Here is a 72,089-nt window from a genome sequence, read left to right on the forward strand (position 1 = left end):
CGTCATCCAACTCAAGACCGGTCATCAGAAATTGTACCTAGGATCCGCTTATGTGGAACCTAACGACGATACATCGTCCACGCTAGCAGCCATCGACTACTTTCTCAAAGCTACATCGCGCTACAAGTGCATACTTGGAGGTGACTTCAACGGCTGGCACCCAGCATGGGGAAGCACTAGATCAAATCCGAGAGGCAACGACTTAATGGAATTAGCACACACTAATGACATGTTCATCTGCAACACTGGCGACACTCCGACATTCGAGACGGTGACGCACGGGCGCGATCGATCGTCTATCATAGACGTGACATTAGCGTCCGGCCAAGCCTTCGATATGGTCGGAGAGTGGAGGGTCAACCTTGAATGCTGCACCACGTCACAGCATAATGCCATAGAGTTTCACATAAACACAGAGAAACCAACATCATCTGGTACAGGCAACGTCTCAACTTTCATGTTTAACACCGAAAAAGCGGACTGGGCAGCATTCAGGGATGCCGTGCTGCAAGAGGTGGCACTTTCCGACATACTCGATAGCGACGTCAGCACTCTAGACAAGGAACAACTCGAGGCTCTCATCAGTCGTATAACATCGTTGATACGAGATTGCTGCAAGGAAACGATGCCCATCAGAAGTGGAAAAGCCAAGCAGAAGCCTCCATGGTGGAGCGATACGCTACAGCGGCTCAAGGGGGAAGTCATAAGCCTTCACCGGCAAATTCACTCGGCAAAACTATCTGGCCAGCCCCTTGATGCCCTGCTTGAGGAACAGGTCATCAAAAAGAAGCAGTATAGTGATGAAATGAAAAGCGCATCCACCGAAAGCTTCCGTAAGTTCTGCGAGCTACAAACCAGAGAGAACGTCTGGTCCCTCACCAATCGCCTCCTTAAGGAAACGGCACCGAGAAGACCTCCCACCACACTAAAAATAGGAGATAGGTATACGGCTGATGCAGAAGAGACTGCAAACGCCTTGCTCAAGCACTTCTACCCCGATGATTCACTGGACCAAACTCCAGAGCAAAGACAGCTGCGCACACACTTCAACAACTATTCCATGAACACCCCGGATGATCTCCCCTTCACGGAGGAAGAGGTGCTTGAGCAACTAAACTCCATAAACCCGAGAAAAGCTCCCGGATTGGACAACCTAACATCTGACATTTGCTTACACTTCACAAAAATATACCCCCGTCTCATGACGGATATTCTTAATAGGTGTCTTTCTCTCCGGTACTTTCCCGGAGCGTGGAAGGAGGCCTATGTAAAAATCATTCCCAAACCGGGCAAAGACGACCATACAGACCTCAAATCTTTTCGACCCATAGGCCTGCTGCCAGTCTTCGGGAAGCTACTGGAGAAATTATTCATCAAAAGAGTTATCCATAAAGCGGAGTCGGAGAACAAATTAAATAACAACCAGTTTGGTTTTCGGCAACAGAAGAACACGACTTTAGCCGTTCACACCGCGTTGAATTTCATCCGTCACGCAAAAGAACAGAAAAAACTGGTTATCGCGGTCTCTTTAGACATCAGGGCGGCGTTTGACAACGCTTGGTGGCCTGCACTCTTCCAACGTCTGGCCAACCTTGATGTGCCCAACAACATCTACGGGCTCATCAAGGACTACGTCAGGGACCGAGTTGTCACGTTAGATCACGCCGGAGTGCGGGTATGCAAGAAACTCACTAAGGGGTGCATACAGGGGTCTGCGTGTGGCCCTGTTTTGTGGAACATGATCTTGGATGACCTCCTAGACATGCAGCTGCCAGCGGGATGCCACATGCAGGCCTTTGCGGATGATGTCCTCCTCATAGTCACCGCGGACAATAATGAAGAACTGCAGACCATGTCAAATACCGTCCTGTCCGAAATCAGTAACTGGGGTACTAAAGTTAAACTCAATTTTGGCCCAGCGAAGACACAAGTCATTGCTTTCACGCCGAAGGCCAAGTCCGTGCAGCTCCACATGGACGGCACGGACTTGGCATTCGTGCCTGAAATTAAATTGCTGGGCATCATCATTGATGAAAAGCTCTTATTCAAAAGACACCTAAAATACGTGCTAGGTAAGGCCTCGCGCATTTACAACAAACTGTGTATCTACGCGAGGCCAACCTGGGGCACACACCCCGAAAACACACGCACCATATACCTGCATGTCATCGAGCCGATCATCACCTACGCTGCGGGAATATGGGGTCAAGTGGCAAGGCAGAAGAGCGCACGCAAGGATCTGGCCAGCCTGCAACGAGGCTTCGCGCTAAAGGCCATCCGCGCCTTCAGGACAGTGTCCACTAACGCTGCACTGGCGCTGGCGCAGCTCATTCCACTTGACCTCAGAGTCCTCGAGGTACATCAAATCGAGCAAACTCGCCTTACCAATACCACTCCCTTTCTACCAGAAGATATTCTGCTGGAGCGTCCCACACCTGTACGCGAACTACTGCACCCAGCTTTGAGAATCACTAAATCCCATGTAGACCACCAAGAAACGGACGAAACGCACCAAATATATACCGACGGCAGCAAGCTGGACAGTGGTGCTGTGGGAGCTGCTTTTGTGTGCTTTGACCCAGGTGGCTCAGAACAACCGACCATAACTAAAAAACTTAAACTACACGACTCTTGCACGGTCTTCCAGGCTGAGCTTTTCGCCATCTTGGAGGCCTGCAAATGGGCGACTCGCAAATATCAAAGGACCGTCATCTACACAGACTCCCAATCTTCACTACTAGCAATAGCAGACAGAAGCAACACACATCCACTCGTCACACAGATACACAAAATTATACACACGCATCGCGAAACAAAACAGATCACATTAAAATGGGTCAAGGCACACAGGGGCAATGTCGGCAATGAGGCTGCCGACGCCGCGGCAAAACTGGCGACTCAGCTTCACAAAACCCCAGACTACAGCTCTTTCCCAATTTCATATGTAAAACATAAACTCCGCATGCAAAGCCTGGACCTTTGGCAGGCACGCTATTCATCCAGCGAACAAGGACAGCACACCAAAAATATTTTCCCAAATCTTACCGACATCAAACAATTCCGAAAACATACAGACATTCACTTCCATACAACACAAATACTCACCAACCACGGCTTCCATAAAACGTACCTACGTCGATTCCACATCACTCCGGATGACTGCTGTCCCTGTAACACCAGTACACCCCAGACAGTGACGCATCTGCTGACAGATTGTCCGAGGTTCGCTGCGGGGCGAATGCGCCATGAGTCGCTGTGCGCGTACTATGACATTGACCCGTATAGCTTGCCAGAACTACTTAAGAAAGAGGAAGCGCTGGCAAGTTATACGGAGCTCGTGCGACACATATATTCTAATCTTAAAGCCTACAATGGTACTTAAAGTTATTATCTCTCATTATTTGTATATTTATCTATTCTATCTATAAAAATACTATAAATACCGAATATATATTACTCTTCTCCCATAAAAGAATACAAAACAACTTGCGACATCTTGGGTTACGGCAGCAAACGTATCAAATCGCGGGAGCTGCCGTCGCCAATAACATTGTAAAACAACATCTTCACAAAAATGAAAACAAAGTTCAATAAAAAAAAAAAAAAAAAAAAAAAAACCTAACCTAACCCTGAGCTAACCTAACCTAACCTAACCCTGAGCTAACCTAACCTAACCTAACCCTGAGCTAACCTAACCTAACCTAACCCTGAGCTAACCTAACCTAACCCTGAGCTAACCTAACCTAACCCTGAGCTAACCTAACCTAACCCTGAGCTAACCTAACCTAACCCTGAGCTCTTCTTGGAGAACGGCGCAGGGGTGTCACGGACTCTTACCGGCTAATGCCGACACCACGCGCGCCATCACCTCGGGTCCATTGACTAGGGGAGGGAACTTCCCCAATTCCCTTCGTAATAATTCAGATTTGGTAATTTTTCAGATTTGTCAATTTTGAGTTTTGGTAATTTATCAGTTGCACATAGTCCGATGATGATGATGATGGTGGTGATCACTACGATGACGATGACGATGATGCTGATGATGACAGTGTTGAAGATGATAGTGATGATAATGACGATGATGATGGTGATGATGATGATAAATAACGATGATGTTATCTGCATTATTTATCCTTCCTGCATCATACAACGAAAAGTCACACCCGATAGCTCTGAAATTTGTAATCTCTTCGGTGCTTACTTCGCTTCCGATTAAGTCAATGGCTTTCAATCCTCAAACTACAGTATACTGTCAGACGCTCCCCAGGGATCGTCTGATAACAGTGAAGGTTTGGAGCTGACTTGACGATGGAGACGAGAGAAGGTTGAGGGAACCCGACAACTGAGTATGTAAACTTCCTCGTGTTTGGGCTTATATTATTTGTATTGACGAGACCTTTGCAACTGTGAAGGTTTGGAGCTGACCTGATGATGGAGACCGGAGAAGGTCGAGGGAACTCGACAACTGAATATGTAAAATACTGAATATGTATTAACTCGACAACTGAATATGTAAATTATGATTGTACGGTCACAGTGTGGTTTTATAGTCTTTGGTCACAGTCGTCATAGTAGGCACGGCGGCAACGCGAAACCGGGGGCCCGATTCTCCTAAGTTAATAATGTAAAAATCGAATAGAAATCGAATCGCAATATGATCGCAATAGCAGTTTTACCCATATCGGGCATTCTGCTACTAATATAAGACCAATCGTATTCCAACGACATTCGATTGGTTTGCGATTGGTCTGCTATTTTGGTAATTTTGGTCTATACGGTAGTTTGCTCTACAATCATATTGCAATAGTTAATCATTTGCAGCCAAAATTATTAATTATTGAATGACAGAAAAGGATAAAAAACGTTTATTTCAAAGAAAAAATAGCGAAATGCCACATACGTTTCAATCGTAATCGAGTCGGGATTGGATCGCAGTCGAACGTAAATCGTATGTTGCTTAAGTAAAATTAGGAGAATCGGGCCCCGGTTTACTGACTGGTCGAGGTGGCCTAGTGGGTAAAGAACCAACCTCTCAAGATTCCGGGTCAGGCAAATACCAACAATGCAACTTTATAAGCTTGTCTAAGTAGGTATCCTTGATACCAATGACTGTGTTTCGGATGGCACTTTAAACTGTAGGTCCCGGCTGTCATTGAACATCCTTGGCAGTCGTTACGGGTTGTCAGAAGCCAGAAAGTCTGACACCAGTCTTTAACCAAGGAGTATTGGGTTGCCCGGGTAACTGGGTTGACGAGTTCAGATAGGCAGTCGCTCCTTGTAGAACACTGGTACTCAGCTGCATCCGGTCAGACTGGAAGCCGACCCCAACGTAGTTGGGAAAAAGTTTCGGAGGATGATGATGGACAGTTACCGTAGTGGTAACTTTATTATAAATAATAGCTGTTCCCCGCGGTTTCACCCACATCCCGAGTGATTTTTTTTATTAAATATAAAGTATCCTAGGGTCATTCTTGTACCACCAAGAATATATGTACAAGGTTTCATGATGATCTGTAGAGTAGCTCTTGCGTAAAAGCGTAGCAGAACAAACGGACTTTATAATATTATTTCGCATTTATAATATTAAGTAGGATTTTCAATATCTATTTAATTACATAAATACTGATCGGTAATTAAACCTCGAGCCACGTTTCATACGGGACCAATCTTAAATTGCCATTCCCATTCTGCGTGGCAATGCAGCCAGCCTTTTGGGCACTATCCCCGCTGACAGTGATGCAGATGAATTTTTGGATGCATAGTTTTTTAATTATTCCTTCCGAAATTTTGCATACGCGAGTTCTGATGACAATATATGACTAGCTCAGAAACGTCATTAAAAATCCAATATGGCGGCTTCTCCAATATGGCGGGTTGGCTGTTTGAAATCCACCACCATGATATGGATGGGTATCAAATAAAAGGGTTTGCTGTCAGAAATACAAAAAAATTAATGCAATATTGCGGGCGTCGAAGATGGCGTACCTACAGGCTATTTGAAATGCACTCCCATGATATAAATAAAAAGAAATGGGTATAAAATGAAAGGATTTGCTCAATGGGAAACGCTAGAAATAATCACGTGACCTAAATCCGACACGGCGCCCGTCCCAAGGTGGTGGATTGTCTATTTGAAATGCTGCCCTATGATTTAGGTATAAAATAAAAATAATAGTTTAAAAAACTAAAATACACGCTTTTAGCACGCACTAAAACTTACAAAATAATTTGGATATTTAGTTTGATGAAAGAAAGCGTGGTAAAAAGTGTAAAGATTATACAAACGGGTACCCGACTAGTTGCAGTTCAAAACTAGCGGTTATGCCTCCGACATGAAGCCAGTGAAGCCACCATGTCCCGAGTAGTTAGTCTGACATGCTTTAGTTGGTACTTACGTAGTGTTAAACATTTTTTTTTTGCTTTTTATAGGGTTTAGCATTTTTAACCTTTTGTTATATTAATTGCGTAATTCTTTTGGGCTGGCAGTTTATTATTATTTGTATTGTATTGTAGCCCGCTTTGTCGTTTTTAGTATGTACCTTATTAGTATATCTTTACTTCAATCGATCTCTTTACTGTTACTCCAAAAACGTACTTCTTTGATAATCTTACGAAATAGCGGAGGAAATCACCGAGGGCTGTCACAAAAATATAACTCACGAAGACATTTAATGACATTTTATTATTAGAGCTTAATGCAATGAGTGGCACCGGCGCAGCGGCGCATACGATACGTCCTGGACATACCACCGCATCTTATTGTAACTACTTTATTTACAAACACTTCAATTTTTTTACATTACGAGGTATAATTCGTAGCCGTCATCCTAAGACAAGTCTAAATTTTATATTTACACAAATGTACATGAGATGGTCCAAGTAGTCATATTCCGTCATCACCAGTTTGTCTTAACTCACATCACAGAAAATGTGCAGAGGCGGGTCGCTGGTGTCAGGCGGCGCGGGAGGGGATGTGCGCGGCGGCGGGCGGCGCCAGCGAGCGCTGTTAGAAGTGCGCGCGCGCGCCGCCGCCCCAGCGCGAGTCCGACGCGCTCGACAGCTCCGTGGCCGGCGCGGGGTAGTACACCGTGGGCGCGGGCGAGGCAGCGCGCCGCGCGCGGCCCCCTCCCACGCCGCCCGCACCCCCCGCGCCGCCCCGCGAGCCGCGCGCCTCCGAGCGCCGCAGCGTGCCGTTGCGCACGAGGCGCAGCGACACGCGCTCGCCGCACGACGCGAACGAGTCGTCGCGCGTGTGCTCCGGGGAGTCCCGCGTGCCGCCGCGCGGCCTCATTGCTCCGCCACAGAACATTTTCAAGAACACTCGCTTAAACTTTTCACCAAATATAACGTAAATAACAAAATTGACGCTGCTGTTGATAGTCACCAGCAGGTTGCTCGTCTTGACGAGTGGGTCCAATTTGTCGAATTGGTCGCCGAGGAACACCTCGAAGGAGTTGGTGACGAGCGGCAGCAGGTTGCACAGGAAGAAGACGAGCACGACCACCAGCAGCATGGTGGCCAGCCCCAGCTCCCGGCGCTGCACCCGCGACAGCCGCGCGCGCTCGGCCTGCGCGCGCCGCACCTGCCGCACGATGCACGCGTTCAGCGCGGCCAGCGCGGAGAACGGCACGATGTACATGACGATCATGTACATGGAGTGGATGTACACCACGATGTAGGAGTCGGTGCGGAAGCTCAGGTCAGCGGTGACGCAGTACACCGGCTCGCCGTCCACGTAGCGCTGCACCACCTCCGCCTCGAAGAACTTGGGCGCGTTATAGGCGAGCGCGAAGGCGGCCGTGCCCAGCACGTACCAGCGCGCGCGCGACGACGTGCACAGCGCCTTGGCGCGGAAGGGGTGGCACACCGCCACCCAGCGCTCCACCGTCACGATGAGCGTCAGGTACACCGACATGGTCTGCGCCGCGTTGGCGATGGGGTAGGCGTAGGGCGTGATGTGCGGGCACACGTGGTAGTAGTAGTAGCGCAGCCGGCCCGTGTACGGGAACACGGCGGTCAGGCCGAACAGCAGCACAGAGGTGAGGATGAGCACGGTGTCGCAGGCCGCCAGCCCCACCAGCAGGCAGTTGATGGAGGAGCGCATCTGCGGGCGCGACAGCACCAGCACGGCCAGCGCGTTGCCCAGCAGGCCGGCCGCGCCGATGGCGTTCAGCAGCACGCCGTGCACCACGAAGCGGAACAGCTGGTCGGCCGGCGCCACGCCCGCGTCCGAGTCGCAGCCCGCGTCCGGCGCATCCGCCTCCGACGCGTTGCTCATGGCCCGCGCGCGCCGCGCCCGCCGCGCCCCGCGCGCCGCCCGCGCTCTCCGCGCCCTCGAGCCTGCAACAACATGCTATAGTAAGCCTGACGTTCTGCTGTGTTTTATTGCGAATTTTTTTATTATTATATACCTCTCATATAACCTTATCCCGACAAGAACGATAACAATTAAAAAAAAAAAACCTATTTTGTTATATACCAAACTCTAGAGGTAAACCTACGTATACTATACTCTATTCACCGAGCCGTGGGCCAAAATGTAAACAAAGAATTACACTTTTTCAAGATGGCAGGTATAACCCGACCGATGACGAAACGTCACATTTTTATGTAAAATGTTCGCAATATCAATGGTCTACAATTTAGTTGGTTTCTATGTTTGACAGTCAAGTCTTCTAGGTTCTTTTACATGTAAACGATTAAATACATATTTCATTAAAATTAAGAAAATATTTTACGTATTACTTCCGTAGTTATTTTTATAAAATATAGCCGTTTTCACCCGCGTCCCGTGGGAGCTACTCCCCGCACCGGGATAAAATATAGCCTATGTTACTCGCAGATAATATAGCTTTCTAGTGGTGAAAGAATATTTAAAATCGGTCCAGTAGTTTTTGAGTTCATCCATTAGAACCAAACAAACAAACAAAGCTTTCCTCTTTATAATGTTAGTATAGATGGTCATTACTTCAATCGTGACTTATAAAGAACCCTTTTTATGGTTTGTTTACCATTTGGCTCATGGCGCCGTGAATACGGTATAGTTCTATCTGTATTCGTGTAGTATTATTGAAGGATCGGCCTTTAATTTTTATTTAAAGCACTCCTAAAAGCAACACACAAACATTATCTTCCACCCGCAGGTTGACCGCGTCCCCCGGTAACCGGAGTGGCTCCCCGAGCTCCCGTCACACATTAAGTAGCCTATATTCGTCTCCTGGGCACCACCTGTCTGCTGTCTTTAATACATGAATTCAGACATTCGTATTTATATATCCGAATTTACACTTCATTTATATCATTAAGGTGTTCAGGTGCTCTCCTGTTTCATTCCATAAAGAATATTTCCATGTGCTGGCCGATCTCATTTGTCGGCTGTGGCATAAATAATTTGAAGCGAGTGACAAACGTCAGCGGGTGACAAGCAGTGCTCGCTAGCATTTGCTGAAGAGGATGCGTGGGGCAGCAAGTGCGAGGCGCTAAGCGATGCTAGCGGTGCTGGTGTTGGCGTGGCTGGCGGGCGCGGGCGCGGCCCGGAACGGCAGTCGCTATGCGTTCTACCGCAGCATGGAGCGGGGCGGGCGCGGCGCGGGCGAGACGCGGCGCGTGTTCGGCGGCGCGGCCACCACGCTGGGCGCCTACCCCGCGGCCTGCGTGCTGCTGGACCGCTACTGGACGGCGCGCTGCTCCGCGGCCGTGGTGGCGCCGCGCTGGGCGCTCACGGCGGCGCACTGCGTCTCGCCGCACATCGCCTACGTCAAGTACAACGCGCGCCGCCCCTCCTCTCCAGAGGGCGACGTCTCCGCCGTGCACTACCTCTACCGGCACCCGGGGTACGTGCCCCTCCCCGCCGGCACTGAGGCCGCCCCCGGCCCGCCAGCACACTGAGCGCGCTCGTCTGTCCGCAGGTACCAGGTGGTGCAGGAGGACGAGGGCCGCGGCGTGGACGTGACGCTGCTGCACCACGACGTGGGGCTGGTGCGCACGCGCAGCGACATGAGCCTCGCCTCCGCGCCCAAGCTCGACCCTATGGCCGCCATGCGCCTCTATAACCCCGTCGACTTGAAGAACGAGGAAGTACAGGTGACGACAAATAATTTAATCTACTGATAATGACAAGATATACCCCTAGACAAGAAGTCATTGTCTTGTGTATTGCTAACATTGTAAGTTTTCTTTTGTAAGTAATTACTGCAAAATAGAGAAATCAACACAGATGTGTAAGCTATCAGCGGCAGCTCAGTAACATTATAGCTGTAGGTAAACTGCGCGTGCCTTACTCGCATACGCTACAATTACAATATGAGCTGACAGCACCAGGCGTGGAGGTCTAGTGGGTACAGTTTGTTCAGGCAAGATATACTAAGTATATCTTGGTCACAAATGACCGTGTTTCGGAGGGCACATTAAACAGTAAGTCCCGTCAGTCATAGAACATCTTTGGCAGCCATCATTGGTATTCACAAGCCAGTAAGTGTGACAACCAGTCTTACCAAGGGATATCGGATTGCCCGGGTAACTGGGCTGAGAAGCTTCTTGTAAAACACTGGTACTCGGCTGAATCCGGTAAGACTGGAAGCCGACCCCAACGTAGTTGGGAAAAGGCTAGGCACATGATAAGCTGACAGCGAGAAAGTAAATAATAGCGAGGGAAATACCCGCGCACATGAATATAACAGACCATATTAGTCTGTGGTTTTTTCTTATAGAAGCTAAGTAGTAACTAACAGACTATGAACATATGTATGTATGTGCATAGAATTATGTATATTTTGATGTATTTCCTGTCGTAATGTAATTGGGAGCAGTGGTGCAGCAGCGAGCGTGTGCGCAGGTGCTGGGCTACGGGCGCACGGAGAAGTCGTCGCTGGGTGAGGAGCTGTTCGAGGTGCGGCTGCGGCTGGTGTGGTGCGAGCGCGGCGCGTGGTTCCACTGCGTGTGCGGCGTGGGCGGCGCGCGGGCGGGCAGCAGCGCGCGCGGCGTGTGCTCGGGCGACTCGGGCGGGCCCGTGCTGTACCGCGGCGCGCAGGTGGCCGTCACCTCCATGGGCCCGCTCGAGTGCGCCGGCGCGCGCCTCGACCCCGCCGACGGCGCCACCAGCGTCTTCACGGCGCTCTACAACTACGCGGACCTCATCAACGCCACCATCTACGACACGGAGGCGGCGCTGCGCATGCGCAAGATAGGCGAGAGCGCCGCCACCTCGCCACGACTCGCCGCGCTCGCGCTCGCCGCGCCGCTGCTCGCCTGGCCCGCTCGGTAGGCCGACTCTACGAGTCTGCTCAAACAATAAAAACCCTAAATAGTTTCGCTGTTTTATTGCACGACCAGCGAAACGGATCACTTGGAAAATCCTCTGATAATTAATTAGATAAAGGGGCCGGAGGAAGGAATGACCGCCAGCCTCGTGTCTCCCGCGCTGTGTACGCAGGCGCGTGCCGCTCTCCTGAACTAGTACAGCTGCTTCGAGTGTCCGAGAAGTCTGAGCGGTCGTCGTCACAGTGGTCAGTCCGCGGGCGGAGCGCTGCCGCGCTGTAATGCGTTTGGAGGGCGTTCTTATCATCTCATCTGCCTTGCCTTTTTCCAACTATGTTGGGGTCAGCTTCCAGTCTCACAGGATGCAGCTGAGCGATTGCCTGTCTAACCTCCTCAACCATACATACTTAAAAAAGTTGCATTGGTACTTGCCTGACCTGGAATGGAACCCACGCACTCATACTTGAGAGGCTGTTTCTTTACCCACCAGGGCACCAGGACGGCTATTCATCTATCTATACTAATATTATAAAGAGGAAAACTTTGTTTGTTTGGTTGTAATGGATAAACTCAAAAACTACTGGACCGATTTTAAATATTCTTTCACCACTAGAAAGCTATATTATCTGCGAGTAACATAGGCTATATTTTATCCCGGTGCGGGCAGTAGCACCCACGGGACGCGGGTGAAACCGCGGGAAAACGGCTAGTTGGCTATGTTGGCATTTCAGAAATAAGAGTTAAGTGATATACAACATGTAACGTAATTAACGCACACCCTCAAACACCCTAATTAGAATATTATGTTATAATCATAATACATACACTGAATGTTTAATTTAACATGTATATGCATTGTTATTTACTAAATTAGTTATACCAATTCTAGGAGAACTTTTTGGTCATACTACTACGCACGCAAATATCGCGCCGTGCGCCGCTCGACTCGACACAACATAACGAAACTACGGAAAAAGACACGAAGTCTTATTACTTTGAGTTACGGTCTATTTGAATTTGTTTTGACTGTACAGGGTTAATAATGACAATAATTTCCGTAATTTTAATTATTTTTGGGATAATAAAAAATTACCCATATTAAAAATGACATAAATCGATTCAGTAAACGATTCTGAACAAACTAATTTCAGGATGTGCGTTAATTGAGTTACATTTTGTATATGTATAATAATAAGAATAGTCCGGGGTATGACACACATGTGACAGCAGTGTGAGTGCTCACCTTAGGGACTGCGCATAGACCGCGGCGCGGCGCGGGGGTGCGGGGCGGCCGGCCCGCTCGCGCCCACATCTGTAACAACACATTTTACTGTTTCAAACTACTTTATATTGTCCTATAATGCATAAACATAACATTTCTTTGAGAAATGCTACATCATATCATATCCATATAAACAATTCAACTTGGCGACGTGTATCTTAATGTCACCAACAGGAGCTGTAGTAATTTATGCTGCAACAGGCACAGTCACCATATATTACGTCGGTCGGCCGGACTGGCTGCACTACGAACATTGCTACGAACAGGGCTACGAGCTACGAAGCGCGTAGCTCGTAGCTCGGACGCACATTGCGTGTGTGTGTGTGTTCTTGTGGCACAATATTGGTGGAATCCCGCCATAAGAACAATGGCGAACTCCCAAACTATTGTAATGTATGCTTCTATGGAGGAATTTTTTTATACGTCTACCTACTTACAAGAGAGTCAAGCGAACTCATTGTTATTTCGGTCTGCCTGAGTGCAACGATAATGTTGCCAGGGCGGCGGCCGGCCTGCACCGACGTGTGCGCGTGGTGTGGCGCGGCGCGGGCCACTCGTGGAGCACGTTTCTTTGGATGCTGACTCATAATTTCCTGTCCGAATACGCCTCCACTAGTATAGCGGGAGGCGCCCTCCCCTCCCTATTATTGTCCCCTCCCTAGTATTAGTATTGTTATGGACGCTATATTGCAGGGCTCCGTGGCCTACAAGTTATCCCTGTATGTTATTTGGAAATTGCTAATACGGTGTTTGTTCTTCTGTTACTCGGCTGAAAAGCAAATAGCTTCTCGTGATAAAATATAGTAAAGTATTGAAGGACAATACTAAAAATATAGGATTTCAAGGTTTTTGATAACAACTTTTAACATGAATATTATGTAAGGATAATCGCAATACGAAAAAAACCCAAACACAAGAAGAGCTAGAGAATGTGTGCTAACAATAAACAGGAGATAGTGACAGTCGCGCAGTACACCTCGCGTCATGCAAGCGCGGCACTAGCAGCGCCGGCCGACCTGCCCCCGCCGCCAGCCCACCACTGCTGGGGAACATCGTGTCCACACGCGGGACGCGGCTCGCGGGCACAGCGTCACAGCTGAGAGTGACGAGGACACGCGCCATTAGCAGCGCCGGCCGACCTGCCCCCGCCGCCAGCCCACCACTGCTGGGGAACATCGTGTCCACACGCGGGACGCGGCTCGCGGGCACAGCGTCACAGCTGAGAGTGACGAGGACACGCGCCACTAGCAGCGCCGGCCGACCTACCCCCGCCGCCAGCCCACCACTGCTGGGGAACATCGTGTCCACACGCGGGACGCGGCTCGCGAGCACAGCGTCACAGCTGAGAGTGACGAGGACACGCGCCATTAGCAGCGCCGGCCGACCTGCCCCCGCCGCCAGCCCACCACTGCTGGGGAACATCGTGTCCACACGCGGGACGCGGCTCGCGGGCACAGCGTCACAGCTGAGAGTGACGAGGACACGCGCCACTAGCAGCGCCGGCCGACCTGCCCCCGCCGCCAGCCCACCACTGCTGGGGAACATCGTGTCCACACGCGGGACGCGGCTCGCGGGCACAGCGTCACAGCTGAGAGTGACGAGGACACGCGCCACTCTGACATGTGAGCGGCAACACACACATGATTATGTCGAGAATTTTTCCCAAATAGCGCGTATCCCAGTGCGGTCGCTGGTTAATTAATTATCCTCAATGAATATTAAAAGGGGAAAGTGGGGATTCAGCTCTTAAATCATGAAATGGGAACATGTGAGCGACACACACGTGGGTCGGGTGACGTCCCCGGCAGCTCGCGCCGCGCGCTCTGCGCTTGCAACGATGCGCTCCCTGTGCCAGCGACGCTTATCTTCACTCAACTGACTACCGAAATAGGTACCCCAGTTTAAATAGTTTGTTTTATTGATATATCTTTATAATATAATAAATCATAACCCTGGTCCCTGCTTAGCAGTCGGGTAAAAGTACAATTAAATTGTAGTAGTACGTACGTAGTAGGGTACGACTTGCAAATGTTGCACCTTACAGTTAAACTGGCTGCACGACATATTGATGCAACAATCAACTGCAGAGAAACATCTCGGTAGGACATCTGCTTAGCCATTTTAGTCGGTTTCAGTCTAACCAGACGCATCTGAGTAGGTACCAGTGTTTAACAAGGAGCGAGTGCCTATCTGACCTCCTCCACCCAGTAACACAGTGTCAAAGTCAAAGTATTTATTATTTGCAAAACATAGGTAAATATAAAACTAAAATAGTGCGCTATGATCTGTCTATGGTGACACATACAAATATGGTTTGGACTACAATAATAAGTATTAAAAACTAGCTTTTGCCCGCGGCTTCGCTCCCGTCAACTGACTTCTCTACTTTACCCTATTTTTTTTTTCATAAGAACCTTCTCCTAATAATGACAAACACAACAAAAAAAGAATTAGCCAAATTGGTCCAGGCGTTGTTGAGTTATGCCCTTACCAACACATTTTGCGATTCATTTTTATATTATAGATTCGCTTAAAAAGATACTAGAATTAAAATAAGAAATTATTACAATTTTAAACTAGAATTAAACATCTAAATTAGTAATTTTAGAACTCATCAACCGTGTAGCAACATTTCTCAATTAGATTTTTTTTGTACATTTCTTAAACTTATGGAGAGGTCATAATCTCATCGGGAATATGATTGTAGACGCTCGCGGCGACGCCGAACAAACTTGTCTGCATGAGAGATGTTTTACTTATCGTGTCACACAGCTGTGAGCTGATTTATATATTGAGCTCGCGTAGGTGTTTTTCTAACATCCGACAGTTTAGTAAACAAGGCTAGTTAGTTTTAACAAACAATGCAGTTTCGGGAATATGCAGTGATGGAGACGTGAGAATTTTAAGAGTCACAACTGTGACAACTATCGTTTAGTTTACTTTTGGTTTACACAATGACCTAAAGATCTTTTTTCATCCTAAAGATAAGTTCTATCCCTGGACTGCCCCCAAAAAACAAGCCTATATCGTAGAACTGATCTAACTAGTCCGTGATACGCTGTTAGTAGCGTTCAATATTAACTACCTTTGACAACTGAAAGAGTGCATATGCAGCTTGGCTCAGTCGCTTGCATAATTGTTCAGTGTGAGGCTTCCAGGTTAGCTTATTGTCTATTGTAATACCTAAGAATTTTACACAATTGGCTTCTTACATTTAGTTGTCTTGATAAGAAACATTTATCAAAAAGTCGTGGTGGCCTAGTGGGTAAAGGACCAACCTCTCAAGTATGAGGGCGAGGGTTCGATCCCAGGTCAGGCAAGTACCAATGCAACTTTTCTAAGTTTGTATGTACTTTCTAAGTATACATATCTTAGACACCATTGACTGTGTTTCGGATGGCACGTTAAACTGTAGGTCCCGGTTGTCATTGAACATCCTTGGCAGTCGTTACGGGTAGTCAGAAGCCAGTAAGTCTGACACCAGTCTAACTAAGGGGTATCGGGTTGCCCGGGTAACTGGGTTGAGGAGGTCAGATAGGCAGTCGCTTCTTGTAAAGCACTGGTACTCAGCTGAATCCGGTTAGACTGGAAGCCGACCCCAACATGATTGGGAAATGGCTCGGAGGATTCGATAAGAAACATTTATCAAGGCAACACAATACTCAATACTTGCGCTGCTTAACCTCATGATCGCCCGATCCGCGTGGCTTTGCCATAGCCAAGAGGTATTATACACTTTTATCTGTGTTATGACAAGGCGCGAAAGGCAGCGTGACGAGCGAGTACTTACAGGGCTTATAACATGAACATTCACGATCGTATGTTTGGGCAAGTCATGAGCGCTATAGTACAGCAGTTAGCACAACAACACCACAACAGGAACAGCTCCTGCCAGCTGAGCACCGCAGCGACCGGCGCGCGCTGTCCACGCTGCCCGTGACTAGCGCCGGCTCTCACTTCGCCACACCAATGCTCGGGTACACTATCGGCTGACACCTTTTTTTTTTAACGACGTCTAAAATCATCAAATGACCCCTCCCGCTGTGGGTTAGCAGCGGTGAGGGAGTGTCAGACTCTTACTGACTAAAACCGTCGTGTTTCGTATTAGGCCTTTTATGTACCAGGGCCGCGGTATCTCTTTCGAACAACCCGCAGCTCCGGCTGACACCTATGACCAACTATTTCTTGAGGCGCTTTTTAGTATAGTTTTAAGTTTTCTAGATTTCTTATTCTTCTATTTCTTTTTATTTCAATACTAATATCTAAATATTTTTTTGTAAAAAGGTATTTATTTCATACTAGCTTCCGCCAGCGGCTTCGCCCGCGTGATGTGTTGATAAAAAGTAGCCTATGTGTTAATCCAGGGTATCACCTATCTACATATCAAATTTCGATCAAATCGGTCCAGCCGTTTTTGCGTGATTGAATAACAAACATACATCCATACATTCTCACAAACTTTCACATTTATAATATAAGTAGGATGGGGTCCTGACGTAGCTACGTAGCATTGTAGCTTCGTAGCGTCGTAGCATCGTAGCAAGCACAAGAACGAAAAGACAAAATGTATGTAGATGCGAAGTGAGTGCTGAGTAGCGAGTAGGGCTTGAGAGTTATGTTCGGCTGGTCGGGGTTGTACCGCCAAGTGTGAATGTCGGATACCATAGCCTTGGGAAGGGTGTAGGCGCAAGCTATTTTTTTACAATGAGCTGATTATAGTTCTAGATGGTAGTGGGTTCAGGCAAACTGAGAATAAAGCAAATATGCAGCTTTATTATATTAGAAGCATAATTATCGTATACTGTTGGACTAGGCAATGCGTTGTAAGGTGCGTGGGCAGCGGGCTCAGGGGGCGCCCCGGCACGGGACTGTTGTCCGCTTACGACCTCATAAAAATGTTAGTTTCATAACAAGTCGTTAAAACAATATGTCGACTCGTAAATAAGCTTCATGCCCTATCAAATATATACGACAATAAAATTAGCTATAGTGGTCCATGATCCGCAGCCCCGAGCCGCCGGCGGAGTCGCGCCACGAGCCGTGCAGTGTAGCAGCTCACAACATTATAATATAATAGTTGCGCGTTCAGAGCATTCACAAGTATTGTACATGACAAGGTAACTACGAGTATGTAGCTAGCTGGTGTAGTTGTTCGAGTTCCCTCCGCATAGGTACAATACACCAGCTCGGCTTGTATCACGGACTTGGAGCGTGAGCTGTTCCGCCGATTTAGGATAATCTTGACGTGTCTGTTTGTAACGTATTCTACGTTATATGAAAATCAATGAAAAAACCTTATTGTAAAACTTATAGATTCAAATAAATAAAATAATAACGTCAGTTATCCTTACTAATATTATAAATCGGAAAGTGAGTTTGTTTGTTTGTTTGTTTGTTTGTTCCGCTTTCACGCCGTAACTACTGAACCGATTGCTTTGAAATTTTGCAGACGTAAAGTTAGAAGTCCGGATTAAATAATAGGGTACTTTTTATCCCGAAAAAAATAGATATTCCCGAGGGAAAACAAAAATATTGTTTGCTTGATGGATGAATTGTAGATGGCGCTGTGTGTCGTTTAAAACAAGGTAATATATTGCAAACGAATATAAACATGTAAATTTAGAAGCTAAATGATACGATAATGAATCCCCGAAAATGAGGAATTCCCGAGGGGTTATGTACAATTTGTTTAATCGTCTAAACTGTTTTTTTTACATCTACTTATATATTGCAAACGAATATGAACATATAAATTTAGAAGCTAAATGATACGATAATGAATCCTCGAAAATGAGGAATTCCCGAGGGATGACGTACAATTTGTTTTATCGTCTTAACTGTTTTTTTTACATCTACTTATCCTGAAATAACTATAATTCAACGAATTACTAATTGGTATAAGTGTTAGTTAAGTTATTTAGTTCTTGAGGTATGCGATAGATGGCGCTGGGTGTTTTTAAAACTTGGTAACGATGTGTTTTTAAAATACGTAAGAAGTGGAATGATAGCTTTTTAAAACGTGGTGACGTTGTTTTTTTTAAGATACGTAAGAAGTGCAATGATATCTCGCGCTTTAACCTGTAGCTCATTGTTCAATCGCGAGCTTCCCGATAGCTCGATAGATGGCGTTGTGCTTTTCTGTATCGCGGTGTTAAGGTTCGCCGCGAATTAGTCTAAGGCGTCGTCCTAATTGGCAGCGATCGCACGATGGCGCGATGCGTTTTTCATCTCACGATCTCACTATCTCACTTGCGAGGTTCAAATAGGACACTCTGATGAAATCTGTATGTTTGAACTCATCGAACGACGAGAACGCATCGTGTCATCGTACAATCGCTGTCAATTAGGACGACGTCTTAGATGAAAAACGCATCGCGCCATCGTGCGATCGCTGCCAATTAGGACGACGCCTTAAGGTGTTTTGAAATCAGTGGGGCCCAGTAGGGCCAGGGCCAGCCGGGGCTGCGGGTTGTTCGAAAGAGATACCGCGGCCCTGGTATATAAAAGGCCTAGGACGAAACACGACGATTTTAGTCAGTAAGAGTCTGACACTCCCTCACCGCTGCTAACCCAATTCCAACAGACCTCCCATTTCAATTTAAAAGACTACAATTTCCTATAAGGGTTTCATTTGCAATGACCATTAATAAAGCACAAGGCCAAACTCTAAGGGTTGCTGGAGTACACTTAGAAAAACATTGTTTTTCGCATGGTCAGCTCTATGTAGCGTGTTCCTGGGTTTCCAGTGCCCAAAATCTGCATGTTTTTGCTCCACAAGGGAAAACGTATAATATAGTGTACCATTCAGTTTTGGTTTAACAACTAATCGTATCCAGCGTTACATCGCGCTTCTTAGATTTTTCCGTGGGAATGAGAAGTTTTCTTATAGTTGTGATTTATACCGCAATATAACCGAATTCCACGCGGGCGAAGCCGCGGGCGGAAAGCTAGTATTATATAATCTGCCTCGTTTCCATACACACGAGCAGACGCAGATGAGCTTATAGTCGGTGGTGCAGTATCGTTTTGTGTGACAGACGTCACGCACTAGCGCCCCGACACGCAGAGCAGGAGCGCGCCACGCACTAGCGCCCCGACACGCATTACGCGATTTATTACCGGACGAAATTTAATATGGCACATATTGAAGATTGATGATCAGATACCTGACGCAGGTGTCAGAGAGGATCGATCTGCAACACTACGCCGGGTGTCACCTTCACGGAGCATGCGGCGCCTCATTGTAAGCGCACGTGCGGCGGCGACGGCTCGCGCACCTATCTGCTGATCATGAGTCATGACAGACAGATCACAACATTCCGACTGACTATTGCAAACAGGACATTAGTGTATATGTTGTTAACCTAACCTCTTTCTATTTGCTCTTGTGATTACTCTTGATAATTTGCTCTCTCATGAAGTTCTTCGCCGTCTATTAGCCATCTCATGACATGATTTGGGCTGATCATTGAATAGAAATCATTTTCCGATGTGTAGAACAAAACGATTATCAGACGAAAGATGACTTGATCACATCGTGAAATTGTTAAAACCTTTCACACTGGCGGCTTTCCGATTGCAGAAAGCGAGCTACATCATCCGATCTATAGGTGCGACAACAAAATTGACAACGTACATACAACGAGGCGCGACGCAACGCGCCCCCCGGCTCAACAGCACGACCGATGATTTGCGCCCGTTCCCAATATTCTAACTATCAGTCGTTTCGCTTACTAGACATAGGAAGTTAGGGCACTACAAATTCGAGAAGATCGATCTCAGGTAGGTACATGATCATTTCTTTGATTATGTAAATGTCTAGATTGAGTATCGCCCTACAATCACAACAAAGGCAATGAGGCAAAAAAGTTATGCATGTGTGCGTGTAAGTGCAGTTTACACTGCGCGGCGACGTAAAATGTTATCAGCTTTTACGATTCTTCCATAAATAATGTAAAAAAATAGACTAATTAAATAAGTTTAACGTTTATATACGTAGTGTTATCTAGACACACGGCAGTGTGTCCGCCAAGTTCGAACAAAAAAAAAGCGACACCGGCCGTGGGTTATATTACACGAACCATTTCGGGCCAAATTCGACCCCCCTATAACTCAAAATCTATTTTATTTACGCATATCAAATTTCTATAGTTCGGCCATTCAGAGAATGCGTTCCTGACACGTCGCGATTGAACTGACGACGTAATAACATTCATTGATTATTGATATAATAATGTTGTTTTAATGCTCCTCAATTGTTAAAACGGTAAACAACCAGCAAAAATATTTTTATCGTAACTGCAACGCCATTGCAAAGTTACGTCGTCAGTTCAATCGCGACGTGTCAGGAACGCATTCTCTGAATGGCCGAACTATAGTATCTGTTGAGACCCCCTCACTTATCTAAAATACAAAATTTCATTAATATACCTATTGTAGGTCTTGAGATATTGACGTCAGAAAATCGCTATTTTTACTATACACTCACTGACTGACTGACTGACTGACTCACTCATCAAAAACCTAGACCACTTCCAATGGTCGTATTGACTTGAAATTTGGCATGGAGGTAGGTCTTTATATCAAGGTAAAGGGAAAAATCTGAAAATGGCCAAGTGTGAGTCGGTTTCAAAATAATGAAGGTGTTTTATACCCGGTGTAAATTTATACCCCTAAGGAACTAAACTAACATATCTTCGAATGGTCGTACCGATCTGAAATTCGTTACAAAGGTTTGTACTTAGTCAAAGTAAAGTAAAAATCTGAAAACGGCCAAGTGTGAGTCACTTTCGAAAATAACGAATGTGTAACTTTGATCCACGAACATATTATATGATAACATGTCATGTCAGTCAGTTGGTAAATCTAGTGGTTTAGTTAATCTAATTCATTTCTTTGTAAGAAGCATAGTGCATATTCAAAAATCTGAAAGATAGTATAAATGAGACATTTTCTTAGCAAACTTAATCATAAGAAAAAAAATATAATAAACAACCTTACAAAAATAAATGAAATCCCACCCAAAACAAAAATGTGAAAGGCTGCCAAGTTCGATAATATGGGAATGCTTCGCCTATAAAAGAAGTGAGATCTGAATAAGTACCAAGTTCCATACACATACCTCAGTTAAAAATAGTTACTTTTTAATAATGTTACTTGGCACGTTTTAATAGAAAATTATGTACTTGATTCATTGCGTTTAGTAGGTTTATAACAAGGTGTGTGAAAACTTGCCAACTTGCCAACTTGCCAAACATGATGTTAATCATTAAAAAGTAACTATTTTTAACTGAGGTATGTGTATGGAACTTGGTACTTATTCAGATCTCACTTCTTTTATAGGCGAAGCATTCCCATATTATCGAACTTGGCAGCCTTTCAGATTTTTGTTTTGGGTTTCGGTTTTAGTGTCTCTTCATTTAATTGTTACCTTTTTAAATAAATAAAAAATACTAATTAAATTAGAGTCAGGCATTAGATAGATAAAATCAACTCAGATAATCAAAAAATCTAGGATTGCATGGAATTCTAAAAAACTAAAATGTTACGTTGATGACGATCATTTACTTATGAAACAATAGCAAATAATATTTTGTTTTGGATAAGGGCTGATTATTGGAAAGTCAGAAAATGTTTATCCGAGCAATAAAAATGGAGATTAAATCTATGATTTGATACTATAAGGGTCAATTCCCACTGAAAGAGCAGCGGCCGGCAGCGGCCGTAAGAGCACGGAAAATGTAAGAGCGCGGCGCGGCGCGGCCCAGCGCGGCGCCGCGCGGCCCGCCGCGCTCGCGCTCAATCCCTTGCATTTACGGCCGCTGCCGGCCGCTGCCGGCCGCTGCCGGCCGCTGCTCTTTCAGTGGGAATTGACCCTTAGGGTCACGTATTACTTTTTTGCGCACTGCTTAAAAAATATCCTGTACCTATGCATAGCATAAATTCGTGAAGTTGGGAGAGTGGAAAAAAATAAACTGGCAACACTGATCAAATATGGCGCTTTTAGTAATCGTAACACACAGGTACAAAAATAGAATAGAAAAACAAACATGCATTTTCTGGGTTACTTACCGATGATAGGTGATGTTTCTGGTACTTTTGACCCTTCCTTTATTATAGTTATAATTCCGGCAGACTTTAATAACACATTGTAACGTTGTACGTTAATGTCAACGTTTTAAAATACTTGCCTTTTGTTTTTAATCAAAATATTAATATAAGGTGGGTAGAAAAATAAATAAATAAATGTAATGTCTACCTACGGTTGCGTTTAGAAACGCGTACAATTATTTGTTTCGTTAATAGCAGCGTTTTACCTGAAATAAAACGCATATTAAATACTTACCTTATTTGAAGCTTACTAGTTTGAGATAGGCACCTACGTGTTTTCCGCTTTTATCTCCGTCCTTTTCTACCCCATATCTTGCATCTCTCTCGCACACCGACCAGTTTCACTCCCCACCAGGCAGGAGGCGACGAGTGTTCTCGGCGGCCACAGTTCGTCATTGAGTCGAAAACACCAGGCAGAAATTAAAATGTAAGCTTCAAATAAGGTAAGTATTTAATATGCGTTTTATTTCAGGTAAAACGCTGCTATTAAATTCTTGACCGTTATTTGAAGCTTACTAGTTTGAGACGTGTTTGTTATCGCCTGGTGGAAGTGGACGCCAATGTGAGCAAAAGCACAATGAAATTGTGTATGTAAATAGGTACTTAGGTACACGAGTAATCACATGTAAGTATGTGTATTGCGTCCTGGAATACTAATGTAATCAAAGTTAACTGGTACTGGTACTCAGCTACATCCTGTTAGACTGGAAGCCGACCCCAACATAGTTGGGAAATGGGCTCGAAGGATGAGTAATAAAAATTAAAAGAGAGATGCAAGAACAAAAGCAAAATTGATTTCATTTTCTAATAGTAATTAACAAAAACATTGCGATACTTCTTAATAACAATAGTAACAAAAATATAGACATTAATCAGCTGGATTAATTAAATAATCGAGATAACTTGCTACTTCTATTTAGTGGGTATCTTTCCCTTCTGTAAAAATGGGCAAATGTATTGCCTGATCGCCAATTACCCTTTGCTAATATATCGTCCAAAAGTATATTGTCAACACAGATTTTGACGCTACCGCCGAGTGGAAGCTTCCTGGGGTTGTAGTTATTCCTGCCTCTTTTAACAATGTCTTAATCCACCCGCATCATCGTTCGGGTGCCTGCCTTTGGTTGGCCTCTAACGGATATAAATAAATTTAAGGAATTAGCCGATGTCCGTCTATCTTCTAACAAGGCTTTAGTCTTTCTGACCCAATACACTGGACTTAGATTTATATTTTCCTGATTATCCATCAAACAACAACCCGACTGCCTATGACTAGAACTGTCGGTCTTAGAGCCAAAGACTGGCCATAAGATTAAATTATCTTTGTTGTTTTTGAAATGTTCTGGGTCTATTGCAAGCAAGGAAAGATCATGGACTCGCCTTTCCGAAACAAGCTAGCAAAAGAAAGAGCAGCAGTGTGCCTGGAAGTTGCAAATGGATTATTCTCGTCTACGTTTACTGCACTTAAGTAGGTTACCAATTGGTCATTATTCCAGATGGACGGCTTCCCGGGGAACAGGTTTGCTCAGCGCTATTGATTTTAAATTGTGTCCGACTAGAACGTGTGAACCTAGCTCTCCAGTGGTTTCTGCATTGCATAGTGTAGCTATAACTGACTTGTGTAATAAAATAGTATTGTATGTTAGTTTATTTACTATGTGTAAGTCTGCTAAAAATTGGGTAAGTATAGGTCCAAATAGGGATTCAAGGATTCATAGGATCCAATTTCATACTTTTCGCCCCAATTTAACCATCGACTCCAAGCTGATTGATAAGTGTTGCGTGTGGATTGAAGAAGACTTCAGTCGGAGAGACTCCTTGTCCCTCCCCCCCCCCCATTTCCCTGACCTTGGCAGGGGGTATCCCCGTTGCTGTGTCTATCGGTTTCTGCTCGAGGTTCATCAGTGTGTAGGGTACTGCTAATGATCGGGACTTCAAATCTGCTCGCCAAAATACCTGGTGCCACCGAAGGAACTACTATGAGATTAACTCCCGTTCCTGAATTGAGATGACTGAGGACCTACGGTATAAGGTAAGGTGGCGGTAATACCCATGCTAGCGGGTAAGTCAAAACTTGAGAAAAAGGCATCGTGGAACCCCGCTTTCGGGTCCTTCAGATCTAGGGGCACGTAGTACACAACTATGTGTCCCTGGGCTCGCTTCGAGGCAAGTAGGTCCACTGCTGATACAAGATGCCACTCCGGTGGAGGTTTGTGTCGGGAGAGATGGTCTGCCTGACTGTTGAATAGGGCTGGTATATGATTCACGACGTGATAGATTTGATACAGCTCAAGATAACTGAATACTCTGTACGTCAAGTTCGGTAGGCTCCTTGATCGGGTGCCACCTTGATTTCTTAGATATGACACCACAGTCCCATTTTTGCATTGAAAAATGGCTGTTGATCTCTTTAGCAACTTGCCGTGATTTTCCAGTTAATACTGCAAGCATCTCTTTCAGATCGCAGTGAAAGCCTTTTTCTCTCTCGTTCCATGAACCCATTACGGGAGTTCCGTTCAGTTGTGCCCCCATCCTACATCGGAGGCGTTAGTGGTTATAAGGTGACAGGGAAGTGGCGAATGAATATCCAAGGTTTGGTGGCAGCTGACCAGCCACCACTTTAGATCTGCTAAGGCATCTGCTGGTAGGTTCAACATTGCTATACTCCATTCACCGAGCCGTGAGCCCACAATGTAACCAAAGAATGACACTTTTTCAAAATGGTGGGTATAACCCGACCGATGACAAAAACGTCACATTTTTATGTAAAATGTTCTTAGTATCGTGGTCTTCAATTAAGTAGGGTTCTATGTATGACAGTCAAGACTTCTAGGTTCATTTTACATGTAAACGATTTACTACATATTTCATTAAAATTAAGAAAATAATTTACGGCATTTATTATACATATTTGATTTCAATTAAGTTTGAAAAGATTGCATAAGTTCCACAGACATCGTTCTAAAATATCATTTCTAATGTTGTCAGTATATTACTTTCGTAGTTATTTTTATAAAATATGATCATTACTTCAATCGTGACTTATAAGAACCCTTTTTATGGTTTGTTCACCGTTTGGCTCACGGTTCCATGAATAGGGTAGGTATAGATTGCTGTTCAACACTGCATTGAGGAAAGTGAGGAGAGCCCGGTAATGCAGTCTGCCGTATGGAACAACGAAAACTTGCGAAGTTTAAAAGTCCTATCAAGCTATGCAGGTCTTCTAAGTTTGTCGTGCTGTTTGTCACGTAGTGCGTTTTGTCATTATCTTGTTGATAATGCTTGCGATTTATTCACTTGCCATCCAAAACGTGGTGCAAATGATCCCAAAGTAGGCAAATATATCTTGGTGAGCCACCAGAAAATCGAGATACACAATTATAAGTAACCCTTGAGTTTTCAAAGTTTGAGCCACCCAAATTGGTCACTGTGGCGAAGGTCTTGGGTGCCGTGCTTAAGCCAAATGGTAGGCACGTAATCTGAAGCAGTCTTCTTCTGTATACTAGTCGAAGAACATGTCTGTGACCTCCGGCTACCGGAAGGTAGAAGTAAGCCTGGGCGAGATCCACTTGCACAGCCATTCGTCTTTCTGAAGAAACTCTAGCACCCGAAAAACATTTATTAAACTGAAGGGTTCCGTAATTATGAACTTGTTGAGAACCTTGAGATTGAGTATTGGACGGTTCTTTCCGTCGCCTTTTGGGCACAAGAAACATATTGGAAAGAAAGCTGGCAGAATTTGCAGCTATCAATAGAACTTTTTGTTTTATCATTTGGGATATGACGACATCCATCTCTTTGGACTCTCTGGTCAAATCTGGCATTATCTATCAAAGGTGGCTCTTGGCCAATGGTATGCGATACCCAGTTATTATTTTTGACAAGAAAGGCGGAGCTCCCATTTCTTTCCATTGGTCTTGATATAATGTTAGGCAACCCGCCTGGAAAGTCATAACTTACGTGCCTTGTTGGACGCATCAAAGTCCGCCTGCGGTCCTGGACGCTTTCTGTTTCCTCTGTTGGACATGGTTCCTATTGTAATTTACTCGTGATATCCCAAGGGAGCTTTTAGAGTTTTGCGTCACACGCCATTCAGCGTGAGTGTGATTACCATTTCCCTTCGAGGGAAGGTTATAATGGCGACTCTTCGAAAGTCGATCCAAAAAGCCACCCTGCGAGGGTAGATTGCAATGATGGTACGACCCGCAACATGCATGATTGGTACCCTGCGAGGGTCCGTGATAATGAGCCGACCCCTGCGGGGGGTGGCTAGTATACTTACTGGTCCCTGCTTTGTAATGATGCTGCGACTCGCAAAATGCAAGATTGGTACCCTGCGCGGGTCCGTGATAATGAAACGACCCCTGTGGGGGGTGGCTAGTATACTTACTGGTCCCCACTTTGTAATGATGCTGCGTCTCGCAACATGCAAGATTGGTACCCTGCGCGGGTCCGTGAAAATGAGCCAACCCCTGTGGGGGGTGGCTAACATACTTACTGGCAGTCCTAGGCGGAGCGTACCAAGTCCTTCAAGGCCGAAAAGCATCACACGCCGAGATAATGAGCCGACCCCTACGGGGGGTGGCTAACAGACTTACTGGCAGTCCGAGGGGAGCGTACCAAGTCTTTCAAGGCCGAAAAGCATCACACGCCGAGATAATGAGCCGACCCCTACGGGGGGTGGCTAACAGACTTACTGGCAGTCCGAGGGGAGCGTACCAAGTCTTTCAAGGCCGAAAACCATCACACGCCGTGATAATGAGCCGACCCCCATGGGAGGTGGCTAACAGACTTACTGGTAGTCCGAGGGGAGCGTACCAAGTCTTTCAAGGCCGAAAAGCTTTCTTGACACCATCAGCCCTCTTCAAGTGCGGTAGTGATCAGTCCGAACTAAGGAGATGCTGGTTGGACCGCACCTCACACCATTCTTTTTTGTCAAACCGTTGAACGCCTTGCAGGATTGAACTAGGGCCACAGGTGCCTTAGGAACTTCGGGCTTGCTTTCTTTTCCATAGTCACGTGCACGGGCTGTGGTAGCTTTATTATTTACCGCATCTGTATTTGCTTTATAAGTCACTCATTCTGAAAACAAATTACTGAAAAAAAAGTACACGGAAGAAACTCGTGACAAAAAAGGGGTAGATGTACAAAATATTAACACTTGATTTCGCAAAATCGAATATCGAACGGTAAAACCGTTAACAAATTGTATAAAATATTATAAACTCACCTGTGTTCTGCGAGAGCACTGAGTTTATTTTTCAACGAAATACTACAGCGGTTGGTTAGACAACCTTCTCGGGCGGAAAACAAGACGCCAATGACGAACTGTGGCCGCCGAGAACACTCGTCGCCTCCTGCCTGGTGGGGAGTGAAACTGGTCGGTGTGCGAGAGAGATGCAAGATATGGGGTAGAAAAGGACGGAGATAAAAGCGGAAAACACGTAGGTGCCTATCTCAAACTAGTAAGCTTCAAATAACGGTCAAGAATTTAATTAAGTATTATTTATTTCTTTTACTAAACTGATTAACGTATTTTTAAATTCATATTTATTATAACAACTTGGGTCTAGAAATAAAAAATTGTAACTTAATCAAAACTTAAAAACAAACAGTACGTAGTCATTATCTGTATCGGTGCAACGGCAAGTTAAACCAAATTGGACTTCACGTCATTGTGATATGGTTTCGATTCTTTTACCTGGACTGCTGTACCAATGCAAATCGGATTCGTTCGCTACTCATTCACGGGCGTGTACCGTGAGGTTGGTTAGCTGCTTTAGCGACTCGACCATTTTTAAAATATCATCACGGAAGACACACGTTCACGCGCTCCTTACAAGCACTCACTTTTGCCAGTCCTTAGTGCGTGACGTTAATCGTGGTCTTAACGGTTTTATTTTATAATTTTGAAAACATATTTTTCAAATTTCGTTTAACTTATTCTCTATATTGTAGAATCAGTGCATCTCCCCGTATTGGGTAAGTGTTGAACAATTCGTGTAATTGCTACCACCCACCTATTGGGTGACCGTTGGCAAATGACTTGCAGATTTCATCTTTTCTTGCTTTGCACATTGTCGCATCATTTGTAGCCTTTTTCATCATCATAAGCAGTCAGGGTTATTCTTTTCATTTGCTTATCCCTGCATCTTATTTTTTTATATGTTTTATACATTTTATATAAAAATTACATTTCAGCTGTTCTCTGTAAACTCCGATTCTGACTGTGAATTTGCACACATTCGCCTTAAGCGCACTGAGCTTCTGCTTCCTGCTTCCGCGGCAAACACAGTCAGAGGAGGACAATCAGAAATGGACATTTATTTGAATGGATGTAAATTCCAGGGTCCAAAGTTCGGGTTCAAAGTTCGGCTTAAACTCCGGGCCACGGCTGATCCGTTGGCCGAACGTCGACAGGCACCGAGAGGCACCGTGCACCGATTACCCTCTACCATACTGCATCACCATCTGCGGGTCGTCCACCCTGAAGCGCCTCCTCGGCTGAGCGTCATCACCGGACATCTCTCCACGTGAAGCCAGGACAGTGCTAGCGCGCTTTACCTCCATATAACAAAATTAATTTTGCTGACGGGCATTCGAATCGCGACCTTGGAAATAAATTTTTATGTTCACAATGTGGGGTTTAATTTAAAATCTAAACCGTCCACACGCTAAACGTGACATTGGCGCCCTTTTCGTGGTTTATATTTATATGGTCGGTAATATATTTTTTTTGTTCTATGGAGGTAGTAGTGCTTTTTGGTGTTTTGTGTGCGTTCTTTATATTTTTTAGTTTTGTGAAACGTTTTTTTTCTTTTGGTTGCATAGTAACTAAGGTGTACGTCACATTTGTTTTGTAATATGTAACATTTTAAATATTAATCAATGATTGATATTATCAAAGTGCAGTCACAGCCCGAAACTTGACACACACTAGTACAATTGGCCGTTAATTTTGTTTTTTCAAAGTTTTTTTTAGCCGTCATTATAGTTATTGTAAATTACCCACTGTTTCTTAAATAAAATTTTGCTTCGAATTTCTTGCATAAAGTACTATCAACGGCATAATTTGGTGGACACTTAATTTTTAATTTTTTTTTTTGGTACTACAGTTAATTTTATTACATCTGCAGTACAGTCGACAGTGTAAATTAATACTTCGTTATTGTTTTTTTTTATATAGTTTTTTTTTACACATTTTTTTTTTTTAATATAAACGGTACAATCATAAATGTATGTATTGCAAATTACAATTACAGTCGGCAACATTATTTGTCGTTTTTATTAAAAATAAATTTGTTTGTGTATTTAATGTGCGTACACATTAGTTACGAAATTTGCTTTGTTTTTTTATTTTTTTGTTGCAATTTTTTTTTTTGGTTGCAATTTTTTTTTTTGTTTTGTCACACGCTTATTTTAGTTAACATTCTTCTCCGTGGGAAAACAACCAAGACGTTACTTAGTTAAATTTAAAAATTGTAACAGACGGAGTATTTTTTTTAATTTCTAATTGTTTTTTCACGTTATTGAGTTGTTCAACATTCACCCAATCACTTTTCGCATAATTTTTTTTTTTTATTCAATCTTTCTTCGCTATGGCTTATCCAGTTAAGTTTATGTCGCTTCAAAAGGCTGAGCTTGAGTACGAAGTCTCTATTAGGGGTGAATCTCCAGCTACTACAGTGCAGGAGTTGCGCAAACAAATTGCTAAGTGTGGGCCATTGTTTCCTTCGGAAGACATCCTCACTAGTCCGTTCGATTCAGCAGTCGACCTTAAAGGAGTTTTGGATGTTCTTGAAAGGGTTAACAATAATTTAGAATCTACTTCAATAGATAAAAACACATTGTTACGGAGTCAAAATTTACTTAACCATGTTTATCACCGTCTTAATCGTATTGCATTTGATGACAAATTAGAGGAGACTTACGACCAATGTGTTGGCCTTTTCAAGAGCACTTCTGCAAAGCTTACTTCGCTTAATGATTCTGCTGTGGACCCTCTAGCTACCACTAGTACGGACTGCTCATCCGTTCTTACTGCGACACCTGTTAATGTTTCCGTCACTTGTGAAGGCAACATTAACAAATTTTCGAAGATAAGATATGATGGCAAGTCTTGCGTACGTGCATTTATTCAACGTTGTGAAGAATTGTGTCAGGCTAAAAATATTTCTTATAATAAAATATTATCTAACGCTACAGAGATATTTATCGGCGAAGCATTGCATTGGTACAGAAGTGTCAGGGATACGATTTCGAGTTGGAACGATCTTACACTGGCGTTGAGACGTGATTTCGATGAGTCTGATTATGACTACAGACTGCTTACAGAGATACGGACTCGTACACAGGGTGAGACTGAAAATATCGTCATTTACTTATCTATTATGTCTGGACTCTTTTCGCGACTTTCAAAGAAGGTGTCAGAGGAAGATAAATTGGAGATAATCCTTCACAATATTCGTCCAATCTACGCGAATATCCTTGCATCTGTTTCGGAAATAAATTCCATTGACGTATTGCGAACCCTGTGTCGGAATTATGAAAATATCCAGTCACGATTTTCTCAATTTAAGGAACCCCCTAAACCGTCCTCGAATACCTTAGCTCCTGAATTAGCATATTCAGGACAATCTAATAGTAAGCATTATTCTAAATTTAATAATAACAACACATATGGTAAAAATTTTCACAATAACAATAGGCAAAATAATAATCAAAATATTTATAATAATAACAAAGGTAATAATAATTCTACAGCTAAATATGTTCATGCAGTCGGTACTCCTAATCCTAATTCTAACCCTAATCCTAAACATAATACTAGTTCTAAAATGCGCTACTGCCCACGTTGTCGCAATAACACACATAATCTAAGGCAGTGTACAAGCAAGGATGTGGTAGTATGTTTTTCTTGTGGTCGTGAGGGCGTGAAAGCTCCTGATTGTCCAAACTGCAGCAAGGATGTTAATAAGGAAAAAAACTAATTACAGAGAACCGTGCAAATAATAAATTTGATAACCAAGAGTGGCAGGATTGGTTACAAACAATTAGGTTATTTTTTAAATCGTATAACATCTACACGGTTCTCGAGGATAAAGGAGACTGTGATGATAGGCCTTATGTATCTGTTCTGATTAACGATCTTACCGTCTCGGGTCTTCTAGATTCCGGTTCCGCGGTAACCATTATAGGCAACAGTGCTCATAACATACTTAAAGATTATGGCTTGCCACTTATTGAAAACGATTGCATTACAGTAACGGCAGCAGGAGGTCAAAATTTAAATAGTTTAGGTTATATTAATTTACCAATAAAATTCGAGAATCAATTTCACATTTTGAAGGCACATGTCATTCCCGATATTAAAAGGAACCTGATTTTAGGCATAGATTTTTGGCGTAAATTTAAGATATGTCCAAAATATACTGGTAGCGTTACAATGTTTAATGACATTAATTGCTCATTAGATACTCCTCAACATTCCTTCATACAAGGCTATACTAATCTTGATGAGGCACAAAAGAAACTGGCGGATAGTGTCATCAAACAGTTCGAAGACATTTCTTTTCATCGCAAAGGTTTGGGCGTAACGAGTCTTATCCAGCACCGCATTGAGACGGGTAACGCAGCACCGATTCGTCAACGGTACTACCGACTGTCACCGGAGAAGCAGCGTATTTTGATTGAACAGGTGGATGAAATGCTTTCACTCGACGTAATCGAGCCTTGCGAGAGCGCATGGTCATCTCCTGTTCTGATCGTAAATAAAAAGAACGGCCAGCCTCGGTTTTGCCTTGATAGTCGCAAACTTAATTCGGTGACTAAGCGCGATGCCTATAATCTCCCTTACATATCGGAGATTTTAGACAACTTACGAGACGCGCGCTATTTATCAAGTTTAGACCTATCCAAGGCTTTCTGGCAAATACCTATCGCTGCTGAAGACCGTGAGAAGACAGCGTTTTACGTTCCTGGCAGGGGCACCTTTTGTTTCAAGCGTACTGCTTTTGGCTTGACAAATGCACCGGCTACTCAGCAGAGACTCGTTGACCTTTTGTTTTCCGAGTTTGGCCTAAAAGTCTTCGCTTATTTGGATGACGTCATCATCATTTCTGAAGACTTCAATAGTCACATGACACTACTTTTGCGCGTTTTAGACAAGTTGAAACAGGCTAACTTAACTGTTAACCTCGAAAAGTGCAATTTCTTCAGGTCACAGCTCAAATACCTCGGTTACGTGGTCGATAGCACTGGGCTACGTACAGATCCAGCCAAGGTTGAGGCTATACTCAATTATCCGACGCCTAAAAGTCGGAAGGACCTCAAACGTTTTCTTGGTACTGCCACATGGTACAGACGTTTCGTTCCGAACTTCAGCACTATAGCGGGGCCCTTAAATAAGTTGACTTCCTCCAAAAAGGGCACTCCTCCCTTCAAATGGACTCCAGAAGCTGACTCTGCATTCCAAAAACTTAAGGAGTGTTTAGTTTCTGCCCCCGTACTTTCATGTCCAGATTACTCTAAGCCGTTTGAAGTACATACGGATGCTAGTAGTTACGGTGTCGGCGCAATGCTTACTCAGTCAATAGATGGCAAGGAACATCCAATTGCCTACATGAGTAAGTCATTGACTGCTGCCGAGAAGAACTACAGCATAACCGAGCGCGAAACGTTAGCTGTCATTACCGCTCTTGAGCATTGGCGTTGCTATATTGAAAACGGACAACAGTTTACTGTCTATACCGACCACAGTGCGCTCAAATGGTTCTTGTCATTAAGTAACCCTACTGGTCGACTGGCACGATGGGGCGTACGTTTATCAGCCTTTAACTTTGTTATTAAGCACCGACGTGGTGTAGACAACGTCATTCCCGACGCTTTGTCTAGGAGCGTACCAGTTAGTGCCATTGGTTCTTCCACTTATGTGGACACTAAAGACCCTTGGTACAAAAGTATTTACCACGGTTGCCTAAATGACCCTTCAAAATTTGCAAACTTTATTATTAAAAATAATAAACTGTTCCGGCTTTCTAAAAATAAGCATGAAATGACTTCTGAATTCTCGTGGAAGCAGGTCGTTCCTACTGAATTTCGCGAGCCCATAATTCACGAAAATCATTCCGAGCCTAAAGCAGGACATATGGGCATTTTTAAAACTTACCGCCGTCTTGCGTTACGTTATTACTGGCCAGGGATGTATAAGGACGTTGTTAAATTTGTTAGTACTTGTGATAAGTGCTTAGCCTACAAAGCCCAGAATCATCAGCAATTAGGAGAAATGGGTCGTCCTAAACAATGTTCACGACCATTTCAAATGATCTCTATAGATCTAATGGGACCTCTTCCTACTACAAGAAAGCAGAATAGCTACATATTAGTTATAACTTGTTGTTTTTCAAAATTTTGTTCGATTTTCCCAATTAAAAGAGCAACTGCCGAAATAGTTACAAAAATTTTAGAAGAGTCAGTATTTTTAGTGCACGGCATACCTCAAACTGTATTAATGGATAATGGTACACAGTTTACTGGGAAGGTGACTGATGCCTTATTTAAAAAATATAGAATACCGAACATTTACTTTACACCTAAATACACCCCTCAGGTAAATTTAGTAGAAAGGTATAATAGAACTATTATAACTTGTTTATCCACATACGTAAATGATGACCACAGATCATGGGACTTATTTATTCCCGAAGTACAGTTTGCCATCAACAACTCTGTAAACGAAGCCACAGGTTTTACGCCATCATTTTTAGTTTTCGGCCGTGAACTTGTTTCTTGCGGGTCTCACTATATTGATAATGACCTCGGCAATGAAATACTCTTTTTGCCACGTGATATATACGCAGAAAACCTTGGTTGTTTGGCCAGTACCTTTGATACTGTGCAGTCTAGATTATGGCAAGCCCATGTAAAGAACACTTCACATTATAATTTGAGACGCAAGTTTGCCGAATTTAACGTTGGAGACATAGTCATGAAGCGCGCTTACTTTTTAAGTGATAAGGCAAATCGGTTTTCGGAAAAGTTAGCACCGAAATTTATTAAAGCTAAAATAATTGAAAAGAAGTCTCCCTTAGTTTATGTGCTGCAGGACATGTCAGGTAAAAACTTAGGATCTTGGCACATAAAAGACTTAAAATTATTTGTCGGCAATAGATAATATTTTTTGTTCATCAATTTTAACTATTCAGTATTTTTTTCTTCAAGTTATCTTTTATCTTAATTTATTTATTATTTTAGTTCCCTCTCGCTTACTTTTCCACCTTCACTTGGAACTTCTATTTGTAAAGTGTCAAGTAAATAAGAATACTGGCACTTATAACAGTATGCAATTGTGCGTCAGTTATTTTAATAGATACTAAGAGTAACTGCTGCTGGAGTGTGTTTGAGAGATGTATGAATGAGTGTATTTTGGAAGAATAAACAAATAGTTTAGCAACATAGTTCGAGAACATGCGGATTTTGTCATTTTTTTTAGAGAAATAACAAAATCCTTGACTGTGCGCGGGGGTATTGTAACGTTGTACGTTAATGTCAACGTTTTAAAATACTTGCCTTTTGTTTTTAATCAAAATATTAATATAAGGTGGGTAGAAAAATAAATAAATAAATGTAATGTCTACCTACGGTTGCGTTTAGAAACGCGTACAATTATTTGTTTCGTTAATTAAGTATTATTTATTTCTTTTACTAAACTGATTAACGTATTTTTAAATTCATATTTATTATAACAACTTGGGTCTAGAAATAAAAAATTGTAACTTAATCAAAACTTAAAAACAAACAGTACGTAGTCATTATCTGTATCGGTGCAACGGCAAGTTAAACCAAATTGGACTTCACGTCATTGTGATATGGTTTCGATTCTTTTACCTGGACTGCTGTACCAATGCAAATCGGATTCGTTCGCTACTCATTCACGGGCGTGTACCGTGAGGTTGGTTAGCTGCTTTAGCGACTCGACCATTTTTAAAATATCATCACGGAAGACACACGTTCACGCGCTCCTTACAAGCACTCACTTTTGCCAGTCCTTAGTGCGTGACGTTAATCGTGGTCTTAACGGTTTTATTTTATAATTTTGAAAACATATTTTTCAAATTTCGTTTAACTTATTCTCTATATTGTAGAATCAGTGCATCTCCCCGTATTGGGTAAGTGTTGAACAATTCGTGTAATTGCTACCACCCACCTATTGGGTGACCGTTGGCAAATGACTTGCAGATTTCATCTTTTCTTGCTTTGCACATTGTCGCATCATTTGTAGCCTTTTTCATCATCATAAGCAGTCAGGGTTATTCTTTTCATTTGCTTATCCCTGCATCTTATTTTTTTATATGTTTTATACATTTTATATAAAAATTACATTTCAGCTGTTCTCTGTAAACTCCGATTCTGACTGTGAATTTGCACACATTCGCCTTAAGCGCACTGAGCTTCTGCTTCCTGCTTCCGCGGCAAACACAGTCAGAGGAGGACAATCAGAAATGGACATTTATTTGAATGGATGTAAATTCCAGGGTCCAAAGTTCGGGTTCAAAGTTCGGCTTAAACTCCGGGCCACGGCTGATCCGTTGGCCGAACGTCGACAGGCACCGAGAGACACCGTGCACCGATTACCCTCTACCATACTGCATCACCATCTGCGGGTCGTCCACCCTGAAGCGCCTCCTCGGCTGAGCGTCATCACCGGACATCTCTCCACGTGAAGCCAGGACAGTGCTAGCGCGCTTTACCTCCATATAACAAAATTAATTTTGCTGACGGGCATTCGAATCGCGACCTTGGAAATAAATTTTTATGTTCACAATGTGGGGTTTAATTTAAAATCTAAACCGTCCACACGCTAAACGTGACAACATATCGTCATTTTATCACTTATTTGAAGTTGACTTAGCTCGCGTAATACGTATTGACAGTTAGGCGACACGATCTGGACTGATCGGCGGGAAAGCGCCTGTCAGTGAACTATTCACTGACCCTTTTGACACGCTTGCGCGCACTTGACGCTACATCTAGACATTTATTTAATCAAAGGATCATTTACATTGCAAACCACTCAGATAATAACTGAAGTTCTTGGAATACATTGGGTTTTAATAATGTTTGACAGCGAAGTACCTCAGTTGGCAGTACATGAAATGCTCGTATTTGGTACGGGCTCGTATGTTATAAAGAAACGCAGTAAGGATTTCAGTGCAGCAGTGAGGAATCGGTCCAGTAATGACTTACAAACTTGACCTTTTGTAATAGTAGTATGGTACACTTAGACGTGGAGAGCTAATAAATCTAAAAGTTTTACGGGGCCCCGGGGCCGCCGCCGACTGTCGCGCGGCGCAGAGTCCACCGGCGAGGAGCCTCGGCTGTAGCTTTGCTCTCACATGAGTCTACGTGGGCATGCTCACCCCGGTGCTTACTTACATCTATACCAATATTATAAAGAGGTGGTAACTTTGTATGTAGGGGGTACTCTTTGGAACCGCGAGTCGGATTTCCAAAATTCTTTCACTGATAGATACGTAGCTACAATGTTCTTGAGTGCCATAGGCTATATTTTATCCCAGTGCGGGCAGTAGTTTGGGCCTGTACCTTATACTTTACTGTACCAGCTTTTGCCCGCGGCTTCACTCGCGTTAAGCATTAATGTTTACTTTTGTGCGCGAAAGCTAACAAGCTGTTGGGTTATGATACATTAGAACTTATTAACAATTAAGCAAAATACAGTAAAATATGTTCAAATGAAATACATAAATGATTTATTTCTTTATAAAACTGTCCACAATAACAATGTTCTCTGTTGTCGATACCCGCGAGAGTTAGTCCCTGAGACGCATTTATTGTCATTGATGTTCGACTTAATCAATTCGTTCCGGTACTGATAGTTCAAACTAATACATTTATTACATATATTAAACAATCATTTATTTTGTGAGAAGTGGACGTCTTCATCAAAATAGCTTCAATCTTTAATTTCAGTCAAAAATATAAGATTTATACAAACTTTCATCCGCAATTTTATTCCGTTAGGGTGGAATTTATTCAAATCCTTTCTTAGCGGATGCCTACGGCATAACATCTGCTTGCTTGCCAATTGTCAGGCCGATCCCTCCAGTGGTTCGGGCTGCGCGCTGATAGATCACTGTGTGCATGTGATGTAACACTTGCTCATCTTAAAGCTGCCAGCACAGACTGCGACCGAGCCGCGTACTGAGTGTCCACGTTCGCCATCCACCCGCCAACAACACGAACTAGTTTTTATCCATCATAGTCTTTAGGAGGGTTCTATTCCTCAGAAGGAAAACTAAACATAATCCTGACACATGAATCAGTTCATGTTGTGTCTGTCTGGCAAACACACGAGTCTCTCGGAGTTGCAACAAGCTCGTTGGGTAACACACTAACAGATAATGCCACCATTTATAGGTGTGCGCGACACTCGCAGCTACAAGCTGTGGCTACTCGTCAGGCTCAAGTGTTCGTTGGCAGTGCGTGCCGTTGCTTTTATCCCAGTTCAGCCTACAATAGACGATTGGCCGTCAGCTTTTACAACTAAGTATATGTTACGTTACGTAATTTTTTACGTTTACTAAACTCGTCCCTTATGTACCGCGACGACTGCGTTGACACTGCGGCTAGCCGTTTCATTAACGAATGGAAATCCAACGTGTACCGGCTGTCGCCTGATTGTACGACACAATAAAAAACTTTTTTACAAAAAAATTAAACCGACTTCCCAAAACACTAAAAAGCCAAAAAAAATAATTTTAGGTGCATCGGCCTAGAAGTCGGTGTCTTATGGATGTTCCTAAGTTAATTTTGCCACCGACTTCTAGGCCGATGCACCTAAAATTATTTTTTTTGGCTTTTTAGTGTTTTGGGAAGTCGGTTTAATTTTTTTGTAAAAAAGTTTTTTATTTACAGCTTTTCAGTGATACGAATAGTTGTCACTATCCGTATAAGTGGAAAGTTCTCATCAATACAAATAATTTAAGCCCAAATACGAGGTATTTTACATATTCAGTTGTTGAGTTCCTTCGACCTTCTCTGGTCTTCATCATCAGGTCAGCTCCAAACCTTCACTGTTGCAAAGGTCTCGTCAATACAAATAATATAAGCCCAAACACGAGGTTGTTTACATATTCAGTTGTCGAGTTCCCTTGACCCTCTCTGGTCTCCTTCATCAGGTTAGCTCCAAACCTTCACTGTTGAATAGTGCTCTGAGGCATACACCTGAGTGTCAAGTTTTTACCCTATGTATGCCTACAAATTTCGAAGGTTGCCCTCGATTTTTCAGGGTTTCCATCATCAGATCTATGACCTGATGACTATGGGACCAACTGGCAACTATTCCGCGTCGAACAAAAAAAGAATCACGTAAATCGGTCTATCAACCTCGGCGTAATCGATGTACATACATAGAAAAAAAAAAAAAAAAAACATACCGGCCGAATTGAGAACCGCCTCCTTTTTGGGAAGTCGGTTAAAAACGAATAAAAACAAAACGTGGACGACAATGTCGTGTAACGCAGCCTGACTTGTACACGTGAGTTGAGCAGAGCATACGAGTTCAATTACTATTTAGTAATCTGTGGTTAAATCTAGGAAGACGCTTACGCGGTGTGCAATGTTTACTCAAGAGCCATCAAGAAACCTCTCATATTTGGGCAAATGCACGTTCTTATCGGCCCTGCTGTATACTGGCCGGAACGAGGATGACATCGACGTGTCTAATATTATACTTCGTACAGTATGGTATTAAAATAAAAACATTGTTGGTCGCTGGGGGCACAGCTCGCGTAGTCTTGCCGGCGACGGGTACTGGGCAGCGGCTCGCGCTACTCGGGAACAAACATTAATTTGATTGGTGTCGAGTGATTGAGTGGGACGGCGTGTGAGCGGCCTCGCCGGCCGCCTCGACAACAATTGTCCACTTTATTTGTATGCGGCGACAAGGAGGCGAGGAGGCGCGCGCGGGGAGCGGCGGGAAGAGGCTCAGCACCGGCTCCGCGGTGCGTGCATTGTTCTAATGAGGCACAGGCAGGCGACACAGCGACGCCAGTTGTCGCCGACAGATATGGTGCTACGCGATCATTAACTAGCATCTGCGCGTTATAGCGCGCTGCGGGCGGCGCGTACACAAGCCGCGCGAAGGTCGCCGAACAATGCGCTATAAAGTCGGTCGCGCAATGACACGCCACCTCGCGAGTGCACGCCAGGATCAGCTCTTGTCGCTCATAGTGTTCATAGCGTCCAATTGATGAGGGCAGGTACTTACTCAAAGGCCGAAGAGAGAATACCACCTGGGGAGGGGTCAGATTAAAGACACATGAGGCTGGCGTTTCACCATTAGCAACTACGACTGGTAGGGAGATGGTGTTTAATCGGTGGCAACTCGAGCCTCTGCAGACCTGTTGGATTTTATTAGTTACTCATTATTGCGCAGGTACCTAGTCTAGAAAAACTATTTGCGGAAATCCATGAATAGGAAACATGTGCGGAAATTGATGTTAAAATAATGCTTCGGTCGTGGTAGAAATTAGTTTATTTACCCCTCTTGATGTAGCACAATAAAATAATAAAAAAGTGAAACGTAACGTGTTTGACTTATTGCAATCCCGATCCGTCCTCCTCCATCTTGTCTTCTTGTGTTTTCTCGCTCCCCAGTCACTCATACATTACTTAAGTAATGCTCCTGCGTTCCCTTTTTAACCGACTTCCCAAAAAGGAGGAGGTTCTCAATTCGTCGGGATCTTTTTTTTATGTATGTTCACCGATTACTCAAAGACGCCTGGACCGATTTGCAAAATTTTCACCAGGTCAGGATCTGATGATGGAAACCCTGAGAAATCGAGGGCAACTTTTACTTCTACAAATCGGGCGTTCTACAAATACGAAGCGTTAATTCCGCGAGATATGCAGCAGAAGTCTCACCATCCCGCCATAACAACATTCACTTTTGTGCACATGCACTCCACGGGGCATCCTCAGGAGATGTCGAATCGTGGACCGACCGAGCGGTCTTCTACGCACATGCATGCTACCGGAGCTGCACGTGCATATGCGCGAGAGTACTACTACATCCTGCGTCCAAGCCTCGATTTATTGTCGCGCGGAATTAAGGTGACATACTTTTTTCTACCATTTAATATAAAGTTAATTTAATGTAAAGTTATACATCTCTAGCTATTTCCCGCGGTTTCACCCGCGTCTCGTGGAACATAGTGCTCAAACCCGACTAACATGCAGCCTGCGTCACCCAGGGACAGTGTAGCTGCTTGTAAAGTCTTTCACTCAACAGTGAAAATGCTTCGGCTCTGTAGTTCCGGGGCTTTTGAAACAAACAGAATAATAATAGTTTCATTTATTTCAGATTTAGTCCGTATACATTATACATGAACCTTGACACTGAAATGATAAAAATAAATAATAGCTTAGTGTTATTGTTTTGGTATATTACGCTCCAAGCATACACTATTAAGTGCTCAATTCATTATGCCTGCCACGATGTTTACAAATAGATAGGTTTCCATACCCTTTCACTTTTTTATTTATTATATTGTTTGGGAAACTCAGATGAACAAGCCGAAACAGACGTTAGTTAGGCTGTCTACCGAATAGAACAGTACCAGATGTTAGTGAATGTGTGGACACATGGCCGGCTACTGTCGGCAGTGAGGTACGTTATCGTCATTACGTTATCGCCGGCACTGATAGCGGCCCGAGCGGCGCCGGCGCACACTCGCGGTATATTTTGGCAAAGGGACGCGATTACAAATAACGCTGGTTACGCGCCAAACGCCAATAGAGTATAGCAAGTCGCGCGTTACAGCGGCGACAGCATGCGGGCTCCCGCAACCCGCAGCCCGCAACCCGTGACCCGCAACCCGCAGCCCGCAGCCCGCAGCGCCTGCAACGCCTTTCTACTCAATTGAACATTTTATTGCCCTTTTACTACATAATGTAAAATTATATTTATTAGAGAGCATCCAGTTCGTCGTCATCGTCGGACTGAGTAGGATATTGCTACAATGAGTTTTATTAAGTAGTCATTTATCTCTGCGCGGCTGTGAGAGAACTCGCTTTAAATAAGGATACACTCGGAGACGTCACGACGTGGGAACTTATTTATAGATTTGTGTTAAATGTCAATTTTCGTGTGAGTACAATATGATGTTGATGCCGGTCGCTGACGCAGGTCGTGCAGCAGCGGCCGAGGCAGCTGGACTGCGAGCCTTGCACGCCTCTAATGCTAATCTAATGAATCCTCGGACGTGATTCGTTTGACTTGCGAGTGTGTAGACAAACTTACTGAAAGATGTTCATTTTGGACGCGATAGCTGTGTAAAGGTGTGGATGAGGCAGACCGCGCCTGGTCCCGAGGCGGCGCTGACACATTATTTATAGTCCGCGCTGCACTCTTCATACTTAATAGTCCAGTCATCTTTGTAACATCTCCACGGTACTTGAGATATCCACGTTTATATAAATGCCCTCTTCCCGGTCAACTATGCATCGTCTAAATGTACAAATATAAAAAACCGGCCAAGAGCGTGTCGGGCAGACCAATGTAAATAGTAAATTGCAATTGCTACAAGTACCTATATACCATCGTCCGTGGAGGATGCATCCCTCGGGTGCGTCATATTAGACACAGGAACAGCCAGACAGGTGTGCTGTAGTTACGTGCACAGCATCAGCATTATGTCGTGTTGCTGCTGACGTTGAACGTCAAGCGAATACCTATTCTTAAACGTAATATTATGGTCATACCGTACTAAAATCTGTCTTATTTGTATTATTGACGTTCATGTACGTAAGATGTAACGGCCTCAATGAAATCCCATTGACTTTGACTTTATTGTCTATACTAATATTATAAAGAGGAAAACTTTGTTTGTTTGGTTGTAATGAATAGGCTCAAAAACTACTGGACCGTTTTTAAAAATTCTTTCACCATTCGAAAGCTGCATTATCCACGAGAAACATAGGCTATATTTTATCCCGGTGCGGGCAGTAGTTACCACGGGACGCGGGTGAAACCGCGGAAAAACGGCTAGTATTCGATAAATTGATTGGTCAAATGTGAAGTGACAAGTGTGTGCTAACAAAAATGTTTGTTATCTTCCTGTCTCTGTGTCAAGTGTCAAACACATACACTGTGCGCACACACATCGCATTTGATGGCAAAATAAATTCCTTCAGGCATATCTGCAAGACATGTATCGAGCGCGCTGTGTCGGTGCCGCGGCGCGCTGCTGGGGTGGCTGCGAGCGCCGCCGCGTGCTCGGGCGACGCGCACTATATTTAGCCGCCGCGGCTGCAGCGCTGTCCACGCTATATTTACGCGCTGTCGTCGACACCGGCTGTCCGTAATAAGGTCACACTTCAAGTTTGATGTTGTTGTCCGTCACTGCGGCCAAGCGATGGCGCCTGCAACTGTTTACTTGTTATTATGTTTATGCTTCATTGAGATGCATTTGTGTCATGACAAGTGCAAGTTTACGTTGTAATCAAATGATATCAACCGGAAATCTGCTCGTCAAATTGGACAATCAGTTGAGTCGGTCTGGCGTGCAGCATTAGTCGCCCCAATGAGGAGCAACGGATAGGGTTCAGTGTGCGTGAGTGGGCTCGACATTAGCGCTCCACGAGGTGATCCATCAGGCGGCGCCGCGACTGCGGATAATGGGCGATTTAGAGCGATCACGGGCGAGGCGCGGCCAGACTGGCCGGCGGCTCTCCACACATACCCATCTCATACAACTATACAGTGCACACGGTCTGCCATCGCGGGCACGACGACACTCTAGCGCGACGGCTGCAGCTCCTCACATACGTCCTACCCACTGCTACTTATAGCAAATATCATATATCACTGTACTGACTGGCTTTTGGATGAGAATAGAATAGCTACTAATGTAGCGGGATGTCATACAAAGTGTTAACACCAGACATCATCTGCCTCACGCTTTGCCAACTAATATAAGGTTCTGCTTCCAGAGTAACGGAATGTACTAGGCTCTCTCTAGGTACTAAAGAACGAAGCTTGGCTGTTTGCATGAGGCATCTGCCTATCTAACCTCCTCAACGTAGTTCCCTGGGCATCTGCAAATAAATGCATAATACTTGAGTCAAGAATTAGCATATGTACCTAGGTAAACATAATTTTAAATTAAAGCTTAGTCTGCCTAGCCAGCTATGCAGTCTAATGGATACAGCAAAAGTACCAAGCAAGTTTACATGCAGCCACTGTGTATGTAATGTCCACAAGCCAGTTACCCGGTAGCCCGATACCCGATACGCCTTGGTCAAACTAGTTGCCGGACTCTGTTTAATGACTACCAGTAACGACTGCCACATGTGTTCAAGTGACAGTCGGGAGCCACCAGGCGTGCACCAATGTAAGGACTAGTATGCCGATACTCCTCAAGTCAGATCCTATGTAGAATGGTCGATTTGTATCCAAATCATTGAAACATCTGTTCGCCACTCAACTGTGTCGTGTTTTAGTCGTGGACCCGTTGGATGATAAGAGATAGGAATAACACTTTTACAACAATTGTCTGAGTGTGTCATGGTTGTGCCATCATTCTTTGTTAAACTTATGTTCATAGCTTTTTATTAGTATTTATTTTATATTGTAAAATGGTTTAAGCAAACACTGGTAACTCTAAATAAATGTAGGTACTACATGAGTATATTTTCAATATGTTTGTGTGGGTCCGATAGAGGGCAACAGCAACATTCCTCGTTGTATTGAATCGGGAGTATCCCCGAGAGGGCAGCCTGTCCAAAGCATTAGCTTTGTTTGTGAATGTGAAGCCTCAATCAGTGGACTCGCTGCTCCCCAGCACCGCCGGGGGCCGGCACTCGCACTTGCTGCTGTGCTGCGGCCGCGTGTTCAGAGTATCGATTAGTAATTAAAACAATCGAATGGTGTGTAGTTGCCGCGAATGGCTCGCACAAGGTCAAATCAATAGCAGCTGTGAGATGCCGAGAGGGAAGTCCGCGCTCCGGCGAGGTGTGCCGCGCGACACTATATGTCACTACTCAATAATACTTCTGATTTCTGTTTGCTTATGCCGTTGTTACTGTACCTTTCATGTGATATATGTGTTTCAGCAAGCTGGCCCACACGATATGTTCCCTAAAACACTGTTATTCCAAACTACAGAAAAGAGTCGTTCCTGATGTTATGAAATCATTGTAGCCTATTGGTTCACACACCACCTTCTCAGATACAAGTGTGCACATTCGATTCTCGGTCAGGTTTTCTAAGTTTTAAGTATGCACTTTCTAAGTGTAACTTGGACGCCAATGACGAAGCAAGTGTGAAGGAAAACTCGAGGACACCTATACACTATACAGTCTGAAATCGGCAATCCGCCTTCAGCAAGCGCGGTGATAAAGCACTCATATTAGAGACCTGGGGCTCAATTCTGCTAATGTAATCGTGTGGCGATTGGATAACTATTGAATCTCAATAGCACTTTTAACCGTAGTGAGCATTCTGCTACTAGTACAAGACCAATCGTATTCCAATTACATTTCATTGGTTTGCCATTGGCCTGCCATTTTGTCTATTCGGTAGTTTGTTCTACAATCGTAAATCATTTGCTGACAATATGATTCATTACACTGGTCAACAAATTAAAATATTTTTTTTGGTGCAAAGGTGAAATATACAATTTCTTGTAGAATATTTGACACGTAATCAAAGTCCAGAACATAAAGTTGCACTAGCACGTAGGGATTTAGAGATATACCCCTCCTAAAGTACCAAAAACGCGTTTTTTTATGAAAGGACAATGCCGGATTTTGTATGGACCCTGTCCCCACCCACCAACAGACTTGAAACTAGTGTCATCGGAAGCGCATCCTTCGATAGATCATGATTATCAAAACGATTTACTCCAAATGTATGGGGTTTTGGAAATACACGACATTTTAATATCCTTAATAATCAATAAACGTCAAGTTTGTTAACCAATTACTCGGAGTTGCGTGGACCGATTTTGATTATTTTTGTTTTAATGCAAAGAAGGTGTCTCAACGTTAGTCCGATATAATTTTCATCGGGATCTTTTTAGCAACTTTTGAGTTATCACCGGTTAGAATGATAATTGGTTTAATGATTTTGTATGGACCTTTACTGACTCCAACAGAGTTGAACCTAGTGTCATCAGAAGCGCCTTATCCGACAGATATTTTTTTACTGTGACGACATACTCTAAATGTTTGGGGTTTAATGAATTATTTTTTTTTAAATTATTCTAATCTCATAAATGTTTTTTTTTTAATATGAACGTTTACTAGTCATTGGATACATGAACTGGGCTGCCGCGCCGTTGTAAGACGACTAAAAAGTCACGGTGTATACCTACTAACCTAACGTGACGTTACGTTAATTGTGGATACTAAAATGTCGAATATTTCCAAAACCCCATACATTTGGCGTAAATCGTTATGATAGTCATGATCTATCAAAGGAGGCGCTTCCGATGACACTAGTTTCAAGTCTGTTTGTGGTGGTGAAGGTGTCCTCACGACATCCTACATTGCCTCTTCAAACCGATTATTTTAACCAATGATAACTAAAAAACTGCTCAAAAGATCTTGATGAAAATTACATTAGACTAACTTTGAGATAGATTCTTTCAAATAAAAATAAAAACATCAAAATCGGTCCACCCAACTCTGAGTAATTGGTTAACAAACTTGAAGTTAATTGATTATTAAGGATACTAAATTGTCTTATAGTTCCTAAACCCCATACTTTTGGAATGTGTCTCCATAATAAGAAATGATCTATTAAATGAGGCGCATCCAATGACACTACTTTCAAGTCTGTTGGTGGGTGGGGACGTTTTTAGGCATTGTCCTTTGATGTAATTTTTTGGGGACAGAAGAATTATGTAGGAATTTCTAACTAAAGCATCATATAGTACTACTTTCCCCGCATTAACCCCATTTTAATTTATATTTTTGCGAGTTTTATTTCCTAATATATACCATTTTATAACTAAAGTGGAGTTTTTTCATACTAACAGGCCAAATAAAATGTAGGGAAGATCGAACTATCGTAGCTGTATACATATTTCATGAAAATTTAAACTCTTAGCGTTCGAAATAAAAATGAATTTCAATCGGGAAGAGTAGTACTATATAATGCTCAGATAGACACTAAAAAACAATTTTGCTGTCCTTCAAAAAAATCGTCAAATATCGTTAAAAAACGCGTTTTTGGTACTTTAGGAGGGGTATATCTCTAAATCCCTACGTGCTAGTGCAACTTTATGTTCTGGACTTCGATTACGTATCAAATAATCTATAAGAAATAATATATTTCACCTTTGCACCAAAAATGCTGTTGACCAGTGTTATTGAGTCACAGAAAAGGATAAAAACGTTTATTTAAAAGAAAAAAATACACCCTTTGCCTTTGTACATTGTTTTTTTTTTTTTTTTTTGTAAAATGTGTGAAAAAAGTATAATAAATGAAATAAAAAATAGCGGAATGCCTCATACGCTTTGTTCAATCGTAATTGAGTCGTGTTTGGATCTCAGCCGGATGTGAATCGTATGTCGCTTAAGTAAAATTAGCAGAATCGAACTCGGATAAAATATAGCCCATGTTACTGTGAAAGAATTTTTCACATCTATTCTGTAGGTTCAGTGCTTAAGCTTAAGGGTACAGACAAACAAAAAAATGTTTCCTTTCTACTATATTATATAGATAGATAAGTGTGAATAAGCGATGTCATTTCTTTGGAAAAAATATATAAAAAGAATAATTTGGCTATACATAAAGTAATAATATGTTTATTTATATAATCGTAGATATATTATTCATACGTGCTATTACATATTCAATGTAAGATGTTTCTGTGCGTAAAACTTGTCATGTGGCCAAAAACGAAAGTTTCAGGGTTCAGCTGTGACTGGGTGTCGGCGACGTCCGCGCCGCACAATCACAGCTTCATGTAATATTTATGAAGCTGAGATAAAGTATTGTAACGAGTTGAGTCGCGAGACTCGCGGCCGTCGCACAACTCTTCGCAAACTTACTTTACAACTTAAACGCAGTTCATTATAACATCTTTTTGTTCTCCAATGTCAACGCGGGAAAATTGTGTTCACAACAATAAATATATGCGCGGAACTATAATGTTAGCAGCGTAGTGCCGCGTACCTGAGAGCGACTGTGCCGGCTGCAGGCGGCTGCCGGGCCCGCTGGCCGCTCAACTCGGCGGAAAGTTTCCCGGCGAGCGTGAAACTTTTCTTGTTCACAGAACAGATAGCAAGTGGAGCACTGCACTGCGCGACGCACTTCGCTCGCGACGAGCGGCGCGGCGGAGCGGCGGAGAGCGCGGCGACACGTGCGGCGCGGCGGCGGTCGGCGCCACAGTGAGCGCGCCCCGCCTCCCCCCCCCCCCACCGCCTGCTGGACCTCAGCCTCCGCCGCTCCATGCTGTACCTACTACTGCACCACCACATGTTTTACCTAGCCTCAAACAGTTCTTTCGTTTTGATAGCACAGTTTTTAAGTAACAAAGTGTAGTACAGAGTGGCACTTGCAGGCTGTACGGAAGTAGCTCAGTGACTGCGCTCAAATATTCCGCTCAGGCCGCGGTGGGTCAGCTGCACCGGCTGCACGGGCGGTGCCTGCCACGACTGTCGCAAACCCTGCTGTTATTCAAAAAGTAGGTACACTGTTCACAACTACTTCGTCATTTAATTTGTGAAATGATAGGGCATTCAGTCACCTATCACATATGTTCAGAGTAGGCACGGAGCTCGTCGTAAACCTGGTACTGAGCCTATAGTCAGGTAGGCATGTTCGGGCAGGTAGTACACGGTGGCTATACACACGCCGAGTAGGTGTGCAGCTCGCGGCAGTGCAGCGCCGTGTGCTCGGTAGTGCAGCGCCGTGTGCTCGGCTGTACTTTTATCTTGAATTCGGGAAAATACGGGGGCCCAGTAAGTGAGTTGGCGAGTCTCCACCTGCCATTTTAACATGTATTTAATACATTGTCATCGGCAGGTGCCATAGTTCCCGTAGTTTCCCCATTCCTAGTCCATTAGCATCCCATCACAATAGCCTAAGTAGTTTTCATCCATAGTTAGCAATAGTTTAGCACAGAACCGGGGATTGTCCTTGGGTACATTTCTATAGTGTATACAGGGATAATCGTCGGTTTTGTGTTACCACTTCATTAAAGTTGTCTCAAAAGGGCTTCAGCGTGTTGGCTTCGGCCCCACGTTCGCCTTCCAAAAATCCGGGACTCTGTAGTCCCGAGGTCAGAAAGAGACACCCAAATAAACTTATCATAGCTATCACAGAGTTATTTAAAAACACATTAATTATAATGTTATTTATGTTGCTGTATTTTGTTTTTGACGTTTGAAAATGTTTGAGTTTGATTTCATCGTGGCAGGTAATAACTATTTTTTTGCGCATCACAAAGCTAATTGAGGCTAAGCTTGAGCAGCAGTACCCTCCGCAAGTCCTGGCTGAGCTCCCCAGGGGTCGCGTCGCTATAGACAATTACTTAGGCCGTGGTTATTGATCTTCTTTAATTTGATGTCTACAAGCCGGCAGTAGTTAATTAAAACAGCAATAAGACAAAATATGGGAGATGATGTAATTAGCGCGGCGTCAGCGAGCAGGCGGCGACGGCGAGCGAGTGACGCGCGCGTGACGTCACGCCGTCAGCTGACAGCCGGGAGCCGCTCGAGAGCGTCTTCATTGCTGTCAGATGATTCCCGCATGGGACTGTTTGATGACTGAGTTCGCCGGCACCGCGTGCGACACAACTATTGTAAGTCTCCAGTCGGCAATACATGAGACAGACAGAACCGGTTTATATAAATATGAAATGATTTAAATAGAGACAGCTGGCACTCTGAATAGGTACGGTTGTGGGAAACAAAAGTATCCTAAGTGGTTCTCTCGTAACGTGCGTGAAGCCGCAGAGGCGTGGAGCGGGCTCGGGCGGCAGCTAGCGCGGCGCGGGCGCACAGCTGGCGCGCCGCCAGCGCCGCCCGGTGCCCTTCACGTTCCTCTACACAAACAATGTTACATTCAATACGTTCGTAGGGCCTGTCTTGCCACATCTATATCTATACTTCAATATATTCCGGAGCGGTGAGTAGCAAGCGCAAGCTGCAAGGCGCCTCAGCGTCCCGGGCGGAGACAGCACCACGGCCGCGCTGTCGCCCGCCGCCCGCAGCCGAACCAACTTCACTAAATTAATTGCTGTTTTTAGGTAACAAATCATCAGGCGCCGTTTAGTTGAAAACACCGCAAATGGACAGGAAGCGAAACTTAGACGCGACGAACAAGACAAAATGAATGGATAAATACCTAATATCCATTATTATATATGCTAATATCAAACAAATAATAATTGAAACACTAGCAAATGGGGGCGCATTAGCCATGGACAATGGTTCACAATGTCCCCGGCTCGCGGGGAACTCGTCGCGCACTGTGTCAGGGAGAGCCAGGCGCCCGCGTCCGCAGCAACAATTGACTTCATCCATTTCCAGAAATATCTACTCGTTGCTGGATCAGCGTTGATTTGATTCGACTTTATCGACGGCGACGTTCAACTTAACAATCCTCTTCAGTATCTGTTACAGTTCTGTAGCTCCATTAAATCCGCTCATCCGTAGGTGCAAGTGGGGGGGGGGGGGGGGGTACGAGTCCGCTAAAGGTACATTTACATGCTTGCCAAGCCTTCGCAAGCCTCGACAATCGCAAGCGTGTAAAGAGGACGTTTGGCTTGGCTTGCATGAGCTTGTGGGTGCTTGCTTCCGATCCAGTCGAGTGTCGGTTTTCTCACGCAGATCAAAGGGCGTTTGTGGCAAGCGCTTGTGACGCATTTACACGTTGGTCCGCGTTTTGCGATCGCACGCTTACTTGATTGTACAAAAAAAACGAGTTGCTGGTCGAATGAGGAGTCTTTGATTTCTGGAATATTACCAGATGGAATCCTGCATTTTCGCAGTCGTCGAGCTATCCTTTTTTTGTTTTACATTGCTTAAATTTCAAAGAAAAGTACGTTAAACCAATTGCATTAGCCGTCGCAATTTCGGTGTCCGTCATGCTTGGACGTATGTTGCAGACTGACGCATTCACAAGCGTGTAAACGCCTTTCAAACGCCAAACGCGATTTGTGGAGGCTTTTGGCTGTTTGCCGTTTGCCACGGCTTGGCAAGCGTGTAAACGTACCATAAGATGTCGCTACAGATACATCTGTTTACTTACCCTTCGCGTTTTGTTGAGAGTTCAAAAGTTCCGGGTAGTACGCTCGCGGGCACGGCGATCTCTCCCAATTCAATTTTATTTAAATCCATTTTACGTGTTATGTATGTACTTCATATGTCTGAAAACATTATTAAGGTGAAGATTGAATGCTGAACTGATTGGTGACGAGCGAGAGTTGAGGATACTTCACAACATTGTGTAAAATCCACTCCGTGTTTGGGCTTGTTAGGTATATTCATATTGCTCTTTATAGAATTTTCCACTAATATAGTCATTGAAAATTGAAAAGCTAAAAATAAAAATAATATCTAAAAAAATCTTATATCGAACCTAATACATTAAATCAAACACGTTAATATACTGGTCAATATATGTATGTCGATTAGCACAAAGGAAAAAATAAAAAAAGAATTTTTCAAAAAAAGTAAGTAAATAGAATAAAAATATCCGAGAATTAGAACACCATCTATGAGTCAGTCATTACAAACAATGGAAATTCTCCCTTGAAAACTGATAGCTGTCAACTGATCAAAACATTTGATACTCCTAACGTCTATGAAATCATGAAAACGAAAAATGACTCCTGTTATGTGGCCAAACCACTGAATGATTTAGGTATTTTTTTTAATTCACCATAGAATATCATAAAGTATATGTGATAGGATTTAATGTGGTTAGGTACGAAACACCCGATAGTATATCAATTTTGTGTTTCTATATTTAGGGTCCCGTAGTCAACTAGCAACCCTTATAGTTTTGCCATGTCTGTCTGTCTGTTCGTCCGTCCAATACGTCCGTAACAATAAGTTGGAAAATCTCAAATGTAGAACTTTAGACTCTCTAGGAAAATTATTTTAAACTTGAGTTTTTTTTTAATACAACATCATTTGTAAACTAAGTCTATTATTTAACCGTAGGTATTTGCGAAACGCTGAAAAGATGTTTTCTGAGTGTACTCTGAGCGTGGTCCGACGCGTTCCTGGCCGGTTTTTTTTTTGGAGATTTACAAGAACAGCAATTGATTTATAAAAGACTAGAGGCCGCCTGTGACTTCGTTCGCGGCGGTTTAAAAAAATGGTAAAATGGATGTAGACATACGTCTCCGGGGACTTTTGTGCCGACCTATATGTCTAAGATCACAACTCCAACATGCATTATTTTGTTATATCTCAAAAGGTTTAGGCAGCGGTTTCGTATAAAAGCTAGCAGACGGATTATTTCCCCTATCTTTGACAAATATCGTTAACGTACACAGAAATAATTACCAAAACTTATATATTAAAACCTTTCGTGAGAATTACGCTATCGGTCCGCTGGAAAACCGGTGCAACAGTTTTTGAGTTTATAGCGAACAGACAGACAGACAGACGCGGCGAGGGACTTGTGTGTACAGAGCGCCCTGTACAGCGGCCGCACACGCGCTCAGCTCGTATCAGTGCGCAGCTAATCGCACGGAACACATCAATGCGGATATTGCTTTTCTTTACACCATATATACTAAATAAATAATATTTACTCCGCAGCCGTCTGCAACACCGGAACTGTGACGATGTCACCATAACTTGGGAATAAGTTGCGTTTCACATCGCGTTACTCCCTCGGCTTATCGTCGAAATGTAAGCATGTGCTCTGCACAGTTTTGTAGGGAGAACATATACTTATCATTTTGTTAGGAATACTAATAGTCGTTTAGAGTTGCAACTGGAGCGACTCTTTTCAAAACCTACAGAACAATGTTTGAACTACATACGGCTCCGAAACTACTGAACCAGATTGAAAAAATATTTCACTGTTGAGTGGTTTCCCAGCCAGCCGGTCCGGGAAGAAGAAGTTCCCCCGGGACGCGGGCGGGCCCGCGGGAAAGCCGCTACTTCAGAATAATTAAAAGATTCAACTTATGTGTACTCCCAAGTTATTTGGAAAGTGAGAGTCGGTTAATGCGGAATAAGCACCCGACCCCTGTCACCCATATACCGGCACTTAATCTTTTATGTAAATTACAACAAGTATCCTTTAGTGAACTGTTTTTACTGAGCCGGCTGCCGGCTGGCAGGCGCACGTTACTGGCCGCAACCAAAAAACTTTGCTCAGTAGCACTCGCTGCGGGCGCTGGAGAACGCTGCGGGGCGCTGCGGGGCGCTGCGGCGCGCTGCGGGGCGCTGGAGAACGCTACGGGGCGCTGCGGGGCGCTGCGGCGCGCTGCGGGGCGCTGCGGCGCGCTGCGGGGCGCTGGAGAACGCTACAGGGCGCTGCGAGGCGCTGGAGAACGCTATGGGGCGCTGGAAAACGCTACGGGACGCTGCGGGGCGCTGGAGAACGCTGCGGGGCGCTGCGGGGTGCCGCGGGGCACTGCGAAGCACTGCGGGACGCTGCGGGGCGCTACGAAGCACTGCGGGGCGCTGCGGGCGCCTGCTAATGAGCGACCACTCATGTAAATAAAGTGATCGCATCAAGTCGGCACAGCGACCGCTTCAGATAACATCAGTATTATTCGAGGGTAAATAGTTTCACGAATTCTAAAGAAAATGTAGCGCCTATTGAGCCAACCCCAAACTCAATCTGGTTGTCAGTACAAATATTGAGTCGGCCGGCGCTGCGGCGCTCGCCGGCGCTGATCTAATAGATATTGGCCACTTTATTGACAGTACGAGTTAGAGGTATCTCCGAGTAACAACCTCCGCGCACAACCTTTACATAGATATCGTTTATAAATAAACTTTCCTTCTTCGGATAAAGCATAACACTGAGCAGAGGCAGGCTTCGGCTCACAGCTAGCACACGAGTGCTGGGGCAGGCGAGGCCTCGCCTTAATGAGGCGCACTGATAACTATCTAAAACGGTCAGCAATTACGCCGCCTATATATCAGTCGTTAATCGCGGCTAAAAGTTAAGTGAACCCACGCATTACTCGCCTGCGGCGCCATTACGTTCGACATTATCTTTAAGGGGTGCTCCCTGGGTTAATGCGCCGGTGGAGTGCACCAGAGCCTGACAGTGGGCGACACGACGCCCTCCTGCACTGTGCACCACAACATTCAATGAATAGCCTGAACTTGCCAACTTAACAACACCTCTCGACCTTGGTCTGAGGTCGTAGCAACAGGCTACGCGCCGCTGCTACGCGCCGCTGCTACGCGCCGCTGCTACGCGCCGCTGCTACGAGACGTCACGAGCACGCGCCGCCGCGCCGCTACGAGACACCACCTCTGTCCTGTTGCGCCAAACTAATAAAGACTTTTTAATTGCAACTGTACGTTGCAAAAGAACGAAATGTGATTTTATTGAAAAAAAAAATGTCCTGAGTTAATTATTAAATAAATAAATGAGAGTAATAATATAGTAAGTACTAGTTTTTACATATTTTTGCAGCGAACTCGAGTGTTTTGAAAAATTATATTAATAGTCCGGTCAAAATAGTCATTTGAAATCATCAAGATATAAGAAGAAATAACAAAAATTCCCGGAAAGCCAAATTCTGGTGGAGAGCTTGGGTTATCATTACAAATAAAATACTAAAAGTCCCCCTGTGTGCTTCAAAAGTTATTCGAGGTCAAAAGTCAAAGGAGATTGCCACGGGGCAGGTCCCTTTTGTGGTATCGTGTGCCTGAATGGAATAATAACCTAAAAATATTGTTTATTTTTTTGTTTCCAAATTATTTTTTATACAATTTCTTTCACCCTGGGAATAAAGTTAAAATTAATTAATAGTTAAACATTACGTCGACATCCGTTTGATTGGTAAACAAAAAAAAGTTGCCAGATATCAAATAACTATTGAAAATTACGTATTTTAATCAATAGAGTAATCGATATCAAAACAAAACAGTTATTAAAAATAAAAAAATACAATTATTTTTAATTATTATTCTAACTATATTCATGATAAGTCTATATTGTTGAACAGATAAGATAAGATAGATAAGATAAGAGCGATTTTAAATTAAAATAAAAGCCTTACGTAATTTAAAAACTTAAATCGATTTATTAATGATTAAATATAATTGCTCTGGCAACATTTACTTGCGCATGTCACATCACTTTGACGTTCGTTCGTTGTGTGTTCGTGATTGCTTTGTATAATACGTTGAGTTTTGAATTCCGTATTTACTTAGTTATTATTTACGATACGTGCCTTTCTGCTACCACCGAGTTGAGCTAATAAGTTCCTCGCGTACTTACTTTATGTTTTGTGAGATAATTGACTCCTCTTTGTGAGATATTGACTCTAAGTGCTTGACTCTTGTTTGTGCTGTTCTTTGTGAGATAAAGTGCTATTCTTGGAGAACAATTTGACTCTTAGTGAAATCCTTGTGTGATATTGAACTCCCGAACTGTTTTTGTCAGAACTATGTCTACCCCAGCCAGAAGTCGGGCACACCGCCTGTCTTACCGACGCTGTATTAACTGTTCCCTTTTACTAGCGTCTAATTTACGCCGGTATACAGTTGAGGAGTTGAACGAGCAAATGACAGTTCTTCTACGAACTTGGACAACGCCTACACCTGTAAGTTATCGTGTGCATAAACAATAATAATTATTGTGGACAATATAAATATAGTGGTTAAATGCATTATGCAAACTCAAAATAACATTTGATTAGAGTAAACTTAGCACTGTAAACTTAGTTCTTTATGAGAGTTTATGTATTTACAAGTTTAAGCAGTTATAAATATAGAATAGTATAGAATATAATCTTTTCCAGGTAACGTCAGATGATATCCTATGTATTGAATGTTATTTGCTGTTGCAAGAAAGGATATTGTCAAATATAACTGGATCCCACGAGGATATATCACCTGCATATGGTCACTTAAATGTTTGTTATGGATGTGGTATCTCTGTTGCAAGTCGGAGAACCCACAGAGTTGAGTTAGACTGTCCACAACGTAGCATGATTTTAAGATGGACTTTAGCACATCTGGTGAGTATTATTTAATAACATTCTGTATCATCACGCCTATAATCCCCAATCACAAGCGTGACGACGATTAGGCAGAGGTGTACCTAACAGTACACAATACATTTTGTCAGTTATGTTCTAAGTAATAACGGTGAGACCATGCAATCAACCAGGCACAAACCCAGTATTCCAGGCTCTTCTGGTTACTACTCATGAAATCTTAATGGAAATACCCAGAAACCCAATCCTGGAACTGAACCTGAGATCTCATACCCTGCAATTGTGTTTAACATTTTCTAAATAATGTTTCAGAAAAAATGCTGCATAGTTTATTTCTAATTGATGCTATTTTTATTCATATGCTTGCACAATAACAATATAGGGTTTGGTACCTATTCTGATATTCACTAATACCAACTATTTCATTTTAGGTTCCACATTTACAAAAAGTGTGCATTCCTTGCTGGTTAGCAGCAACTCGGGAGACGAGACGTTTGGAGGTTCAAGATTCAAACAGACCTGCAAGGGTCATGGATGCAGCTCTATCTTCATTAGAAGACCCCGAGATACCTGAACCACCTCCAATGCCAGCTCCAACATCTCAACCACAACAAGCATTACGAGTTCAATCTAAGATTAACTCACAAAAGTATAAACGAGTTGCTGCAGCTTCTCGTCACTGTATGTTTGTAGGCTGTGATAATGATGAACGTCTTTTAGTACCTATGACTATAAAGGAACTGTTGTTATTGCAGTACAATATATATATACCTTTAAATGCTAGAATCTGTCATCACCATTTATATAGCAATCAGTGGGATGAACTGACTACCAACCTAAATGACTTTACTAGCTTTCAAGTTGATGATATATTTTCCATACTGGAAAGAGCTTCTCAAAGAAGTTTAGATTTTAATAATATTGCAGCAATGGATGCACATTTACGCCATTATTGGCTGGGACTTACAGAGATGCAGTTTAATGAAATATTAAATAGCCTTCCTACTTTACATAATAAGGTTAGAAATCCTAGCCTTGCATTAAGCACATTTCTTGTTAAACTTAGGACAGGGGACAGCAACCAAAGACTGGCAACTCTTTTTCAATTGCCACGATCTACATTAGAAAAAAAAATGAACATTGTTAGGGAATGTTTAAAAGAACATTTTGTACCAATGCATTTGGGAGTTAATCACACTAATATACAAAATGTGGCCTCACGTAACAGGACTATTCCTGAAGGTCTATTCGGAGACAGTAGCATGGCTCCAGATTCTAAACCTGCTATTGTCATATGTGATGGTACATATGTTTATGTACAGAGTAGTAGTAACTACAAATATCAGAAACAGACATATAGTCTACACAAATATAATAATTTGGTTAAACCCTTTTTAATCACATGTTGTGATGGATATATTTTAGAGTGCATTGGACCATATGAAGCAACAAAAAATGACTCGACAATCATGAGTGATCTATTTCGTAATGAAAGTGGTCCAATGCGCTCATTTTTTAGACAGGGGGATGTCTTTATATTGGATAGGGGATTTAGAGACGTGATCCCTGAACTCCAAAGCTATAATTATAAAACATACATGCCTGAGTCATTATTGGAAGGTGAATTTCAATTGACCACTGACCAAGCAAACAAGTCTAGGTGTGTGACTATGTGTAGATGGGTAGTTGAAATTGTAAATGGTCGCATCAAAAGAGACTACAAACTGTTTCGACAAGAATATTTTAACAGAGCATCAACACACCTTATGGATGATTTTAAAATTGTTTGTGCCCTTTTGAATAAATTCCACCCAACAATTGAAGATAGACCTGACGCTGCAGAGTATGTGCAAATTGCTCAGGCGAGATTAAACAGTAGTAATTATTTGGGGGAATTTATTCGAAGGGATAACATCAATAGGAGACGTACGGTTTTCCAAAACATAGACAGCAATGCTCCCCATTTAGATCATTTTCCAAGATTAACTTTAGATGATTTAAGAAGATTTGCATTGGGATCTTACCAATTAAAACAGGCTAGATCCTATTATGGGGAGCACATAAGAAGTAATGGTACTTATAATGTTGAAGTAAGCAATGATGTCTTGGAAGAGGATTTGCCCTTAATATTGGGTCAAAATAATTATTTAATTAGGACTAGAATTAAGTCCCGCCATGTGAGCCATAAAACATATTACTCTTATTTGTTGATAAGTAGAGATGAAGATCGGGCAAATTCTTTAGAAAGTATCATTGCTTACTATTGTAACTGTCTAGTGGGTAACCGTACGGTAGGGTGTTGTGCTCATACTATGACAGTATTGTGGTATTTAAGCTGGGGCCGCTTCAACAATGTGAGTGCTCCAGCTCAATCTTTGGACGAAATATTTTATGAAGAATAAATAGTTTATTCATGTTTTGTTTTTTTTTTATTTCCCTTGCTATTACTAAAATAATAATAACTATCAATAACGGTAATTATGAGTCTATACTAATATTATAAAGAGGAAAGATTTGATTAGGTAGGCTATAATTTATCCGGGTATGGAAAGGTGTTCCCGGGGACGCGGGTGTAACCGCGGGAAACACATAATAACAATTCCATTACTTTATGCATAAATAGAGACATAATTCCATGGTACTGCTATTTACAGTACATATTTCTATGCTCATAGTGATCTATAGTCCATGTCAATTTCTAATTATAACCTATATTCTTAAAACAGAAAAATAATGATATCTCTTGAACCAGGGTGAATAAATGAAAAAAGGTTTCTGATTATGAAAATGCAATGTTTTTCCTATTAGTTAAAATAAAAATCTTCAGGGCACAAACATTTTTCACTGGGACCCAACTTCCCTTACAAAACGGGCAATCTCCTTTGAGGTTTTTGTGACCATGACAAACATGTGACCAAAATTGTAGATCTTAAAATTCTCTACAAAATGGTACTTAGATTTTTTTCTAAGAGTTACCATTCGTGAGAAATCGCGTTTCTAGGAGCCACGCTATGCGGACGTGGCCGCATCCAGTGGTGAGCGAGCGGCCCGCGCCGGCGGACACCCATGCTCCATGTCTGCTCAGGAGTTGCCGACTGACCCGCACGGTGCGGCTGCGGGCCCCGGGCGGCGCGGTGCGGCTGCGGGCCCCGGGCGGCGCGGTGCGGCTGCGGGCCCCGGGCGGCACGGTGCGGCCGCGGGCCCCGGGCGGCGCGGTGCGGCGCCTCGCGTCGGTAGAGCTCAGTAAACACTATAAATTGATGGAACTAGTTTAGGCTTAAAAGCGTAGTTATATTTCATGCGAGGGAGACGTTAAAGCCCGTGTGACGTCACGCACACCCACCGCGACCACATTCACGACAAACGTTTAACAAGTATATTGCATTGTGTATATTGTATACAGGTTAACTGCATCCGTACTACAGCTTGTCGCGGTCGGACCAGCCTTGTTGACTCCGAGCTGTAACTGCAATTAATTATTGTAAAACAACAAAAAAAAATTAACTATCCAAAAGCGCGGACCCCCAAGTCTGCGGTAAGACTTTATTGAAAAAAACCAACTTCAAATGGTATTCAAGTTGTCTCGATGTGACGTATGTCGATTCTATCGATTTCTACAGTAAAAGTTTTCTGTTACCTATATAGGTAGGTACGCTTTCAAACAACGAAGTACAAATGTGTAATTACAAAATCATAGTGCCGCGGGTCGGCGTCGGGCCAGCTCAAACAAAACACTGTTTCATTAGACTTCACTACATCCAGTTTTGGAACATTTCAGTTTAGAAGCGGTCGCTGGAATCGTTTGTTTGTTTACACTTAAAGGTAAATTGCACGAAACTAACTGCGATCAATTTAATTAGCTGAAGTTGTTATTAGTTTACTCACCAGCTTCCACAATTCATAGGGCGGGTATCACCGGGGTCCCGTGGCAATTCATAGGGCGGGTATCATCGGGGTCCCGTGGCAATTCATAGGGCGGGTATCACCGGGGTCCCGTGGCAATTCATAGGGCGGGTATCACCGGGGTCCCGTGGCAACTACTTCGTGCACCCGGATTAAGTAGCCCATAAACTAACTCGACAAATGCGCTATCTAACACTGAAGACAAAAATATATTTCAAATCAATCCACCGGTCCCCGAGATGAAGTCGTTCAACAAATAAACAAAGTTCATATTGATGTCCTCCTAGCCCATTGTCGGCCACGGCGACTGTTCTACATGACGAGATCAGCCAGCTGCGCAGGACATATTATAATGCACAAGCATTTGCTTGGACGTAGGTGCACTCACTATTCCTTCACTCACATAGCGCGACACGACCGGAGAGGGCGCAGGACCGACGGCGTCCTCTCTGATGCACAGGGAGTGTGGAAGTTTCTAAAACCCACAGCGACCCGGGAATGGCGCCCTTGTGCAGAGCAGTCGCGCTTCGTGGCAACAACACCAAGTAGCAGTTTATAATATTAGTAGGTGCAGATGATAAAGTGGGTTACCATTGAATAACTCCACAGTATTGAATTATACTATATATATTGTATAACTGTATTTATTGTGTGAGTCTGATGGCAGCTTTGACGTCTGTCCGGTCGCGGACTGCAGCAGCAGTGGCCGGCGGCTCATTCATTGAGTGAGCAAAGCTATTTAAGTTGCGGCAACTTCATAATAAAATGGCGGAGGAGCACGGCCGCATTAACTTTTTAATTGGAAACTTTGATTAGCGAGATAAGGGTCGAGGCGAGCGCGCTGGCAGCAGGGCGCCGACATCCGACGCGCCGACATCCGACACGGGCCAGTAGGCCTGAATGCGCGCGGCGCCCACATGTGCTACTCTTCTATTGTGGTCGCGCTAACTAGCTCTAATCGGCATTGTGTTCGCGTCATTCACGCGGCCGGAATGTTTGCGCTTAATGAAGCGGCATGTGCTCCCCTCACCAGGGAGATTGCATCAGTCAACCCTGGCACAGGGGTTCTATTCCCGCGGGCCCTCAGGAGCCCACATTTTAAAAGTCGTCTTAAACGTATACTCCTCTTTTGTCATATCGAAGATATTTGTGGGAAATCACGGCGAGCACACATTACACAGGTCCTAAGTCAATAGCGGGGCCCCGGCAGCGGCAGAGGCACGTCGACAGAGGCGACTCGCTAAGCCGTCCGTCTTCACATTTGTGGCTCTGACGTAAAACCGATACCTTGCCTGACGTAAATAAATTCTATCTCTCGCTTAGTGTACACGCTTCTGCGGTATCATAAAAAGCCGACTTCAAAAAACGCTCAAATAGAAAAGTAACACTTTTGACATGGTTGTGGAAGTCGAAGGCAAAATAAACACCTCAGCTAGCCTAAATTCCGTTCTGCATAAACCATTCTACTGAGGACTACATATTTACACTCGCAATTTTAACACTGAATTGACTTCAAAATTAACTTTTCTATATTATATACCTTTATATACCTTTATTTTCTTGTATGTTTTGTTTTGCCCTGTTTTGTTTTTATTTGTTCATAGATATATCGTATAGCATGTAGTGTTTACCGTATAATGTTGTACACCTAGTCGAAATTTTAGGCACTGTACTCAACAATGTATCGATTTAACAATTGTAGGTGAACCATGAAATAAATAAAATGCTATTAATTTCTCTTTCTTCCCCGTATATACATATATGTATAAACTACTTCCACATATTATGTACGAAGGCATTAAATATAATATACTAACTAATACCTATACATCGTTTGGGAAGAAGGTACCAAGGACAAAATCAAACTTGTTTGAGCCGGAAAACTGACATAAAGATAAACCATAAAAGGGTCGAGAGTGTCCCTACGTTGGCGCCAGGCCGCGGGCGCCAGGCTGCGGGTGGCGGGCCCCGGGCGCCGGGCCGCGGGCGCCGGGCCGTGGGCGCGGGCAGGGTGCCGGGAGGCGCCGGCGAGTGATCCCCGAGCGCTGGAGTGCAGTTAGGCGCGTCATTAGCGGCGTCTCCTAATGTGTAAAGTGTGTCGGCACTGGCTCGCTAAAAGCATTTGTAAGTTCCGGCGAGTTAGTGAGCCGCTCGGCATCGCTCCGCACACCGCTCTGCGTACTACTAAACGCTATGTTTTTAGGAAAGCATTGACAACATTTCGTTTCAAATTACACGTCGATAAGATAATATACGACAACACATCGGTAGCTTCCGACGGGATGTGGTGCGGGGGTGCGGGGTGCAGGGCGCGGGGTGCGGGTGCTCCGGCTGGGGTAGTCGGGTGCAGGGCACAGGGCGTGTGCTCGATATCGGCTCACTTAAATAAGGATGGAAAAACTGCGGCAATATGTCTGAGCGCCGCGCGAGGCCTCCACTGCAGCCTGCTCATAGTACAGGGGGCTGCTTCACCAGCGCGATGCCTCCTTCCTGACTATACTTCTCATTTGAATTGTAATCGTTTTCAAAGTGCTTTATTGTTCACATAAAGCACAATAATAACTTATAAAATAATGTGGCGTGCAGTGGGTTATGAAATAACGCGTTATCAGTGGCTGTGAGCGCGGAACTCATTGGATAGTAAATCGAATGGCGGCTGTCAGCGGCCGCGATACAATATTGTATTCCAACAAACATGCTATATTTACTGAATACCATGAGTTGTGAGCGAAGGGACGCGCTCCGCCGAACCTAATCTTGTTTATCTGTTTAGTCACACTTTGGTAAACCGAGAAGGCAATGAGTCGCAGAGCTCGCAGTGTGCCACCGACCTGCGGCTTGTCACGCGAGTCCCGTAGCACGCCGCGTAGCAGTCTACGGCGTAGGCGAGCCGTAGCGAGGTGCTACGCTACATTCCAGGGATTCGCTAAATGTATAGCCAACTATTTCAATAATTATGTATTGATTAAATGTGGTTAGAATGTTCGTAAGTATAACAGTATTATGTTAACAATTGTTGAATGTCGGTGTCAGACAGCAGCACTGGCGCGCGCCGCTTTCGACAGTCAATGTTATTGTAAAGTTCGGTGTTTTCATTGTAGTTCACGGTGGATCCGAAGCTAATTGAAATATAATACAAGTCGTATTTCGTTTAAAAATAATCAAACCTAGTTTATGTACCGATGATAGGGTGAACTTGTGACGCGTGTGTAAAGCTGTCACAACATTATTACGCAGTATGCAGCAGCACCAGCCAGTGCAGGCGTGCTGGTGCCAGTAGGTGCCGCGACGCTGCTAACAGTCGCGCGCTGCCAACAGTCGCGCGCTGCCAACAGTCGCGCGCTGCCAACAGTCGCGCGCTGCCAACAGTCGCGCGCTGCCAACAGTCGCGCGCTGCCAACAGTCGCGCGCTGCCAACAGTCGCGCGCTCGGTACGTGGTTGCTGTGGCCGCGTTCAATTTCATTGTGTTATTTTATGATTTGGTTTCGTCTCCACGGGCGACGCTATTCACGTTCAAATTATCAAGTCGAGCGCTTTGTATTTGAGTAACATTCAATGTTGTTACAAAATCACAGGTGTTTCATTTCTTAAAATAAATCATTGGATGTTATCAGAAGTCGCGGAGAGTACCTACGTACAGCGTGGTCAGCGGGCGGCAGCACCACGCCTGCTCACTGCTACTGCCGCTAACACGCTGTTCACTTACCCTGACTACTTAGTGCTGCATAACATATAACTACATGGTTACATTGTGTAGCTGACACAGCTAGTAGACACAAACACACGTGTGTGTATACAACTACTACAGCTATGCAATCCGTTTTAATTGGAAATCCGAGGTCGAATCAACATCTTTTTCATTTTGGATTTACCGCAATCAGATTATCTGTATATACATATATACTTCCATCACAGATTATATAATAGTTACTACGTAACAGATAAATCACTCCATACAAAAAAGTCCATACCTACTGTTATAAGCACCTACAAGTTCCCCAACTACCTACAAATTCCTAGCTGCGTTATAAAATGAACCTTAAAAGCTCGAGCGCTCGATTGTTATTCCAATGCGATAGCGCACAGTTCAGTGACCGCAACCGTGCCGTGGCCGTGCTTAGGGTTGCTTCTTACAATATATTAATATTTAAGTAGGAAAACAAAGTTACGCTTATTTTAAGATAGCCTTTTTTAAAACTGAGTTTTTAAATAAAAAGTAATATCAAGAATATTTTTCTTTAGTTAACTATTGTATTGCCTACTAAAATGGAGTATGGGTACATATTACTAAATATTACCTAATACGTAAGCATAGGTAAGTACTTAAGTAAAGCTTTCGTCAAAATCAAAGGCGGTTTCCAACTATTTTTCGAGCACAAGTGCCATACCCCGTATGGTACAACTCCGTCGAGTGTTGATACATACCTAAAATTGGTTTCTGCGTAGCGACACGCGTAATGTTCCGAGTCGTCATTAAGTTGGACCAGAACTATACCTACTTACACTCGAGATGTGTTTTGAGCTACAAAACTCACAATACAGTTCATATAACTAAGTAGGTATCTAAAGTAAAATAAGTACCTAATGATCTCTGTTGTTAAAATCATAAAGTAGATAAGTATTAATTTATTTAAAAAAATAGAATTACTAGATAAGTTCATACATATAAAATGTTTCTAAATCTTACAATAGTCGCATATAAACCAACACAACTCAAAATAATCCATCAGTTTGTTAGGTAGCTTAAACAACCTAATAAAAACCAACAGCATAACGTACCACGAAATAAAAATAATAACATTGGAGCGCGCGCGGCGCGTGTGACTGTTGAAAGCCCTGAGCCGCGTGGGGCTACCGGTAACCCAGCGAGCGGTAGGCATTTATAGCGCGCAAGTACGTCGAGTGACAGAGGCCTGCTTCCATGTTGAATTGAGAAAAAACGTGACAGAAACAAGAAGATAAAAAAGAAAGAAAAATCATTTATTGACACAACAAAATACATACATACACATAGAAAACACGTATAACAACAATAGGTTGCAGCAAATAGATCCAGTTCAGCATTATGCCTGGCAGCCAGTGCCTGACGCTGGTCTTCAACTGGACCTATGAGGAGTTGCGGGTGTCAACCGGTATGAAATAATTAATTTAAAGAGTAAAGAAGAAAAATTATAAAAATACGAAGCTACTAAATATTATAAAAAAAATTTGGATTAGACACAAAAAAAGAGGTGATCGTGATGAGAGCATTCTTTAGTAAAAGTAAAATAAAAAAGGCAATAAAATGTCTAAACCCGCGGACAGAGAGACTGTCACATGAACCTGCCGCTAACTGAGTGCGCCCCACACCGCGAATATATGGAATTTCTTGATTCAATCTAGCACCCAGTGAGAATGGCAGCGAAGCCGGCGAGACGCGGCCTGACGTCGCCTGACGTCGCCTGACGTCGTGTGACTTGTAATGGCTTGTAAGGCTCGGCGTGACGATGGCGCGCCACCTGCCATGTCTGTCATGTTGCTGTGTTTGTACAAGCTGCATCGTATTTTGAGAACGCAAATGTTTTGGTTCGTCCTGTGACAGTTGGTAGCACGACACCAACTTGTTTACGGGAATAATATGTCGTAATCGAGCGATATTAGTCATCGACGTAAATAAATATGTTCTCGTAGCAACAGTGCCGAGGTATACACAGCTGGTCGCCATTAGCATGCATGTTGATCGTCATTAGCAGTCAAGTATTTATGACTCAACTGTTGTGTAACAACAACAGCACAGAGCCGCCGCTCGAGGAACATACGGCGACGTCACCCGCGTCAACTTGTTGTAGTGATCAGTTTCCTCGCACAGTTCGGTCCTCACGTCCCTGCACTGCATGTGTCAACGTCTAGCTATGAGCGCGTGAAGGTTGTTTCAAACAAAAAGGACGAACAGTAAAAACTGATTGCCGCGAACTTTTGCCAAGTTAGGAGTTGTTAGGGATGGGGCCTGGCCCTGCAGTCTCACATTCACAGAACTCACACTTCTAATATGTATGTTGTGCCAGAAGACAATACGGATCGCGACAACACCGCGCGTCGTTGTGGTGTCGCAATCACCCTCGGAAATGATGCAATTAATCGGTTGCCCATAACATTTGATTGACTGATGATTGAGTTGCGACTGACTGACGCTCTATTAGCAATTAACAGTAACTATGTTAATTCTGCACCACTACGTCGCATTACAGTACAGAGCCGTGAGCACACGTGCGGCGCGACAAGTTGCGACACGGCATGACACGGCGCGACACCGCGCGGTACATGTACGCGAGCGAACAAGCGCTGACCTGATATGTCGTCACCACTATCAGCAATTAATGAGCGCTTTGTTGTTGTTGTTACCGCCTGCAGGCGCCGAGCACATGCCGAGCACACGCCGAGCACACGCCGAGCGCATGCCGAGCTCGTACGTGGCTGCCGAGCATTTGGTCGCCAAATGAAAAAACTTGTAAGTTACCGCCGCAATATGGCACGAGCTCGCCTCTCGTCGCTATTAAATGCGCTTTGTTCGACTTCCGAACAGTTTCCATTTCGGTCGCGTACTTGCAAACAAATTGCTTATTATAAACTTTAATTTGTTTGGGATTGCCGCGGCCGTGCGTCGTGCGTACGACACGCATCTCACGCATCGCACCTCATCCCACGGATACGTATAAGCACAATTTAAAATTGTCCTATTATATGTACATGTAATAGCGTTGTACCAGCAGTGACGTTAAAGTGAAACATTCAAGTGTTTGTTTGAGCAGGCGCTCGTTTTTCTTGCTTGTTGCCGACTGATCTTTTGCTGAGTTTTTCATTAGTGTGAGAGGGAATATTTTTCATTGACGTAGCAGCCGTGCGCCTGAAACAAAGAGCCAGACGCAGTAGCAGTGCTGATGTATCTGCGGGACGTGGAGAATGTTAATGGAAGCCCTCTGTAATTAGTGCGGCGGCGCTGCGGTGCGGCGCGGTCACTCCGCGCGGTCACTCCGCGCGGGCAGCACGCGCCGGCCTGCGTTATGTACCTCTGCAGCGATCATTACCCAACTGTTGTTATTGTCATCATTATGTTACAGCATTTACATACAGACAACGTCCAATATAAAAACGGCCTCCCTGTGGTCTCGGGTAAAGGGAGGCAGCAACACGCGTCTGAGTGTGTTGTCGGACAGAGTTGACGGCCAGATGCTCAGGCACTGGTCGTCGATGCATGTTTAAAATAATTATTATTTTCAATTTTACTAACATACATTTTTAAGTATCTCATTTACTAACATAATATGAACTGAGTATTATGTGTGCTTAGTCTGAAATAAATATAATAAAAAAAAGCTTTTTACAAAAAAAAATAAAACCGACTCCCAAAAACACTGACAAGTAAAAAAAAAACGACGAAATGCATCGGCCTAGAATTCGGTGTCTAGTGGATGATGACATGTTTATTTCGCCACCAGCTTCTAGGCCTCGACTTCTAGGACTGTCGGTTTTATTTTTTGTAAAAAGTTTTTTATTTTTGGCTTTTCAGTAACAAGTAAGTATAGTTGTCACTATCCGCATTAGTGGAAAGATCTTATCAATACGACTAATATAAGCCCAAACACGAGATAGTTTTGATAAATTTAAAGTCCAAGTCAGATCTATTCTGTCGAAGAAAGCCTACTATACTGTTAATGATTACATAAACGATAAGAGTAGTTGGTCCTCATGTTAAACACCTTTAAGAGTTATCATTGTTAGTTGATGTGATTTATATTATTTTATACGTGACATTTTTCACCATCGTACTGTTTTCACGACGGGTTTTTTCTTAATATTTATTTTTTTGGTTAAATTGGACCAGCTATTATGAATAATACCTATACAAATAAAGTGAATAATTGTGGAAGAGAAATAAAGATTTTATTTATCATCTTGTATGTCTCTACCAGACCTCGGGACTATAGAGTCCCGGATTTTTGGGAGGCGAACGTGGGGCCGAAGCCAACACGCTGAAGCCCTTTTGAGACAACTTTAATGAAATGGTGACACAAAACCGACGATTATCCCTGTATACACTATAGAAATGTACCCAAGGACAATCCCCGGTTCTGTGCTAAACTATTGCTAACTATGGATGAAAACTACTTGGGCTATTGTGATGGGATGCTAGTGGACTAGGAATGGGGAAACTACGGGAACTATGGCACCTGCCGATAACAATGTAATAAATACACGTAAAAATGGCAGGTGGAAACTCGCCAACTCACTTACTGGGCCCCCGGGAATCAGTCGCTAAATCGCAACAAGGGGGCAACAGGTACATGAGCGGCTGAAGGGTGAGGATACCTCGGCGGACTTTAAACGCAGATCACGCGCTCCCTGTGGGTCCAGCATCACCGGCCCACTCGCCACTTACCACGAGGCACCTACCCTCCGAGTGGGCTGTTAACCCTGCTCTAGCGACTCCACTCTGACCGGCCGATGAAGGCAAGTCAAGAGGCGGGAGACCTATATTATTATTATATTTGTCGGAGATAGTCAATAGTACGGTCACTGAACGAGACGCAAGCGCGCCCTCTGGTGGCGTTTCCGGTGAAACAACAATTTGGCGTGCTTGGCAGAGTCGTGGTGGTCAGCGTGGCGTCCGCGGAGCTCACTCTCGGTTGAGTCTTGCTCGAGACTTCGTTGAATCTTCGTGGAGTCGTTGCGTTACGTCTTTACGCCTTCGTTACGTGTAGTGTACCTAGTGTTATTGCCTAGCGTTGTAGTACCGTTGTAGATCCAAATGTAAAGTTTCTTGTGAACTAAAATTGTAACGGTTCTTTTAACCTAACAGACAGACTTGTGTTGCTGGGGAGTTTGTTCCGCCACTTCTTCTCCCCAGCCAAAACACATAGAAGTGGCGAAGGGCGGGCGTTTTGGGGGCTGTCTTTTTTTCCGACTAATTTGAATAAAGTTTGACTTTTGAGTTCTTTTTGAGTTATCTCTTTGCTCGATTACCCTACCTGATGTCGGACGATAGCGCCATCCTGATGACGTCTCCGACATATTATATAATTTATCACATTGTCCAGTCAATTTGGGTATTATATTATTATATAATGACCAGCCATTATGTATAATATCTATTTAATCATATGACTGTAACGTATACATGTAGGCGAGCAGTCCATGCGGCGCGCGCGGGCTCCGGCTGGTGGCGGCGCCCTCACTCATCATAACGCGAGCGTTGTTTTCATTCAATTTCTTCGATATTATTTTAGCATTACTGTGTTCACTTACATTTAAAGTCAATAAATGATAAGGTAATAGCACAATATGCCAAGTGTTCGATGACAATGAGTGAGCAGCGCGTGAGTGCGGTATCGCATCACCGCCTCATGCAACACATACCGAAACATAGTCAGGTTGCTGACCGTCGCAGCATTACAGCTGGACTGAAGCTCGCTCGCTATAAACCACATAAAGCCGTGTTGTCCATTTCATACATATTAGTAAATCACAAAGCTTGCGAGTGTGTAGACGGAGGAGGCCGACTCCTCGGTCGACTCCCCGCCTTACTTCGGCGGCTGTTTGTTTCGGAACAAAGTTTTTGCTTATTTAGTTCAAGAACAAAGTTTGGAACAGATCGCGCCGGACTCAACTTGAAACTGTACAACATTCACGAATATTATAAATCGCCAACTGAAGACTCGCCTAACCAGTATACGTTACGTACCCTGTATAGTATACGGACAATACGAACTTCAACTCATTCATGGTGCGAGTTCCAACTCATCACATGGAGACATTCCTCAAGGAAGAGTTTTGGCCGAAGGGTGTTGCCTACCGGAGGTTCCGAGGCAGGCTACGCGACACCGACGCTTCGTGTGCATTAGTTTTAAGTCATTATATAATGTACTAGCCGTTTTCCCGCGGTTTCACCCGCGTCCCGTGGTAACTACTGCCCGTACCGGGATAAAATATAGCCTATGTTACTCGTGGATAATGTAGCTTTCGAATGTTGAAAGAATTTTTAAAAACTGTCCAGTAGTTTTTGAGCCTATTCATTACAACCAAACAAACAAACAAAGTTTTCCTCTTTATAATATTAGTATAGATGTATTAGTGGCGATTAGGTCATGTTTCCACAAAACAGGCGACTATGCAAGCCTACCATGCATATGTCGCATCAGTATTAAGATATGGCATTTTAATATGGGGAAACTCGGTGCATGTTGGCAGAGTTTTTGTCTCACAAAAACGGTGTATTCGAGCTATTTGTAATGTGGATAATTTAACATCATGCAAACCGCTTTTCAAACAGCTAAAAATTCTAACACTTGCATGCATTTATATAGAGGAAGTTTGCAAATTTACAAAATTGTATGAAGATATGTTTAAGAAACTTGGTGATGATTGCACATTTAACTGTAGATTCCCAAAGAAATTAAATTTACCATTTATGAGAACCGAATTGTACCGTAGAAATTGTTACCCAATGTGCATTCGAATATACAATAAGCTACCATCTCGCATTAAAGACCTACCAATGAGTAAATTTAAGAGGTCCCTCAGAAATTGGCTTATTGATAAATGTTTTTATACAGTCAAAGAGTACCTAGAGGAGAAAGAGTTTTAATGTAAAATGATTGTAGGTACTTTTTTAGCTATAAGATTATAGAACTTTAAATATTTGCATGACTAATTATAAGTCGAATATAGTGAGACCATATTTTTTTTATTGTATCGACCATCATATTGTACCTATATTCTGGCAAATAAATAAATTTCATTTCATTTCATTTCATTTCATTAGTGTATGATATAATGTTATAATATTGACATGCCAAGATAATCACGCCGGTTAGCCACGGACAGCTCATCCTCAAGGGTTAATAATAAATAATAAAAAGTATATTTTAAAAAGTATATTTTAGTTGTCATGGTTGGCAGTAAAAAAGCGTTACGACACTAAACATATTGCCGAGTGCATAGCGCACACTACAACATGCACGGGTGCACTCCCGGCCGGAGCTCAATACCTGCACAGCCAGCCCCCCGTCGCGGTCACAAAGCTTGCTTCGTTATACCCACAACACAATTATGCACGATACCTTCACTGTACAACGACAACTGAAGTGCATACTGCAGGCTCTCGACCAAAGCCAAATAATGGAATATCGTCCCCTTTTACGATCACATCAATAATACATACAGTAGTTCCTTCGGGACGCGGGAAGCTAGAACATTATAAATACTACGTTTAGTTCATACTAGTTCAATGATTTGCGTAAAATTAGTGTTTTAAAGATTAATGTTCAGAAATAAGAAATGAAATTATTATTCCACCATAAGTATAAACAAAAAATTGTAGCTTATTGAAATGTATGCGGTGGCGTCCATTTGTGGCGGTCGTGAGGCGCAGCCGTGACCTGACTTCTCGAGCCGCCCACTTCACACTACTTAACAGATTTCACTACACTGTTATATGTACATTCATATATTCATACTCAGTTAAGACTGACATTTGCGTGTAAAGTCTAACTAAGCTCGCTAATTTGTTCATATTTGCTTGTTTAGGCAGTAACATTATTTATGCATTATCGCAGACAAGCGCCTCTTCAGGCCTGATTGCGGGGCTCGTCTGTTTGATTCAATTTAAAGTCAGAGCCCGTCTTACTGCTAAGTTACGAACATCGTTACTGGCTCGCCGGAGACGTTAATCGATGCATCGAGTCCCCGAGCGAGCGCCGCACTTTGCTCAATATTATTTAGTTGAGTTGCGAGTTGGCAGGTCGCGGGTCGCTGCTAATGAATCGTTGTTGTTCGGTGTTTCCTCTGGCCACTGCGTTCTAATGCATCAGTTCACACTACACGTCTTATTGCACTATATTACATGTGCAAATATTGTCATGGACACAAAGTAAGGCAATTTAAAAAGACCTTCTTTGAATGTGAGGCGTCGGCACAAAGTCTTCGCGCTCTCAATACAAAGTAGACGCAGTACAAGTAGTACATATCACACGCGTGCTTCCGCGCCGGCAGAACCTCTATACTTAGCGGTACATAAAAATGTAAAGAAGTCAATCGTTGTGTATTAGGGATGTGAACAATGAGTAGAGTGCGGACGTGCTGGGCATGACATCCCCCGGGCGTGCTCGCGCCGCCTACGCCGGTACCTCCGCACATTAATTATAGTAGCTTGTTAATCCCGCTCCGGTCGACACATATTAATTACGAAATTGTCAACAACAAACAAAAAGAAATGCAATTAATTAAAACATTCCGTCCACTTTGTTTTCATTATCCGCTGGGAGACGGGCGCGGTGTACTGGGAGACGGGCGCGGTGTACTGGGAGACGGGCGCGGT

The 72,089-nt window shown here is 43.6% G+C and overlaps 3 protein-coding genes across 3 annotated transcripts; 2 read left to right on the forward strand and 1 right to left on the reverse strand.

The window, feature by feature from the left end:
* Window positions 1-6,663: 6,663 nt before the first annotated feature.
* Window positions 6,664-48,069, reverse strand: LOC124639805 (FMRFamide receptor-like). The gene is made up of 3 exons (XM_047177284.1): window positions 47,853-48,069; window positions 12,500-12,568; window positions 6,664-8,340 (listed from the first exon to the last, which is right to left on the reverse strand). Exon 3 carries the CDS (start codon window positions 8,276-8,278, stop codon window positions 7,007-7,009), a length of 1,272 nt encoding a protein of 423 aa, XP_047033240.1. The 5' UTR covers window positions 8,279-8,340; window positions 12,500-12,568; window positions 47,853-48,069; the 3' UTR covers window positions 6,664-7,006.
* Window positions 9,254-11,291, forward strand: LOC124639812 (trypsin, alkaline B-like). Its single transcript, XM_047177296.1, has 3 exons — window positions 9,254-9,833; window positions 9,909-10,083; window positions 10,835-11,291. The coding sequence occupies exons 1-3, from the start codon at window positions 9,487-9,489 to the stop codon at window positions 11,261-11,263; spliced, it is 951 nt and encodes a 316-aa protein (XP_047033252.1). The 5' UTR covers window positions 9,254-9,486; the 3' UTR covers window positions 11,264-11,291.
* Window positions 48,070-54,504: 6,435 nt separating the features above from the next.
* LOC124641555 lies at window positions 54,505-58,252 on the forward strand. The gene is made up of 3 exons (XM_047179658.1): window positions 54,505-55,437; window positions 55,636-55,854; window positions 56,265-58,252. The coding sequence occupies exons 1-3, from the start codon at window positions 55,282-55,284 to the stop codon at window positions 58,233-58,235; spliced, it is 2,346 nt and encodes a 781-aa protein (XP_047035614.1). The 5' UTR covers window positions 54,505-55,281; the 3' UTR covers window positions 58,236-58,252.
* Window positions 58,253-72,089: the final 13,837 nt, after the last annotated feature.

Source organism: Helicoverpa zea, chromosome 2, assembly GCF_022581195.2.
Source record: "Helicoverpa zea isolate HzStark_Cry1AcR chromosome 2, ilHelZeax1.1, whole genome shotgun sequence".
Lineage (NCBI taxonomy): Eukaryota > Metazoa > Arthropoda > Insecta > Lepidoptera > Noctuidae > Helicoverpa > Helicoverpa zea.

Coding starts and splice junctions, on each gene's coding strand:
- LOC124639805 (XM_047177284.1), bottom strand. CDS start 8,278: ATGAGCAACGCGTCGGAGGCGGATGCGCCGGACGCGGGCTGCGACTCG.
- LOC124639812 (XM_047177296.1), top strand. CDS start 9,487: ATGCTAGCGGTGCTGGTGTTGGCGTGGCTGGCGGGCGCGGGCGCGGCC. Junction 9,834..9,908: donor TACCTCTACCGGCACCCGGG/GTACGTGCCCCT, acceptor GTCTGTCCGCAG/GTACCAGGTGGTGCAGGAGG. Junction 10,084..10,834: donor TGAAGAACGAGGAAGTACAG/GTGACGACAAAT, acceptor GCGTGTGCGCAG/GTGCTGGGCTACGGGCGCAC.
- LOC124641555 (XM_047179658.1), top strand. CDS start 55,282: ATGTCTACCCCAGCCAGAAGTCGGGCACACCGCCTGTCTTACCGACGC. Junction 55,438..55,635: donor CTTGGACAACGCCTACACCT/GTAAGTTATCGT, acceptor AATCTTTTCCAG/GTAACGTCAGATGATATCCT. Junction 55,855..56,264: donor GATGGACTTTAGCACATCTG/GTGAGTATTATT, acceptor ATTTCATTTTAG/GTTCCACATTTACAAAAAGT.